At 33.0% G+C, this 72,089-nt stretch overlaps 1 protein-coding gene and 2 long non-coding RNA genes across 9 annotated transcripts; 1 reads left to right on the top strand and 2 right to left on the bottom strand.

Moving 5' to 3' along the window:
- Nucleotides 1-4,069: 4,069 nt before the first annotated feature.
- Nucleotides 4,070-14,391, bottom strand: LOC148598333 (uncharacterized). 2 transcript variants are annotated; one of them, XR_015918481.1, is made up of 4 exons: nucleotides 14,273-14,391; nucleotides 6,635-6,737; nucleotides 6,241-6,364; nucleotides 4,070-4,256 (listed from the first exon to the last, which is right to left on the bottom strand). It is a non-coding gene; the product is annotated as an uncharacterized LOC148598333 (long non-coding RNA). The 2 variants fall into 2 exon arrangements; XR_015918482.1 differs by lacking the exon at nucleotides 14,273-14,391 and adding an exon at nucleotides 14,182-14,242.
- A 24,544-nt stretch (nucleotides 14,392-38,935) lies between these two features.
- Nucleotides 38,936-63,083, bottom strand: LOC148598332 (baculoviral IAP repeat-containing protein 3-like). 6 transcript variants are annotated; one of them, XM_088561169.1, is made up of 5 exons: nucleotides 63,066-63,083; nucleotides 42,418-44,089; nucleotides 41,714-41,927; nucleotides 41,252-41,497; nucleotides 38,936-40,745 (listed from the first exon to the last, which is right to left on the bottom strand). In XM_088561169.1, the coding sequence occupies exons 2-5, from the start codon at nucleotides 44,038-44,040 to the stop codon at nucleotides 40,549-40,551; spliced, it is 2,280 nt and encodes a 759-aa protein (XP_088417295.1). In that variant the 5' UTR covers nucleotides 44,041-44,089; nucleotides 63,066-63,083; the 3' UTR covers nucleotides 38,936-40,548. The 6 variants fall into 6 exon arrangements, with proteins under 6 accessions (XP_088417295.1, XP_088417296.1, XP_088417293.1 ...); XM_088561170.1 differs by lacking the exon at nucleotides 63,066-63,083 and adding an exon at nucleotides 61,944-62,055; XM_088561167.1 differs by lacking the exon at nucleotides 63,066-63,083 and adding an exon at nucleotides 61,927-62,037.
- LOC148598331 (uncharacterized) lies at nucleotides 45,797-65,529 on the top strand. Its single transcript, XR_015918484.1, has 3 exons — nucleotides 45,797-45,895; nucleotides 56,114-62,453; nucleotides 63,876-65,529. It is a non-coding gene; the product is annotated as an uncharacterized LOC148598331 (long non-coding RNA).
- The last annotated feature ends 6,560 nt before the right edge of the window (nucleotides 65,530-72,089 follow it).

Below are 72,089 nucleotides of genomic sequence, written 5' to 3'. Positions count from 1 at the left end.
TACGCATTTGTGGTAGTTGAGATTCGTCATACTTCCCACATTATCAATGAATTAAATGTGTATTACACTTTTGGAATGTTTTATGAAAAAGATGAGTAATTTCAAGTAGAAAAACATTGCAAAATGGATTTACTTAATAACCCTAGCATAAGTGGAATGGAATGTAGTATATAGTCATATTCATTATGTAGACCAATATTGACCAATTTTAGCCAGTTGATTACATGATGGATACATCTGACTGTTTATTAAAACGACATACTGTGCATAATTTACCTTGCCATGATATTATAGGTTAAACCGGTTATTACGAGTTATTATTTCTCCCGGACCGGACCGGGCATTATAACTTACAATGGCTTTTCGAAACGGTTCGTTATCACTTATGCTTTGTTACATCATTACGTAAACAGAACATATGTATAGAGATATAAATTTCAACTTATAAATACAATTTATTGTTAGCATGATAGAGAAATAAACTAAAACATATTTTGTCATTTTAATAACTGATTACACGCATTTAGAAAATGTATTGTTACTAAAATTTCATGCATGAGTTTACTTATAAGACAATCAATAATTTTAAAAACTGGGTAATAAATGTATTAAAAAAGTCTTTTCTTCGTAATAGACAATTTATATCTCTTCGATCAGTAACCATATTAATGGCCCTCAGAAAACTACAATAGTCCTTGCGATTGGCATTGCAGTCTTCCTTGGGCCATTATTACAGACTGATCATTATGGATATACATATTTATCAACTCTTTATAATACGATCGTATCAAATAAAATTGAATTTGATTGAACAGAAATATTTGTTTTATCCTGATTATTGCCATACTATTATCTAGAAATATTATAAAGTGTTATATACAACTTGACAGGAACGTTTATTCATTGACTAATTGCTACGCAAACTTATATATTTGTTGAATGTGTGTCACTTGTTTTAAAGCTAGTTTTGACGTTACATGGGACACTTCATAGAATAAAAACAAAAATAGTCTAAAATAATACGGAATCATCATAATGGCTGAACAATTAAGAAATAATAACAGGGTTAAAGGGTATATATAAACGCAACGCAGAAAACATAATAAAATACAAATACATATAAAAATGAAAATCAAAGCTTCAAACCAGCAGACAAAAGAAATAGAAATAGGCATTTTGTGTCCATTTTGACCGTTACTTTATATTGTTAACAACTAATATACGCTCCGTAAAGATGTGTTGTATATGGTGTCTAATTTTATCATGACTACAATGTTATATACCACATTCTATACTAGCAATCTAGTACCTACAGCAGACGCGGATCCAAGGACTGGCGTACCGGGCGTACGCCCCCATTAAATTGGTAAGAAAAATATTTTTTTCACCGTACGTTTCACCCAATAATAGTTTTTGCCTTGCTTTGCACGGCATTTAATTCAATTAATGCCCCCCCCCCCCACCCCCAAACTCGAATCCTGGATCCGCCCCTGTATAGAGTCGTAGAAGATATATGCTGTTATACTAAAAATGAAATGCCAATGAGTACAATAATAGTAGAATTGAAATATAAATGCATCAATGCTTTTTAAATTTTTAATTATGTCTGACCTACTGATCAAATATGTCTTCTTTTCAATTTTCAATGAATGTTGAAACCCATAAAAATCAAATTACATCAATTTAACTTGTATTGTAAAATAGGGAAGCCCAGTTTAAAAAAAGTAAAACAAAGAAAATAATTTGGCTGTGTTTCTTTTTTTCTGTTTGTGTGTTTGTTTTCTTTGTTTGATTTTTGTTTATATTAATTTTTTGGATTTTTTGTTTTGTTTTTTGTTGTTATGCTTTGAAACTATACAATATTAACGATACAAGATATGTTATGGAGTTCCACAATAAAATGTTTGTGTAGACGAAGACTAAATGACAGTGCATATCGTATGGATATTGCGTCAGTTTTTAATACCAAGACAAATTATATTTTGTATCTATTGTTTCTGATTACCCAACTACATTTTTAGTACAAAAAATATACAGTTAAAAGATAGCAAAATAAGGTATATATAACCATAAAACACTTTAACAATGATCAATTTTACTTTTTCAACCTGAAATTTCAAAACATCCTTTCAATCTTGCTACAAGATTGAAGTCATCACTACAGAAGTTTTATGGTAGTCATTATGATCTCGTGGATCGTTATGGTGTATCAATCTGCTCCATGAAAACTGATTTATTCAATGGGTCATAGTTTTTCGTTCCTCGTTCGTCTACCCCGGACTTGACTTTTTATGAGCAACTCGGCGGGTGTTTCTAGAAAAGCAGAGGACGCTTACCCTACTGGTGCACCTGGTCCATGCTCTCAGTTTTTAGTGGAGTCCGAGTTGCTCATTTACTTTTGTTACTTTGTATGTATGATTTTAGTTATTTTATGTTCTTTGTTGTGTATGTCTGTTTTCCATGTCTGGTATTTGTCCTTGGATTACATTTTTTTTATTACCGCTATAACCTTGGTTTCTTTGATTACTCTTATATAATATTTCAACGTATTCCAATATTCAAATTTTCTCTGTGGACCCTCTTATATTTTAATGAATTTAATACCATGTAATGACATACCTAATGTAACTTCCAAATCAACCCTAAATATGCTTTACAGAGACAATCTGGTCGATTTTATCGAACAACAATACATGTGTACATCTATAGGTTGTGTTATAAAGGGAATGAATATAGTGAAAATGTCAAAGAGATAACAACCCCACTGGGATGAAAAATGTCAGCGCAAGGCCACTCATTGGTCTTCAATGAATGGCGAAAAACACCATCAAAATACAGGATAGGCTGCAGCTGGCCCAAAAACAACATAATACACAAAAACAGTGAAATAGTAATGCAACATTTAAAAGACGGAAGTGAAAACGAAACAATACATAAAGAGGTATAATTAGTATGTCATTTAATGACAATTCTCTAGTACTCCCTAACTGAATGTTATAATCGTTTGACTTATCTCGACGTTCATTCGTCTTTTAAGAAGGAAATACACAGTCATTCAGGGGAAATACTTTGTATTGGAATATATTTATCCACACGTCATTAAAGGAAGAAAAACGTAAAAAAGATTGGACTTTTTTTTTTGATAGATGACATGTTTATAACCCCCGGTACTAAGATTGTTTAACTATCATATGGTAATTTAAGGACAAAGATAAACGAAGTTTCTTGTTTTGGATCAGATCAGCTATAACGTGAACCTAGAAAGAGAGAAGAAATAGGTCAGCATGTAGTGGAACACAATTAGTTCCCATTGGAATGCCGACCACTTGTTGCAAAAACGCGTTCATCACATTGGTCAAATATGTTGGCGACCAAAAATACCAGCATTTTGCAACCATCTTCTTCGGTTTATTTGGAAGATGATTTGGAATGAGGAATCTGTACAAGCAGCGAATCAATTCGATGTATGAGAGTATGACCTTGTTTGTACGTTGACTCTATAATATATGTTTTTATTTATGAACTCTCTATTTATTCATTTGTATTTTTGTATCTCGATTAAATATAGAAAAATATAAACAAATCGACTGGACTCTTTTTGATCAATTTGTTTGATTTTCTAACTGGTACATCGATGACAGGCTACACATTGCACATTTATACATTGCTCAAATGGGTATTTAAACTGAAAGTATTAACTATCTCCCGAAAGATATGCATTCTTAGCTCCTTGAAATAATCGACTTATAATGGGAAACGTTGGACAAATTGTATTAGAGCAAAAATATACTTTCTATATAAACTGTTTCATCAAAATTGATTACTAAAAGTCCGTAACCAATCACTGTTAGTCCAGAATCGCGAATCTCAAATAGTCCGTTACCATGTGATTCATGTGTGCAATGCTGCACAGACAGAGTCGGAGGTTTGCTATGACGAGAGAAACATTGGCCACTTCTTGAATATTATATTATTGCAATGTTTGTATATTACGAGAATTACTCGTTTGTTGTGTGTTTAATAAACAAACACATATTAAGGTTCCGCTAACGGAAAACAAACCAAAAACTGAAAGTTCAATATTTTATTAGTGGATGCCATAATAACATCATATCATATACCAAAATGTTCTTCTCATTTAGCACAATCTTTCTAAGCTAATTGAAAACATTTTCCCATTACAGTAATTCTTGAATAATGCATATAAAGGTGCCAGACTTCCATTAAATACACATCTTTTGTAAGTCCATATATACCTATAAAAAGTAAACAAAAATATTTAACAAACATGATCTAGTGCAAGTTACCCTTTTTTAACTGTTCCTGTATCTTAAAACTATACTTAATTGTAAAATTACTCAAAATGAATTTAAATGGAAGCCATTTACATTGAGACTACTTTTCAATTCTATTTATAGCTACTTTCACTTTCTCTTTAGTGAGAAAAATATGGAAGGCCATTTTGATCTAATGCAATGTGTTAGGACTATATGATAGAAATTAAATTAACCAATTAAAGCAACTACTACAATGTTTTTAAACAAAAAACATGATAGAGCTTTGCAAGTTAAAAAAAGTTTGCTGAAATGATAATGTACATGTATACATGTGTATATATGTGAAAAATAATCACATTACCTTAAACAAATTTCTTTTTGCAACCCTTAAATAAGAACAATGTTGTTGATTTGACCAAAAGTCCAAAGACTTTTCAGGGTAAATAAGGAATTGGGATTTTAGGAGTATTGTAAGATTTGTCATTCAATATGCCATTTTGAGAGGCAGAATATAGAGGTTAAGTTCAAAATTTTGAAACAAACTGCTAATTTTTACACAATTGGCCCCTGAGAGATGGTTGAATCAAACAACCTTGGTGAGCATGGTAACATTTACCCCATGAGCACACATTTTCACTCTTTAGAAAAATTCAATTCCATTACCCAAAATAAAATTTACCCTCCTTTCATGCTCAATTGTAGAATCAATTCTATTAAAGTATTGCTGCCAGCTACTTAACAAATTTGAACGTAAACTCAAATAAAAATTTTTGCAGGGAACAGCTTGATATGACTGTAGAGTTTGAACCTTGAACATTTGGGGCAAGAATTGACACACCATTTAAACTTGACACAAGCTACAAAATTTGATTAAGATTAGATATTTGACACAGGATAAAAATTTGACCAGAACCAATTTGGTCACTGTTTTGCCATTATTCCAAGATAGTTCCAGTAAAAACCTGAAAAAATCAATTCAAAACTTCCTGTGGAAAATGGCATCTTGTGGTACAATTTCAAAGTGATCCATTTCTGTTCACTAAAGATACATTGTGTATTGTCCAGAAATAATAAAAAAAAATGTTGTTTTTCATGGCCCATCAGTGACTCCTTTTTCTTACTTGGCTCAAGTCACAACCACAAAAATCAATCCCAGTCTTTTTTTTTTCGTGGTATGGTACCTTGTAGTAAAATTTATATGAGATCCGTTCACTTCTATTCAGATTAATATTAATACATTAGGAAAATGTATGTTTCAGACTACAAGATTCAAGTCTAAATCCCAAACATCAATCCCACTCTTCCTTTGGTGGTTCATTGTACATGTATATCATTTAAATACAATTTCAAAGAGCTATATTCCCTAATAGTCAAGATATTGTTTGGCAATCAAGAAAATGCATGTTTCTGGCCCCTGGTTTCTGAAAAGTTCAAATGTTTACCCCCCCAAAATCACTCCAAGTCTGACCTTTGTATATAATATTAAGGAACAATATCATAGACATTATGTTATGACGTTGAATTCTATCAAATGCTTATTTATGCCCCTTATCCGAAAACGGTTGGGCTATAAACCCCAAAATTAATACCAACCTTCCTTTGGTGAGTTTGTAATCTTCTTATAAAATTATATAAATATCAACCAGTACTCCAATTATGGCACAAAACCAAGTCACTATTAGTTTCTACAGACAACGACAACAGCCCCATACCAATATTTGACTGCAAATAAAAAGTAGCCCCCCCCCCTTGCATTCTTTGAAAAATTTTAATTAATCTTATTCAAGCTTTATTTGCTACTTAATTGTTTTTAAAAAATCGATCCCAAATATAAAGGCCCCATCCAGACGACAAGCCTAAATTGATAATTTTTTTTACCATGGAAGTCCCCCTCCCAAAAAAGTTAACCCCTTAGACTTTTTTTTAGGAAACTACATCCTATCTAAGATTAATTTGTACTTACAAATCATTAAAGATTTAAAACAATGAGTCAGAAATGGCGGTGCTATCACAGTGACTTTTGACAAAACCAAATTTTCTAAGCTGATTTCTGTAATGATGCAGCTCTGTAGATGAATATGGAGTTCCTACAAAATTAATAATTAACATTAACACCCCAAAGAACTGCAAAACATATAATTGAGATAATAATGTATAATTCAAAATAACTAATACACAAAACAAATCCATAAAAAAATGGTAAAAATCAATTAGGCAAGGGATTTACAATGAACTTCGATCTATTAAATGTCACCTAATTTTCATCAATTAATTATATAGTGAGTATTATCTGACACTTCCATATTATTTACTCAGAAAGTAATTTCCATATACATGTACATGTCAATTTAACTTACACTCTGTAACTATAAGATGTATAGTATCTAAAATAAGGTCTACATCTTAATCTCTCTCCATCTACAGATCTGTATGGATCTGTCACTTTTTCAATATAACAACCTGAAAAATAAAAGTATACATATTGTTTTTTTCAAAACTGACTATGTACATGTACATATAAATGTCACAAGGGTCTTTTAATCCAGGGACAGCTGGAATAACATTACATTTATCAAATGTTGCAGACCCAGAGATTTTGAAAAGAGAGGGTTACAGTGGATGAAGCACAAATGTACATGTGACAAAATTTTCCAATGAAAAGGAGTTTCCACCACCAGAACCCTCCCCTGGACCCTGCTTAAGGGATAAAATATGTGAAGATTTTCAAATATAAATATTGATTTTGCTTGCTGCTTAAATATGTAGAAAAATATTGCACTTGCGAAGCAAAAATTTACATCTGGGTTGACATCCCCCTCCTCTTTGTAATGTCATTATATTTATGAGTCACTCAGACGATACATGTATGGTAAAGCTCAGGACGCTCGCTGATTCAGGCAATGCCTACCCCATATTATTCTACAATGGATGAAAAGACACTATTTAAGAGATCCCCTAAACTGGAGTTTTAACTTAATTTGTGGTATGTCATGTAAGAAAATACCCTCCATACATTATATGTCCATACGACAAATATCACAGAGAATCATAAAATACTTTTTTTATCGTTTAATAGTAAACTTATGTACAAATTTACTACTGAAACCTTAACAGTTCAGTTTTAAAAAAAATGTTTAAATAAAGTAAATTAGTTGCCCCAAAAAGCGTAGTAAGTATGGCCGATGATGGGGCATGAAAAGTTTCATTAACAGTCAACTGTAAATAAAAAGTACATATATACCCGCATATACTGACCGATTTTAAATCAATTTTTCTCTGTGTTTACATCCCTGGCGTCACCGAATAACAGCTCACACGAAACCGGATGTCATACGTCGTAAAATAAACCGACAGCGAAACGTTGTACAATGTAGTATAAATACACGTGACAGTGAATAAGATGAATACTTTTTTTCCATTTAAGAGCATGTTCAAAATTTAGAAGGGTTATCTTAACTTCATTGTAAAATTAAAAATACTTAACAAGAAATTTTAGAGCGGAGTGATACATCAATCTACTTTCGATTTGGACAAATCTAGTTTTGAAGGATGTAAACAGCAGTTTCTGATGAAAACAACTATCATCATAAATACTTTTTAGTTACAGTTATGCAAAAAAGTTGTTTTGGGTGAAATGTTGTCGGCACTGACCAGATCGGTTCAGTATCACCTGATATTTTAGATTGTTTTTACACTGCCCACCAAGATTTAAAGAAGGAGGCTTCCATGTTGACTTGAAAGTGAAAGTAACCATGAAGGGCGTGAAATACAGAAATTCGTTACATGTAAGGGATAGCTTGTACTAGATAAAGGTCTAATAAGTTACTGGTAACGATTTGGTATCATTTAAATGTGTACTGTAGTGACTCTACTTTTTGTTTTATTCTCAAAATGACTACATTTTGTTTTCCATCATTACACTATTTTTGATAAGTGACACATCAACATAACATTTAAAATATGAAGATAGTAACAAAATTAACTTTCTGGCCAGGTTTCAAGTCTTTTTATGGTGTAATAACGAAGAAATTAACAACTGACATTTTCCTTTAGCGGAACCTTAAGTAATTACAGACATTTAAAAAGGATCGATATTTGAAACACTTTATATTTTTTTTCGTAGGTATTTATAGTCCACTAGAGAGGGTGTGTTTACTATTTTTATTTTACATTGTTAATAGATAAATTCTTTCAAAGGTTTAAAAAGTCATTTTGCATGACCAAATTGAAAGAAATGACTTAGTATTAAAAAGTGTATGTGATGGTAGTATTACACCATTGTGTTTGTTGTAACCAAAACAAACAGAGTATTTAGATTGTCGTTTAGTGATGTATGTAAATAATAGGGTAATAATGACGAAAGATAGGAAAGCACCTTCCTTTAGGAATTGTACTAAAGAATACATACAAACCACGAGTAGGTTCAGAGACTTTGAATAGGGGTTTAAGAAAAAAGGAGGTTCCAAGAATTTTTTGTTTGTTTTTGTTTTTGCTTTTTTTTTATCAAAGTCTTTGCAAAACTTACAAACTTTTTCAACAGAACGGAGGAGTTCTAACCCCGGATTCCCTACTGTAAAGTGCACTGACAAACGTTTGTTGTGTGGTTATGAACTATAATTTGACATATCAACGCCGTTAAGGTCATTGACTTAAGGCTTATTGTTTATCAAGATTAAGTACCCTGAAAATCGAAAGAAGCTGTAAAATTCACAAGCATAATCATTGATTAGGGCCCCACCACTAAAAATTGGTAAATACTACTCTGGCCGCCGTCCTTAACAAATCGTGTCAGGGCAATTCTTTTTTTTTCTCTTTCCATTTAGGCTTTTGATATTTTGCATGTGGGTAGATCACCTAAGGATACCATGAATATTAGCCTTAGATCTTTAACTTTGACCTCAAGGTCAAATTCCTGTGTTTCACTGACAAACTCGTGTCCGGACTGTTACTTTTTTGTCTTTCGATGTACACTAAATATATCATATTGATACAATGACAATTCCATTCGACAAGATCAATATGTTGGAAAAAGAAATTGCTGCAGAGGGTAAGCTTGGAATGTCTTAATGTGAAACAAACAAGGAGAATGCTTTCATAGGAAGTGCTATCAAGTTGTTAAATTGTCCGATTGGTTTAAATATAAATGGCACAAATTGACATGACGAAGCAACACCAAATGACCTGAAGACATGCTAAACAGTTTCACATAATTCTGAAATGAACTTCATATGGCATTGACCTGAATTTTTCAAACTCACTAGTGGCAGAGTTCACATTAAATTAATGTTAGGTAAATTTCATTTGAAAATCACCTTACTTGAATATAAAATTCAATTGCATTTGATGTGCTGATAGTTTTATATAAATTTTACATGTATATTATTTGCCTGTGTCTTGTAAAACTGCCTTTACTTTACGTAATAAGTTGATATTCTCATACCTTGATGGACATAATTCATATTTTAAAAACAAGTTGCACAAAATAAGAAACCGTAAGATAAAAGTAACTCTAACTTTTAAGCGACACACAACGAACGATACTTATGGAAAAAATAAAATGATATAAAATAAGATAAATTACGTGAAGGATTTTAAAGAAATTCTAGTTTTAGATCATGTGTGGCTGGTTCTTGTTTAATTCAAAATTGATCCCAGTAATAAATTTATGGTGTAACATATACATTCATATACATTTAAGCAATCGGTCTTACCTAACTGTATTTGAAAGTCTGTTTAATTAACAGCAAAACTCATGTGTTATGAACAAGATTAATAATTCGTTCTTTATTATGTCAACCACTGTTGTAACCAATAGCATTCAAACAAATAAAACGGCTCGAACCATTCACTAAAAATCAAAGTCTGAAGGACTTTAGTGTCAAGTAAGTGCGAAAGTGAATGGTCCGACTTCATACGCTTCCATAAATTTTAACAAATGTGTTTCTCCTTATAATTCCAATCCCAAACTGAAATGTATTTACCTTTTTTCTAACTGAATCTCTTTTGATGAAATTGACTGCCAAAATTCACATTACAAATGACAGCACTCACACGACAATTTGAGGTGCTACTGACAACGATATTCTATAAAATTGTTGTTTTGAATACAAGATTCAATACGAATGGAAAACAACAATTAATACAATTGCACGATATGTCGAAACGATTGTAGGCAAATAAATGGTTACAATAATATGATGGAGTTAACAATAAACACATTATAATTAGATTTACATGTATTAGTAGTATAACAGCCTTCAATTATCCCTTGGAAATATTTTTTTCCCAAATTGCCCCATTTTATTCTACGAATAGATAAAATCAGGATTCATTCCGCTTTGGACAAACCAATTAATGACTATTGTTTTATTGTGTTTAAATAAGAGATTAAAAACTGTTCACGATTTGAAATATATTGTAGATTGTGTGTGTTTTAAGCATGCTAACAAATACTTAAAATTAAAACACAGAATATCACATCAATATTAAAAACTAAATATTAAATCAAAATATTGGAAAAGGGTAACGAAAGCGAAAACAATCGAAACCTATATAGGTAAATTGCTACATTTGTTTTCATACGATCCAATACACATGGTAACAAGCATATTTTCAGGGGCAATATGTGAAATATAGGGTTTCTTTTTACGGAGGATTTAAAAAAAAAAAGAAACGGATATTTTCCAATTTATGGAGACTATTACCTTTCCATATGTCACTTATACCTAACATGTAGGGCTTTTTTTGTTCACTAGCTTGTCCTGAATTAATTAGTGGTTTCAACATATGTTAATCGTATATTTTTTTATGGTGGACTCAAACATTTATGAAAAAGAATGTAGAAACATATATTTCAATTATTTTTTTTGTAACGTAACAGTCAGAAGAAACTGATTTGCCTGGTCAATACTGTCTTCATGTTTACAACTTTCACGATTTCCCGATGCAAAGGAAGATATATATTCATGTGCACTATTTTCTACTAAAGGTCCGCCCAATGACAGATCCTTATGCAATCATTGCATTATGATTCTTCTACGGATATGATAAGTTGTTGAGTAGGATTTGTAACATTCAGACAAGCAATTTTTAACTGGAAGTGATTTCAAAGATGCCAAAGAGACTTTTTTTTATTATTCTCTCTGTATATATTTAATTCTTTATTTTTATACAATTTATGCATAATATGTCTTATTCAGAAGTGGTCATCGTAGTATAAAGATTTATGACAAAAGAGACATGTTCAGTTTTAAAAGTATGAATTGTCATGACCTGTGCAGCAATATACCGTCACCAGCATATGGTGTTAATATTTAACAATTGGTTCGCTACGCTAGAGCAAGTACTTAAACACCTGCGTAACATACTCTTCAATTAGGGATATGAGCAAATGAGTCTCAAAAGGTCCCTTACTAATTTTTTTTCAAATATGATTATGGTTGACAAAATACCCAGGAATGATTGCTTTTTGTATTATTTTTTGTGTTGATGTGACCACTGATTTACCAATTATGGCACTATAGAATGCAAAAGCAATTTTATCTCCAATGGTGTATTAACGTCACAATGGAAGAGGGCCTGAAATGCTTGCTTGTTTAGTCAAGACCATTGCTGTATCAGCTCCTACGGTGGTGTAATATCTATTTTGTCAGGTTTATGTTACGCTGTACGTGATTATGGTTTAGTTTTCGGTAATTTTGTTGTTATACTTATTTGTGTCTTTTTCATTAAACTGCCTGCATTATGATTGCTTACAACAATTTATTGTATCAACACATTTATCAACCTCTTATAATTTAATTCCTGTTTGAAAACACTTAATGATGAAAAAATTTAGATTTAAGCCACGAAGATTGTTTCTCTAACCAAAACATACAGCTCTTTACAGCTGTACAAAAATGCATAATAGATAGTAAAATATTTGTGAACACCTAAATACAACCATTGTACCCATAATGCATTTCATTCTTCTGTTTCTTTTTTCCATAAATCATAGTATACATAAAATCTTATTTTTTTAAAATACCTGTGAGCGTGCCAAAGTTCTACATTAATCCAGTACGTCCTTATTTTAAGGAGACGAATTTTATATAAGCTCTGCTTGTTTTCGAAATCTTGCCATATTATTGTATTGTTTGTATAATTATTGTGTATCATTACTCTATAAAATATGTTTAAACTAAGAGTGTTTCTTATATTTCAAATATAGCAAAATACTGACATCATTTTAAGTAAAGAATGAACACAGCTGGTGGGGAATTTGTAATCAAATTAACGAACAAACCTTGTTGAAAGACAACATGGATTTATATGGTGCAAAAGTGACTAATCCTTAAACACCGATGATCTTAATCTTTAATAATAAAAGGATTTACTAGAAAAAGAAAACTTTTCCCTGAACGTTTTGATCATGTTATATTGGCGTTTCGGGTTAACAATGGTGTATAGGTAAAGGAGAGTTTGATCTGGATACAAAAGACTACGCTTGTCATTATTAAATATAATTTGTTTTAGTTTTGTTTAAGTTTAGAATGAAGAAACTGATGTTAACGCCTTAATCTGCAAAAAGGGAACTGCACTAACAAACATGAACATAATAAAATATTTCTTATCACTATGAGGTTTTATTTCTTTTGGTTCTTTTCTTTTTCATCAGTAATCATTAGAAAGTGAATGTTTAGTTCCATGTACTCTACTCATAGATATGTTTGACGTAAGTGCAGAAAAAAAGGAAAGGTGTTTTTTGTAGAAATCTCGGAACAAGTTGATACCGATTGATATAGCAAAATATCGAAAATATCTGTATGGAATTTCTTGTCAGAACTTTTTGACCTATTTTGACGTAACTTTAGTCCTCTTTGTATACAGATCTGCCTGTATTTTGTCAAAACTCATATATACTTCTCGTTTTAAATCAACCAATGAAGAAGGATTACTCTTCTACAGTTATTATAATCTTTCGAAAGTGCAACAACCTAATTCCAATATACGACTAGTTATGTATTCTGTAATTGTTCTTTAAGAATATTTTGCGGATTTGTTGTATGCCTATATCACATGTAATCTAATATTTATATAGACAACTACTGAAAAGGCCGACAGATGATAAATTTTATCCGAAGGAATGTTTTGTTCCATCGTTATGTTTATATCATATGTATGTGCCCTCTTAATGGCTACAAAATGTATTTAAAATTGCATTTCTAAATTCCTCTTCATAGTCAAAGAAATTAAACATTTAATGGGAGAAAGATAAGCTTTCGTTTTGATGCATTTTTTTTTCATACTTACCGTTACAACATCATTAACAACCAACAAAACATGGATAAATTCGTGATTATATTACATGAAGAGATTTCTAGAAATTAATTTCATCAGAATACATAATATCGGATGTAATATAGGTACATCCGGCATAAAAATGTGCTTTTCGTCACGATTTGTTTACACTATGAATTTGCACATTGTTAATATATTTTTGAACGATTTAGGTAAATCGATAGTTGATATAGTTTATAAATAATCCAATATTTTAAAAATAAAATTTAGCGTCTTGGTTTTCACTTTTTCTATTTTTAGAAACAACTGTTTTAGAAATATCTTAAGTCAATACGACCAGTATTAGTCTGTACAAATGTTCATTGAATTGAGTTTATACGAACATTGGAGTTAACGATCTAGATTTAAAACGAAATATTGGCATTTGAGTGTATTTTTTTTCGAGTATAGCAATTACATGTCGGAACTAGAATTGCTTGTGATTTTACAGATTTAAGTAATCCATGTTTGCAAAAGGTAAAAACTTAACGTTAATTTGTTTTCTATTTTTAACAAAAACACTGTTATGAAACACTAGGTAAAGAAAAGTGAACCATTGCTTAGGGTATCTTTATCATATACAAACCTTTTACACTTAAAAGTGTTGAAATATGCATGTCTGTATAGTACATCTCATACTATAACACAAAAGCGTATATACATATAAAAGTACAAACCTTGTCTATAGGCAAATAATCCATATGTATAAATTAAGATAATTGGCAAATCCTTGTAACTTTTATTGGTACGTTTATTTGCGTCACACATGTAACCGGATATTGTTTACGTGACACTATTGGTGAAATAAAATTTGAAATAACAAAGTATTATAATTGATAAACAATTCGGTTTGTAGATCAAACGATAAACTAATAAGGATGAAGGTTAATAAAACTTCACATTAACATTACAGAAAACAAACAGAAGAATAAAACTTTCCCCATTCACCCTATGTTAAAATATCTACCCACAAAGGAGATTACTCTTGTATAATGGCTAAATTATGTCCCGTGGCCTCGGAATTTGAAAGAGTAATCAAGGGAACCAAGGTTAAAGCGGTAATCAAAAGAATGTAATCCAGGGACAAAGACCAGACATGGAAAACAGACATACACAACAAAGAACATAAAGTAACTAAAATCATACATACTAAGTAACAAAAGCAAATGAGCAACTCGGACTCCACTAAAAACTGGGAGCATGGACCAGGTGCACCGGTAGGGTAAGTGTCCTCTGCTTTTCTAGAAAAACCCGCCGAGTTGCTCATAAAAAGTCAAGTCCGGGGTAGACAAACGAGGAACGGAAAACTACGACCCGTTGAATAAATCAGTTTTCATGGTGCAGATGGATACATCATAACGATCCACGAGTTCATGATGACGACCATAAAACTTCTGTAGTGATGACTTCAATATTGTAGTAATATAATCCTGTTCCAGAAGCCTATTTGTTAGAGTTCTAGCGCGACACAAAATGTCTGCGTAGTTTCGGCAAGCTCAGGCATAACGTATGAGTTGTGATATGAACGATCCATACGCAAGAGCCGAAGGGATGTTGCCACAGATGAAAGGAAAGTTGACAATTCTGAATGAAAAGTCATCACCTTTGTCGTAAAGTTTGGTCAATAGTTTTCCTTTACCATCGATTTCTAAGTGTAGGTCAAGATATGAGGCTGACTTCACAGTGTCTGTAGTATCCTTTATCTCAAGTTCTTTTTGAAAAGATGAAATGGGATACAGATTGAATATGTCATTATAACTCACACGTATTGCACGTTTAATAAAATATACCATTAATGTTTTCGTCAAATCACGTCTTTCTCTTTACTGTTTCGTTTACTTGTTTTAAATGAAATAAAAGAATGGGGAAGGAATGATATATTAAGGACAGTACATGTAGTTCATTACAAACCTATAGGGATTAATCTCAAGTGCAGTCAGTCTTTCCCTCTGTGACGTGTATGTTTCTCTCGACTAATAGTATTGAACATTTCTAAAGTGACGGAAAAGGCTATAAACATTTTGACAAAATATGCAGGTATTCAAATCATAAATGGTTTACTTAAATCCGGGGCTACTTACCGTCGTCGTAAAACATGTGTGACGTAATCTAAAAGAGTATTTCCAATATGTGTTATAATTATTGTTGTTTGTAATTTTATTATTAAAAGCAATGACATGGTAATAACAAATTTGAAAATGTGAAACGAAGGTACTGTGTTAGAAAACATTAACACAAATATGGATTTAAACACTGAAATGGACGAGAACAGAAACCTTGTTTGTTTCTAATAGTATGCTATGCAAAATTATTATTTTTTTCATTCATATTTGATAGCAATTTTAGGTACGTATTGGGCACAGATGATATGTATTCTTGAACAATATCTTCATGTTTATTTTGTCGTAAGGTACATGTAGCTGCGTAAATCTTCAAGGTTTAGGTAAATTATAATTTAATCAAATCTACGATAGGAGGTACACACAAGGAATATGTAATAAAGATTCTGTGAAAGTATGAAAAATCTCAATTCGGTAATATAGAAGGAATACCTGATAGAGACATCCAAAACATGCATATTAAAATTTGAATTGAATATTACCACTTATTTTACACTATGTTACACTATGAGACAAAGTTGATAGATCTACCAGTATCATTACATTTTAATTTTTTGCGTATTTTCAAAGTACATCGTAAAATACCAAAATCCCAATTATATATAGTGCAAATTTAAATATGGTGCACACGTGTTTCCAGGAGTTACTTCTCTTCAGCAGAATTATAATTAAATTTAAAGGAAGATTTGAATTTTTTTTAAAAATTGTACACACGGAGTGCTCTAAACCAGAAATATCGAAAACGAAAACCAAATCTATCATCGAAATGTTCAATATGTGAAATACAAGGAATGAAACTTCAGTGTTTTAGGTATTTTTATATTTGAAATACTGTTAATTTTGATAAATTTAAAATCTGATACATGTATATTTCAGGGTCAGACAGGTCTGACTACTGGGATGGTGAATATCATCGGGGACATTTTGTCCACCGACATTGGCATCGACCCCGTGGTTATTAAATACAAAATATTGCAAATTTCGATCCGCTGTACACGTGTTTCAAGGAGTAGCCTCTCATCAGAAGCATGAGAATCAAATATATAGAATGAGAAAAATCCAAATATCTATTATATACATATACAAGAAGTAATGATATTTGAGCATTTTAATGCTTCTGTTTTAGACCAGTCAATAGTAAGCGCATTGTATAATTGCGAACCAGTAATACAAATGTTAGTTCATTATTACTGATTAGTCAGTTGCTTTATACAGGGTAATCTGCCTAAACCGAAGCATAAATTAAGCACAATCTTGTTCATCCTTGAAACTATACGAATTCATTTCGTATCAGTAAAAATATACTTTGAACTTGCGTGAACCAAATATCTGTCTTAACCCAAGGAATCTACAGTTTAGATAGAATTGATTTAGACAGGTCTCATAAATCCATAAACTATTTCCTCCATAAAATAGAATCAATCATACTATGTTTTTGATACAGATTGCACTAATTTATCCTTCAATAACTTGACTTACTTAAAAACCTGGGAATATCGTCCGAAAGGCCTTGAAAGGTAAAACTGATTCGTCGCTTTATGTGCAATGACATCTTTTTTCATCCTGTTATTATTCAGGTATGAATGACTAATCTTTTATGATCCCAATAGATATGACGAAATCAAACAGCGTTCGTGAAGGTATTTGAGACAAACACCACGTTATATGCACAATAAATCAAACAGTTAATTTTATAGGACTTTGCCTTTATTCAAGATCCTTAATTTTTGTTAGGATATCTTCAAATGGTTATTTGATAATTCAGGATGTGGATGTATTTGTTCGAATCCTTTTAGATCATTTTTGCATAAAAAAAACTACACTAATTGGGACCTCTTTATGTGCTAAGAACACTCAAATTTCTGTTGGAAAGCATTTTCGTTCGCCTTTGCGATACATCGTATCGTCAAGTTATTGGAATTCCCATAGGGAATTGTGGACCACTTATTGCGGATTTCTTCCTTTATTGTTACGGATCACAAATTATGAGTTGAAAAAAATAAAACCCTTTCCAAATAACAGTTGATAGAAAAGTGTAAGAACAGCTTCAGATAGTTGGATACATTTTGGGTCTTAACAACGACAACTTCAATAAACTAAAGATATATACCTTACAGAAATTTCTTTGATAAAAATAGATAAAAAATCTTTCAAACAACATTTATAGAAATGTTTAATAACCTTTGCAGATATCTGAACGATTTTCCGGCTCTTATATCCTGCAGAACGTTCTTTAATCAAAGCAAATACCGAGTATAGAAATAATGTCTGTTTGTATTTATATCAATAAAAGTAACATTAATTCTACAATTACGATAATAGGGACGATTTTTAATCCCTATATATTGATATCAATCCATTTTTAGACGGTGACCTCCCATTGTCAACATCATATTGTGTTTACATATCAATGTACAATATAGAATTTCTTAAACCACAGGGGCTTACATGTATATTGCCATCCGTAACATCTGGAGGTCATCCGAAATCAGCAACTATACAAAAAAACAGGACCTTCAAAAGTAATGTACAATGTTCTCCTCTACGGTGCTGAATCTTGGAAGCCATTAATTCCAAGCTGAATGTTTTGCAGACTGGGTGCCTACGAAAACATTAAATATCTAATAACGAGACGTATCTGAGAATAAGAACCACCCAATTTTATTTTAGGATAAAATGAATTGACGAGGATATGACATGAACATGTATGCAGATTGCACACGAACTCCACTGACAGGTCACCATTACTATTGACTCCAACTGGAAAAGGAAAAGAGGAAAACCAAAGAGACACATTCGAGCTCAGTTGAGACAAAAATGAAAGAGTAATCAAGGGAACCAAGGTTTTAGCGGTAATCAAAAGAATGTAATCCAGGGACAAAGACCAGACATGGAAAACAGACATACACAACAAAGAACATAAAGCAACTAAAACCATACATACAAAGTAACAAAAGTAAATGAGCAACTTCGACTCCACTAAAAACTGGGAGCATGGACCAGGTGCACCAGTAGGGTAAGCGTCCTCTGTTTTTCTACAAACACCCACCGAGTTGCTCATAAACAGTCAAGTCCGGGGTAGACAAACGAGGAAACGAAAACTATGACCCGTTAAATAAATCAGTTTTCATGGTGCAGATGGATACACCATAACGATCAACGAGTTCATGATGACGACCATGAAAGTAAAGAATTGGACATGAGGACAACCCCAGCATTGATTCCAAGACAGACGGTCATGGAGGTCTTTGGTTACGGCCTTATGTACCAACCATAACTAAGTAAGTAAGTAATGCATTGCACATTGTGTCATGATGTGAATTTGTAAAATATCTTGTTGGTCATGAATTAGAAAAAAAACCTGCCACATCAAAGAGAATATTTTTTTATAATGAAAATGACAATACGAAAGACTAATAAATACTAATAAATAGTTTTCCAAAGAAGAGATTGTGGAAAACCATAAATCTGGGCTGTCCTCTTTTAGATTGTGGATTCCTAAACTTCACAAATATCCATATAAACAAAGCTACATAGCTGGATCTGCAAAATATACCACCAAACCTCTTTCAAAACTTTTTACTTCTATACTCACAGCTGTCAAAGAGGGCCTACAGTCATACCAAAACACTCCCGTAGTGGTATTAATCCAATGTGGATTCAAAAATAATTCAAAAGATCTTCTGGTGACTATTATAAGAATATAATAGCTTTAAAACCTATGATTTTTCAACACTGTATACTTCTATTCCCCATATTCAGTAAAAATCACGACTTAAAAACTTTGTACTTCGTTGTTTCTTCCCAAAAAGTTGGTACATCTAGATACAAACATATAATTCTTAATAGAGATTCATCATACTTTGTAAGAAATATATTCCAAATCATTTTCAAAATATACAAAATCCTGGAATGTTTTATCGACAACATATTTGTAAACGCGTTTTTTTAACAAAAGGTTGGCATTGCAATGGGAACAAATTATGTTCCTCTACTTGCTGATCCATTCCTTCACTCGTATGAGGCTGACTTTATATATATGACGTATTATCTTTCCGGGATTTGATACTTCGCATCTTCCCCAAAAAACTTGAGATAAAGGATTCTACAAATACTGTGAGGTCAGCCTCATATCTTGACATACACTTAGAAATCGATTGTAAGAAAAAACTACACAGACTTTTTGTATCGCGCTAGACTTATAAAAAGTAGGCTTCTGGAACAGGGTTATATTGCTACACGATTGAAGTTATCACTACCGAAGTTTAGTGGTCGTCATCATGAACTCGTGGAACGTTACGGTGTATCCATCTGCGTTCAATGTGTCATAGTTGTCCTTACCTCTTTCGACTACCCAAGACTTTACCTTTTATGAGCAACTCGGCGGGCGTTTATAGAAAAGCAGAGAACGCCTACCCTACAGTATTATCATTTCAGTGTGGAGTCAAATATTGATAAATGAAAATATGAAATTGTTTTTTTTTATGATATTGTCAATTTTATTTTTACTAATCCTTACAATTACAAGTATTATGGTCATTGCCTTGAATCATTATTATATAAAGCCAAATACTTAGAATCATCTTTGGGCTGGCTATCTTTTTAAAACATGACATTTGTAGCGGGATGACGAAATACAAGGCGTTCGTTGTCAGAATACAACATAAACAAAAGACCGGTGATGTCAGGACTTCCCTAACATTTTCTGATTAATGCGTGACAATTCTCGGTTCCAGCTTGATTTCTTACTTCCAACTTGAAATTCGAAGTAAAAAAGTTTAACTTTAACTTGAAAATAAGAAATGTCAAGTTGGAACTGAGAAATGTACCTTCTGTAGATAATGGGCATTTTATTAACCTTTTTGTTGGTTAGTGGTCAATTTATCAACTTATATGGAGTTAAAGTATCCCATCCGGGCGTGTTAAGTGTTTCAGTTAACAAATTTCGGTGTAGTAGATTTGTACCTTTGATGAATGGAACACTATATATCAAAGTTTATTATCATAAATCGTCTCATAACTATATATATGATATACTGTTTTGCCAGTTAAAGGTAAGTGTTTGTAAGAATCAGGCAAAATTGGAAAAATCAGAAATATGCAAGTCAAGTATTAGAAATGGTACTCTATATGTTTTTCGAGGATTTGGAAATATCTATTAATTTGAAAATGGTAAAATGAAACGCGCGGGATAGTCAAATGATAGTGTGAAAAGTGGAGAAATAAATTCAAGAATATTTAAACGAATGGTCAAATGATAATAGATACAGTCATCCTATAAGTTATAACTTGTTTTATCTTAATTAGATCCTTTAGGTTTTTTAAATGATGTAGCAAATAAAACAACAATAATTTTCCTGGTATCGTTTTACTTCTAGTAACTACCATGCATTTTAAGATTTGAAGGGCGTAAAGATTTAAAATATAACAAATTACTTGTAAAGGTTAAAAGAACAATGCTTTTAGTGTTGCTATCTTAATAATATATATTTTGTCGTTAATTTCTTAGAAAAATCAATGCATTACCTACTTTTGATAACGACCTTATCTTAGAAAATAACGAATTTCATAGGGAGGTAATAAATAATCACAAGTGACAAATATGACATTGTTTGGACTTACGGCGTTTTGACTGCAACAAATATATTGATTACAGACAGAAACAAAGGAATTCAATTAACGATGCATTATACATATGTTTTGGAACAATAATGTTAAACTGATTTATATATGGTAAAGCTGTTCTTAATTAAACAACAACAAATAATCAAAAGATCAGCATTAAGTAGCTGTCTTTGTAAGAATCATGCAAAATCTGAAAAATATGATGCACCCCAAAAAGGCTACATATTTTGTTTTTACAATTGAGTTGTTTTATGGGTGTATATTATGAAATATGTAATTATTCATTCCGATCTGTCTGCTCTTAGGAGATAATCAACATTGAAAATCCAGAAGATTCTATTGTATTTGAGTCTCATTTACATAGTTATCTCCCTTAATTTTGAAACTTGATAAAACAAATCGTTGTCCGTGTACTTTTACATTAAAGGATTTTTTTAACACGCAATGCCAAATTTAAATCACGACTTTGTCCTCTAGGAAGTCATGTTTTTCCTTGTGAAAGTGCAATCTGAAAGGTCATGTTAATATGATATGTATCAATCAAACTTTTTATATCTCAATCATACTATTTATAACCTAATTCAATTGCACAGTATCCTTAACACTGCGAGCATTGTATTATTTAACATGCAGAAAAAAAATAAAATTTAATGATACACAAAACAAGATAAGAGCATTTTAGTTGAAAAATGATGTGAAGTGACTTATGACTATTGTTAATTTTGTTATCGAAATATGTGCAAAACTAAAAAAGTTATTTCAAAAGGGGAAATCAAGGTTAACAGTAATCGAAACGTGATCAGAAGAACATATCACAGGGTAAATGATCGACATGTACGCAACTAAAGCAAAAAAGAAAACCAAAAAGAACGCGCACATTAAATAAAAGTAAATGAGCAACCTGAATTTCACTAAATACTAGGAGTATGGACCACGTTGCCCGAACGGGTAGGCATCTTCTGTTTCTGTTGGATCTTCCGACACCTTGCTATTAATATGTCATGCCCGGGGTAGACGAAAGACGACAATTATGCCATGATGAACAAATCGGTCTTCATGACGCAGATGGATACATTGTAACGATATAGAAACTGCTGACGACCATAAACCATTTGTAGTAATGACTTGAATCTTGTGGCAACATAAGTCTAATTGAAAGATGTATACCTTGATACACCTCCTGAAACGTATAACATTCCCATTTTAGCGTGCTTCGTGGGCTTCGTGTGCTTGTATCGTGTGCTTGTATCGTGTGCTTCGTGTGCGTGTATCGTGTGCTTCGTGTGCGTGTATCGTGTGCTTCGTGTGCGTGTTTCGTGGAATCGTGTATCGTGCAACATTCTTCCTGCAACGGTCCTATATTCTGACATATAATAAAATATTGTAAATATCTGAATGGCCTGCCGGAATAATCGGGGAATATTTCCCGAACTATAACTGTTTATGATTTCATGGCGATCATTCCCAAGTGCCAATAGTTTGTCTTTTGAGAATAAAAATTGAGTATATATTACCACAATATTATGAAATTTCATTATTTTCATTCTCCCAGACCAGTGAAAATGTTTTTGGAATGTACCATGTATAATAAAATGGACATATTTCATATTAACAATGTAATGTTATTTTATTTGGACATTGCATTAGTGGCAATAGCCTTAACAAGAGAACTTTTTTACCAATATTTTATGAAATTGTGGTATTTTTGTTCTCCTGGAACAAGGAAAATGCGCTCCCAATGATCCATGTACAACAAATATGGACATTTTTCACATCAAAATTACTTTATATTCATATTTAGAGCAACACGATGGTAACACATAAGCAAAACAAAACTCTTTTATATAAAAATTGAGTATATTTTACCCTTATTTTATGAAATTTTCGTATTGTTATCTCCCAGAACAAGGAAAATGTGTTCTCATTGATCTATTTACACCAAATATGGATACTTTTCACATAAAAGTTACTTTCTTTTCATATTCAGAGCAATTAGATGGTATTGCATAATAAAAAGTACTCTTTTCCTAAAAATGTACCATTTTTACCCCATTTTTATGAAATTTTAATTTTTTCTTATTCCAAGACTAGTCAAAATGTTTTTGCAATGTACCATATATAATAAAAATGGATACTTTTCAAATCAACAATGCAATACTTTCTTTAATGGAGTACTTTTACCAATATTTTATGAAACTTTGGTAGTTTGTGTTCTCCTGGAACGAGGAAAATGTGTTCCCAATAATGCATATACAACAAATATGGACATTTTTCACACATAAAAAAAGGTCTATTTAATTCATATTCAGAGCAGCATGACTGTATGGTAAAAACACTTTATCAACTAAATTTTCTTTAGAAATTTTCTTTCAACATTTTCATATTTCTATAGCAATGACAATGTTTTCGCAATATACGATCTATAACGAAAATTAACGTGAATTTATGTTAACACATTTATAGACATTTAGAAATTGTGTATATCGAATGTGTTTATTAAAACATCATACACATGAATGTAAAAGTACATGTAAGATGTTAGCAATCAATAAAATACAACGAACACATACACTGTATATCATTAATTATTATTAGTTTCGTTTTGCAAGTTAGATTTCGAAATATACCAATTACTGAGAAGAATACTTCCGGTGGACACGATCATTCGTTTGTCGTGCTTCATGCAACGTGTTTCATGTGGCTTTTGTGTATATCGTATGCTTCTTGTGCGTGTTTTGTGGGATCGTGTTTCGTGTTTCGTGTGCTTCGTCTGCGTTGGATTGGGAAAGTTACACGTTTCAGGACGTGTATAAAAGGTCAACGTAGTTTCGCATTTTCACTCAAAACGTTTGATTAATGCTATACAAACGCCATACACAGGCGTGATGGGATGTTGCCAAACATGAATGGAAGGTGGACAATACGAAACCCTAACAAGACCAATAGCATTCGTTGCATATGTCATGAGTTTACTTTTATTCCAATCTCTGAGAATATAACAACAAATGAGGCCGACTTCATCTGATCGTAGTATTCTAGATTTAAAGTTTTTGGGGGGTAGACGCGATAAATTAAATCGAAGAATCTTGGACTGTAAACGTCATCTATGTAACAAAACTGAGATCAATGGATCGGGTTATACGATATTCCTACTATTGGAAAATATCAGCAATATAGTCATCATCCAAATGACGGAAAGGTCCCAAATTTCTCCAAAAAAATCAATTTTGTTACTGACTTATTCTGAAATAATTTTATTATAATTATCGTTGTATTTAGTATTGATTTCGGAGTCATATATTCTATCGAAGATGACAAGTTTAGCAAAATGATGAAGTTGGTATTATGACAACAAAATTATATACAAACTAACTCAGCTGGTACATAGAGTTCAAAATTTTCAAAGATTTCCACGGGAAATCCATAATGAAGATCGACTTTCCCACATTTAAAGTTTGCTTTCTAAACTTATCAAATTCTTTTGAAAATTGAAGCAAATTGGAAAGTTGAGTATAATAATAAACTTTCCCAAATCAAATTGCAATCAAATTGAAAAAAAAAGAATCATAGAACACTGCAGCGAACAAGATGGTTTTTCATTTGAAAAGTACTTCGTAATCTTTTTTGACTAAAATGAGACGGAGAATACAGTTTTATATGAAAAAAATAAATAGACAATATCATAAATTTAGGATATAGACCTAGGATAAGGGACATAACTCTTGAAACCAGTGATATGTTTATATCATATTCAATTTAACCAAAGCCTTTAAAGGAGTAATCAAGGGAACCAAGGTTATAGCGGAAATCAAAAGAATTTAATCCAGGGACAAAGACCAGACATGGAAAAAAGACATAAACAACAAAGAACATAAAGTAACTAAAATAATACATACAAAGAAACAAAAGCAAATGAGCAACTCGGACTCCACTAAAAACTGGGAGCATGGACCAGGTGCATCGGTAGGGTAAACGACCTCTGCTTTTCTAGAAACGGCCGCCGAGTTGATCATAAAAAGACAAGTCCGGGATAGACAAACGAAGAAAGGAAAACTATGACCTGTTGAATAAATCAGTTTTCATGGTGCAGATGGATACACCATAACAGTCCAACTCGTTTATTTTTGCGGATTTCAATTGAAAACTCCATTGATCATAGTGCCAGTGGAAAACTGTGCATACTTCCAAAAATAATCTGTTTATCGCCTGGAAATTAATTTTTTTACGGATGGGTGGACATTGGAAACTCTACATTTTGTGGCGGATAAAAACATTCCAGAATTGTCCATTACAAGTGCAGATAATGAAAACCTGTAGAAAATAAACTGTTCAAAGTTATAAAAGTAGTGTTCATTAGAGACTCTTACTATGTATATCCATCTACTCAGTTAAATTATTTACAATTGATGACAAGATTTGTTCATGTTCTGTTACCACTAAGTCATTTATTACATCTTCAAGAACGTCATCTTGATTGGAAGCATCCTCAACTTTTACAAGTTCAATAGACTTTACTTTTTTGGTTTGTTAATTTTACTTTTGTCTTGTCACACACAAATTCCCAAAGTAGCTTATAATTTGTTGATGAGTTAGCCATTCAGAGGGGGAGAACATTTTGGATCCGTCACCATCAAGCTCATTTCTCATCTGTTTGGCTACAGTATAGGGACTATCCTTTTTGCTACTATCTTCACCAGCTTCAAATGTTTTGGCTAAGTAAGTTTTCACCTTTGGAGAGGAGTGAAGCGAATGATTTTTTTTCCTTCGTTTCAAAGCATATCCCTGATTTTCAACAAATTTAGATTGATCATCAACACTATCATATGGAATTGTAGTTTGGTTGAATATAATTTCTTGGCATCGTGCTGCCCAAAGTCGCTTGGATTTATCCCCCAAATCATCTAGTTTTTCATAGTCATTCACATGTTTACCAGTAGATAGATGTTGAATTAGCTCTTTAAACACTTTGATACAATCTGGTTCGGTACATTGAAAGCTTTTTTCTTTCTGTGATGTTCTTATTGACGGTTTTGCATCTGGAGATCGTGGATCAACAAACACCTGAAGAATTAAATATAAAAAAAGGAGGTTATGGAGTACATGTAAATGTGCGTGTGACAACACACGATACATGGAAAAAAATAAAGTTATCAAGGAACAGGACTTTTATTCCTGTTCTGCATCTTGATGTTTCATGAGGGTGTTCAACAATGAATAAATAGTTCATACCCTCATACAAGATCAAGAATGCCCAAAGCGTGCACATGAGTGGTATTCTTGATGAAATTCATGGTAACTCTCTTGGTCCCCACTCGCATTGGATTTCCAACCTGGGCGATGCCTAGAGATAACCAGCTAAAGCACCAGGGATACAAAAAAGAGACTAGTTCTCTTGAAAAACACCGATCGCTACTAAAATATGACATTGAAGCGACAATTTTCGGGAGCGGTCAACGAAAAGAAATTTTAAACGGACAAAGTTAGATTGCAAATAGTTATCATTCACAGCAAAACAGAAGAAAACATGTTAAAACGATAGGTACGAAACACAACAGGACCCCACACCAGTTGCCAATATATAAAATATAGAAATGTATAACATAAAACATTGACGTCACGACAGGGCACATCAAAATATATGTTAAGAAACTTGGCGGTGTAAAAATTCTTGAAAGGGCGCAACAACCATGTAAGCAGACCGGTGTATAATTTATACAAAAATAAAATGAGAAAATAATGATGCACCCATGAGAGATGTTCTCACATGAACAAACACGCCATAATTGTAAAAATATAACAGCGTACACCTCAAGCGCGGGGAGACTTTCTACTGGCTCCACACGGCACAGGAAACAAACACTGACAATAATATAAAGAGGGAGGTTATGGAGTGAATGTGTGTGACAATAAATCACCTAAAGTTTGTTTTGTGAAAAATATGTCTCCCCTTTCTTCAAATTTCTCAGTTCAGTGGGGCATAACTCGTACACAAATAAGAAAAGCAAACTTTTCTGGTAATATGCACAACTAATGTTTTTTCTAGCATTCCAAGTTTCGTGTCATTTGAATCAAAGTTTGTTTTTGAGAGCAACATACGACGTCCCCTTTCTTTAATCTTTAATATACACAACTATTTACGATGTCCTTGCTACATACCAAGTTTCATAAAATTTTGTTCTAAAAGTAGTTTATGAGGAGTTGCGATGATAAACTTTGTGATGGACAGTCTGACAGGCCAAAATCAATATGTCTGGGCAGAGGCAAAATTTGCTATCCAACAGCGGGGAAAGACATAATAACATGCATGCCCTCCGAAAATTATAAAAAAAATGTTTAATTTCAACAGACACTACGAACACTTTACCTGTATTTTAAAAAAATATCATTATGTGAATATGTTGCAGTAGCACTTAACTGTGGAAGTAACATTTATTCTTCTTGATGTCATTGAGTGAATTGAATTCTTTCATTGTAAATGGCATTCTGAGCTCAAGTTGTTTAATTTTGGATATGCAAACTTACAGGCAGTGGTGGTTGTCTCTTTGGCATTTACCCATTATGATATCGCTTCTTTTTTAGCTCACCTGCCCAAAGGCGATGTGAGCTTTAATCATCACTTTGCGTTCGTCGTCGCCTATAAACTTTTTTCAAAAATCTTCTCGTCTGAAATAACTGAACAGAATTTCAACAAACATGGTCATAATCATCATTGTTATGTCTACTTGTCTTCTATCAAAACTGTGTCCATGATGACCGTCGCTAAAAAAACATGGCTGCACAGAAAATAAGGGTAAATATGCAATTTTTTGCTATTTTTTTTTTCAGAACTATAACTTAATTATGAACATGAAATGTGATTTAAACGTTAACAAGGTATGCCAAGTTGAAGAATAATGGTGACACATTTTTTTCGTGGCGGCCATTTTGGAAATGGGAAACATTGCATCCTGAGTTGAATGGTGAAAAAGATTTGAGCAAAATGGTTGCCATTTTTTTTTAAAAAGCCTTATCAAGCTTATTATGTGCATTGTGGACCAGGTTAGCGATTCAGGCTCTCTTGAGCCTCTACATGTAGTTCTGTATACAAATGCTGAAAATTGTAGCTGCATTGTTTGTTGAACGAAAGTGAAATTAACTATGGGGTTGCACGCAGGTCCTGCTAAAGCATACCCCCACTAGTTTCCCATTTTTGTCCGTAAAACAGGAAGTTGATATGCGAGGGGAAAATCCCTTACAATGTATGGCATAAATATACGAGGCTGCATACCAAATTTGAATTGAATCGGATTAGTAGGAGCTGCACAAAGAAAGAATACATGTACATTGTATCTTAACAAATCACTGTCAACTTCTCTAGTTTCAGTTTTCTCCACAATTTATGGAAAACATCCTTTGACATGTGGACAATTTGGGTACCCTGATCTTAAATCATTCATGATTGGTCTATGGTTTTCTATTTTTAAAAATGGTGCATAGCATATATTCTCAACCAGAACTCACCTCACCAGAACCAACAGGAAGATGCAAATTGAGCTTCAATCAAATCTCTCTACACTGGACAAAGTTGATCCCTATGGCAATCAATCCAGACTTTTTACCATCATGGAGGGGATGGACACAAATCCTCCTTGGTCTTGTCCATTGAAGTGCTAACTTTTGACGATGTTCTTTGCAGATTACCGCGATAGATTTCCCACAGTTAGGGAAGGAATAGCAGCACGAATTAAAATCAAAACAGATTCTGGTATTTCAATTAATATCAGTGTTGCATTTTAAATATCTAAGTTGTGACTTTGTGTCTTTGGTACAATTTTTCAAAGAAATAAGCTCTTTAAAACCTTATTCATCACCAAGAAAAAACATTTGTTTACAGTTCCCTCCATTTTGCAGACCTGGTGCCACCATTGTGCATTCTAATACTACCTCATGTTGGGAGCTCTAGGAAGGGGAGGTAATTTGTGTGTAAAAAAGTAAGGGTTTAAAGGGTAACTCCTATACAATTTAATACTCTTAAATGTTGTTTGCAACCAAATCCCTTTCGTAATGGAATTTCTGTATTATATTTCTTTACCTTAAAGTCAGTTTTGGTGGGATTTAAGCGTTGTGTGTGGTCTTGAGTCCATTCAAACATTGACTAGTTTTGGCAATGACAGAATTGACGAATTGGATAGTCTCTCCACATCTGTAATATCTAAATAAATAAATCATTGTTATCATTATAAGGATGATAAATAGTCTCATATAAACAACACAAAATCGATTTTGAAACCTTAGTCCATACCATTTATATCCTTCAAGAATATTAATTCTAAAAATACCCAATTTACATGAAAAAAGGCCGGAAACCACGGTTTAAGTGGTCTTTGACATTAAATACCAATAATCGTAAGAAGTTACTTTACATTTGGAAAGTGTTTTAATACACCCAAATCTACTGTTTATTTCTAAAAGAGTAATCAACAGAACCGAGGTTATACCGGTAATCAAAAGGATGAAATCCAGGGACAATGACCAGATATGAAAAACAGACAAACACAACAAAGAACATAAAGTAACTAAAATAATACATACAAAGTAACAAAAGTAAATGAGCAACTCCGACTCCACTAAAAACTGGGAGCATGGACCAGGTGCACCCGTAGGGTAAGCGTCCTCTGCTTTTCTAGAAACACCCATCGAGTTGCTCATAAAAAGTCAAGTCCGGAATAAACAAACGAGGAAAGGAAAACTATGACCCATTGAACAAATCAGTTTCCATGGTGTTGATGGATACGCCATAACGATCCACGAGTTCATGATGACGACCACAAAATTTTGTAGTGATGACTTCAATCTTGTAGCAACATAACCCTGTTCCAGAAGCCTATCTGATAGAGTTCTAGCGCGACACAAAATGTCTGCGCAGTTTCGGCAAGCTCTAGCATAACGTATGAGTTGTGATATGAACACTCCATACGGAGGGGCCGAAGGAATGTTGTCACAGATGAAAGGAGAATTGACAATTCTGAATGAAAAGTCATCACGTTTGTCGTAAAGTTTGGTCAAAAGTTTTCCTTTACCATCGATTTCTAAGTGTAGGTCAAGATATGAGGCTGACTTCACAGTGTCTGTAGTATCCTTTATCTCAAGTTCTTTTGGGTAGATGCGATGTATCAAATCCCCGAAATTAGGATTGTTTAAAGATAATACGTGATCTATATAGTGGAAACTGAGATTGAAGGATCTAGCCAAACGATATTCTTTCTTTCTGATCAGATCAACTATAAAGTCAGCCTCATAAGAGTGAAGGAATAGGTCACCTAGAAAAGGAGCACAATTTGTTCCCATTTGAATGCCGACCGTTTGTTGAAAAACACGTCCACCACACTGGACAAATATGTTGTCCATTAAAAATTCCAGCATTTTGTAAACATCTTCCTCTGTATATTTGGAAGATAATTTGGAATTATTTCTTACAAAATATGAGGAATCTCTACCAAGAACTATATATTTGTATCTAGGTATACCATCTTTTTTGGAAAAACAACGATGTATAATGTTTTTAAGTCGGGATTTTAACTGAGTATGGGGAATAGAAGTATACAGTGTTGAAAAATCATAGGTTTTAATGTTATTATATTCAGATAATAGTCTTCAAGTGATTGTCTCCAAAAGATCTTTCGAATTTTTCAGATCTACATTGAATTCATACCACTACGGGAGTAACGAGTGTAGTGGTAGGACTGCAGACCCTTTTTGACAGTTGTGAGTATAGAAGTTAAAAGTTTTGAAAGAGGTTTGGTGGTACATTTTGCAGATCCAGCGATGAAACGTTGTTTGTATGGATTCTAATGAAGTTTAGTAATCCAGTACATAGACGGTAAATCACAATCGTCTAAAAATTAATGCAAATTTAGGTACATCCATAAATAATAAAACAATGATTTTGCATGGTTTTCTGGTGGACATGCTTTTAAACAAAACTATATCTCATTTTATAATACATGTTTTCTTAACTCTTCATGATTTACTGCCGCCTTACAAGTATGATGTAACATATACACAATGCATGAAAAAGGCAATGGAGAGGGAAAAGCATTCGAAGAGAACCTTCAAAACAAAGGTGTTTTTTTAGTATTGGATTAAACTATGACAAATTTAAAGGGAATTTAAAATTTTGGTAGCGGAAGTGTAAACAAGTACATCTCCTTGATAATATATAACTAAATCGATAAAATCACCTTTATTTTTTAATCTAGTATATAGGAAGTGCTCGCTAAGTACATTAAAAAAGAAAATGATTTTAAATAATGTATCGGTAGGTAGCATTTCAATCAAGGTTTTTTTTTAACACTTAGAAATTTTAAGACAGCTTAAGTCTTTACGTTCACATTAAATTGTCCTATAGTTAATTGTTACTGGTTATCACTTTTGTGGTCATTGCGGGGAGACCACAATCTATGTCAATATCCAGAGGTTAGAAAAAAACACAATGATCACAAGTTCCCTGCAGTGAAATTGTAGGTAAGACAAAAATGATAATTTGAAACGAACACGAAGTATACATTTTTTTGGTTATGGGTGCGAGCCTTCGGTAATTACAAATAAACAAATCGTTAATTAAAGTAAAAATATGTTTTAAACAAGGTTTTGAGTTGGTACAGTTTTGAGCAGCTCACGACAAAATAGGTAAATAAAAGAACTTAGATTATATATACATTTGCTTTATACATGTAGCTACATATTCTATCTAAGATTGTATATCAGATTTTAAACTGATTCTGTATGTCAGATTTTAAACTGATTCTGTATGTCAGATTGAAAGACATTCTTATTTTGACAGGATGAGACATTCATAAAACTTAAGGAACATTATTGTTTCATCTGTAATTATCATGGTTACACGTACATGTATGCCTAAATACAATCACAACTATGGATTCACTCTAAAAATCGGGTAAATGCTTTATTCTTAAAATAGACCCAAAATAAAAATATTAAGTGGACATATAAGAAAGTGTGATACATTTTTGAAGACCATAGGTTCCTTTCAGTCCAATTCTATGCTAAATTTGTGTTAGTATTTAACTTTTCTCTCAAATTTCAGGACATTTTGCTGCATTAGAGTCATTTAAGGAAGGGGAAAAAGATGATAACTTGAGTATTTCACTTTAGGGTTAGAGTAATTGAAACAAAACAGTAACGTAATTTAAGACAATGACTTACAACCTGTCACACCAGTACCATGCTATTCTGAAATTTGACATTTTTGCAAAATATCATTGCAACACCGGCAAAAAGGGAGCAGATAGATTTTCAACCCTTAATATCAAATGAGGATACCGTATGTTGGAACGTTGGCAAATTTGTTGAATTTTATTGAAAATATGCAGTTGTCTGACAGCAGATCGGACTCTCAGTTGTCTTGTAAGTATGTGGTGTCCCCAGATTGGAATTTTAGCACACTCACATCTGGTATGGAAAGTGCCCCGACCAATTCAACTAAAAGTAACCAATCACACTTTCAGTCTGCAGACCATTAATTCCAGTACAAAAATTCTGACTATTTTAAAATAACCAAACCATGTTCCATCACTTTCAACGATATATTTGACTACAACGATGACAAACCACATTGTACCATATCAAAATGTGGTATTAAAAAATTGTAAAACATGCAACATTCTTATAACCGACCCTTACTTCTCCAGTTTCCTTAAACACAAAACCCTCCGTACAAGAAGTCACAATGACTTAAGGTGCAAATCAACAAACTTAATATATTGATTAGAATGCAACTTATGTGGTTTTATATATGTCGGAGAAACGCAAGAACGATTAAATAAAAGAATGTGCGGTCATCGATCGCAAATTAACACCACCAAATTTCCGACAGTTAATCAACACTTTAATCAACAAGATCATTCAATCCTCTCCATGAAAGTTCGTATTTTAGAAAAAAATTACCATCTTACGAACAGTCCCGTTCTAAGTAAAACTATTGTAGGGAAAGAGAGGAGTACTGGATACGCAGACTAGGTACTGCAATACCTTACGGATGCAATGACAACATCAAAAGTATAAGAAACCTTTCAAGCAAATATAACAATAGCTTGAATTTGTTGAATTTATTTGACAAAAATCCAAGACGGGAAAGGAGTCATGGCCATCGCCACTATACGTCACCTAAGTTACATGATGTCTCCATATATGGTCTCCTTCCTTTCATACAAAAACCTCTCGGACTTCATCACATTAGAACCAAACTTTATTCTATACATCTCACTCTACTACACTCCCTTTACAAAACAAGTCTTGACACTCCTGTTTCTGACCCCACCTCATCATTATACAGAATTGTTGCCATCATTTTGGATATTGGTTTCCACAGACTCTTTAAACCATTTTGTGTGAAAAGTCAAGATGAAGTAAACGACCATTTCTTCCACTACCGTTTGTCAACAAAGGTATAGATGCAATTAATTTGGCTAACATCCTCCATCAAAAAAACGTTACCAACAAAATTCCCCCATATTTCAAAGAAAAATCCATACCAATTATTTCATATACCTATACTTCACCCATTGCATCCAAAATTTTCAATTATAAAAGGCTATTGCAGAGATTGAGGACTTCAAGGCTAAACCACCTGACTATTCTTGCAAAAGCTCTTCATTCAAATATGGTCCTCCTGGTCACGTCGTCACGGGAGATTTAACCATTATCGAAAACGAATCTCTAGGTAATATCCTTTCTAAAGGCCCAAAGTACCGTCAACCACGCTCCATAAATTGGAATTATAACTTTAAAGTTCTTATGGATGCCGTCGAGGACTATGCAAGAAAATGGATAAAACGAGAACAGGATGACATTGATTCTCTGTCAGAGTGGTGAAAGGGCGTGTGGTCTTTAATTTTGAAACGTATGAAAAGTTTAAATAGGTCAATGAGTACCAAGGCTACATCAGTTTTCAAAGACCCCGATGTAGCAAAAACATTGTCTATTATACATGACAAATATGTTGTCGTACCAGCAGACAAAGCCAAAACAACATTGTTTTTGTCTGCAAAACGTTTTATATCAAATGCTTATTATCAGAGGTAGACGTAGAAAATAATAGCAGTGATAAGACCTATACTGCTACCACTCTCTCCAAAGAAGAGATTGTGGAAAACCATAAATCTGTGTTATCCTCTTTTGATCTTTCTACCAAGGACGATGTGATTGTGATTAACCGTCAATGTACTGGATTCCTAAACTTCACAAGAATCCATACAAACAACGTTTCATAGCTGGATCTGCAAAATGTACCACCAAACCTTTTTCAAAACTTTTAACTTCTATACTACCAACTGTCAAAGAGGGTCTGCAGTCCTACCACAATACTTGTTACTCCTGTAGTGGTATTCATTCAATGTGGATCCTGTTTGTTTGTTTGTTTGTTTGTTGGGGTTTAACGTTCGAGCAGCAATATTTCAGCTATATTCAGACTATGAACATGAAATTAATGATAAAATGAACATGAAATAATGATGAAATGAAAAAGGGATGGGACACAAAGACAATGGGGTCGACAAATTTTGATTGCCACTGGAAATAGGGAGAGGTGGGTAGGGTCGGACAATTTAGCCTCCTGTGGCGGAGCCCTATGGTTCCTACTTGGGGAAAATACCACAATAGGGTTCTTTAACGTGCAAGGGACGTGGCATCTTTCCCAACACGGTGCACCACTATGGTTTGCGGTCAGGTTTTCCGTATTATTACCCGACAACCCCAGCATGTAACACGCTAGGGGTACCCCATTCCACCACCTGGGGCACACATCCCAGTTGCTCTGTGGACAGAGCGCCCTAGCCCCCGGCTAGGGTTCTGAGCACTATTTTGTCGCCTTTTACGACAAGCTTAGCGCTGCTGCAGGCCTATTCTTTTGACACCTGGACCTGCACGGGGCGTACCGAGTGAGGATACTTGTGGTACGAACACACACGCAAACAGGAGTGACATTCAAAAACGTGTGGAAAGACAGACATTCAAAATAGACCTGTTTTGGTCCCGTTGGAAAGCGGACTATCTCACTTCGCTACGCACAAACAGGAGACAACGAGAAGATGCTAGTGGGAGACGTCGAACAAATTCACGAGGACAAGTATCCGAGAAGCAGATGGTCCATCAGAAAAATAGAAGCTCTTACAACCGAAAAGGATGGACTAAGCAGAGCTGCCGTCGTCAGAATAAAATATGGTACTGCTTCCCGACTGATCGTGAAATTGTATCCACATGAAATATGTGACACTACGATTAAAAGCGATACATTTCAACAGGAAGACAGATTCCTATCTACCGGGGACCAGTGAATCACCAAAGAGATTGCCGATTGCGCTTAATTTCTATGTAAAGAGCATATAATTGAATCAATGTTAATACCAAAATATCCTATACATTTATATGACTGCATGGGCGTTGGTTGGTCATTTTCATAATTCGCCTCGACAATTTAATTACCTTAGAAAAATAAAAAAAAAAAAAGTCGCCACTTGGCTTTAAAAGACAACCAATCAATAAATAAAAAAAAACACATCATTAGTGTACTTTGATACTTATTAAATTGTTTAAATTGGTTAAAGCGGTAATCAAAAGAATGTGATCTAGGGACAAAGACCAGACAAGGAAAACAAATATACAGAACAAAGAACATAAAGTAATTTAAATCATACATACAAAGTAACAAAAGTAAATGAGGAACTCGGACTCTACTAACAACTGGGATCTTGGACCAGGTCCACCGGTAGGGTTAGCGTTCTCTGCTTCTCTAGAACCACCCGCCGAGATGCTCATAAAAAGTCAAGTACGGGGTAGACAAACGTGGAAAAAAAATGACCCGTTGAATAAATCAGGTTCATGGTGCAGATGGATACACCATAACGATCCACGAGTTCACGATGACGAAAATAAAACTTCTGTAGTGACTTCAATCTTGTAGCAACATAACCTTGTTCCAGAAGCATATTTGTTAGAGTTCTAGCGCGATACGAAAAGTTTCTGCATAGTTTCGTCAAGCTCTGGCATAACGTATGAGTTGTGATATGAACACTCAAAATGCAGGGGCTGAAGTGATGTTGCCACAGATAAAAGGAAAGTTGACAATTCTGAATGAAAAGTCATCAAGTTTGGCGTAAATATTGGTCAATAGTTGACCGTTACCATTGATTTCTAAGTGTATGTCAATATATGAGGCTGACGTCACAGTGTCTGTAGTATCCTTTATCTCAAGTTCTTTGGGGTAGATGCGATGTATCGAATCCCCGAAATTAAGATTGTTTAAAGATAACACGTCATCTATATATGGAGAATTGAGATTAAAGGATCTAGCAAAAATATATTATTTTTTTCGAATCAGATCAGCTATAAAGTCAGCCTCATAAGAGTGAATGAATAGGTCAGCATATAAAGGAACACAATTGTTTCCATTGGAAAGCCGACCGTTTGTTGAAAAAACACGCCCACCATACTGGACAAATATATTGTCGATTCCAGCATTTTCTAAACATCTTCCTCTGTATATTTGGAAAGATAATTTGGAATTATTTCTTACAAAGTATTAAGAATCTCTACCAAGAACTATATATTTGTATCTAGGTGTACCATCTTGTTTGAAAAAAAACAACGATGTATAATGTTTTAAGTCGAGATTTTAACTGAGTATGGGGAATAGAATTATACAGTTTTGAAAAATCATAGGTTTTAATGCTGTTTAATGCTATTATAATTTAATAATAGTCTTGAGCTGATTGTCTCCAAAAGATCTTTCGAATTTTTTAGGATCCACATTGAATTAATACCACTACGGGAGTAACAAGTGTTGTGGTAGGACTGCAGATCTTTGACAGTTGTGAATACAGATGTTAAAAGTTTTGAAAGATGTTTGGTTGTACATTTTGCATATCTAGATATGTAACTTTGTTTGTATGGATTCCTGTGGAGTTTAGGAATCCATTACATAAACGGTAAATCACAATCATCGTCCTTGGTAGAAAGACCAAAAGAGGATGGCACAGATTTATGGTTTTTCCACAATCTCATCTTTGTTGAGTGTGGTAGCAGTATTGGTCTTATCACTGCAATTAGTTTCTACGTCTACCTCTGATAATAAACATTGGATGTAAAACGTTTTGCAGACAAAAACAATAGTGTTTTGGGCTTTGTCTGCTGGTACGACAAAATATTTGTCATGTATACTATATATACAGTGTCTTGTTGTACGATAAAGGTTTTCTCAACCGACCTTTAACTCTCCAAACGTTAAAACATTACTTTTTTGAGCAGCAACTCTCGAAGAAAGTGTAATATATCATTGTTAAGTGCTGGTATGAGGTCAATATTGTATCCTATCGTATCGTTGTAAATGGGGAATGCAAAGTTTGAATAGGAAAAATGTGAAACTTGGCATTTACATCGCCTATTGAAGGGCTATTTTTCTCATAAGGATGCATATTTTGTACATCTAGTGCTATGAATCATTCAAACAATTGAAATTCATTTATACTATTACCATGCTTCCAGTTCTTTGGTTCCGAGTTGCTCATCTACTTTTGTTACTTTGTATGTATTATTTTGGTTATTTTATGTTCTTTGTTGTGTGTGTCTGTTTTCCCTGTCTGGTCTTTGTCCCTGGATTACATTATTTTGATTTCTGCTATAATCATGGTTCCCTCTCAAGATATTATCTAAACAAACAAAAAATCGTCCTTTTGTTTTGTCAAGGAAAAAAACTTCATTCAGTAATATCTTATAACCTGGATCTCAATGGACTTCCGAAAGCTTAGTCATCAGGAACACTTCAACATTGAAAGTGTTTTCTTTTTACTACAGTTTTCAAATTATAAGTTAAAATATAATACCCAACTGGTGCACCTGGTCCATTCTCCCAATTTTTAGTGGAGTTGCTCATTTGGTTTTGTTACTTTGTATGTATGATTTTAGTTACTTCATGTTCTTTGTAGTGTGTGTCTGTTTTCCGTGTCTGGTCTTTGTCCCTGGATTACAATTTTTGTTTACCGCTGTAACCTTGGTTCTCTTGATTATTCTTTCACTATTTGACTTTCCAAGGACAGTTATACCTCCAATAAAAAGTCACCACATAATCTTCTGGACTTTTAAAGGACTTAAATAAATAAAAGTATCTTCCTTTATATTAAAGTCTTCAATTTCTAAGCTAAACTCTAACGATCGACAAGTAGAATTTCTTATGGTACATGTAATAACCTTAATAAGGGATCGTTATTTCGTTGACAGAATGGATCCTTTTATTCGGGCTTGTCAATCTGAGGAAAAAGGGTCTCATTCATTTTCCAGTATCTCTCACAGATTTTTGAAGATGTAGAATAGCAATAACAATCATTGTTTACGCTTGGTCTCCTTAATCAACTGAATGTTAAAAGAAGACACCCCAACGGATGTTGGTGGACTAATTTGGTAATAATCCACAGAGCATTTACAGACGTTTTTAAAAGAGTAAGAAAGACGGACGACGTTATTAGCTTTTGTATGACCATTTGTCCTAGGCTTTTTAAGACATCAATGATAAAATACTGGCATCTTGAAATTGATTAAAATAAATATTAATTCTGACTTGTATTGATCGACATTGAATTACACCAAACACGACATATTGTTTCAACAAAAGTAGTCTTAAATTTAACATAAAATAACAGTATATTAACAATGCAATTTATGTAACGTATAAGAAAGGCATTTGTTTCTTAATATAAATATATAAATAAACATCTAGACGGAATAACTGGATATCATTGTTAGATAAATGTATATAAAGTAAATAAAAAGATATTTGGCACATGCATCACACCACAAAATAAAATATTGCACATGAAATATATAAAATGCGTTCAAGTAATTTGTCAATAAAGGTTTAATCTTATAAACTCCTCTTAGTCCCTTTTTATTTCCCAACTCCTTTCTCCTTTTCAAAGATAATAAAAAGATATTAAATAATGCCTCTTGTAAAAAAGTAATCACAAAAACTGAAGGTCAATCTACTTGTACAAAAAAAAAAGGTATATCATCAATGTAAACTTTGCAACAAAACGAATTATGTTCAGTTATACATTGTAAATAAAACTATAAAATATAACTAAGTTCAGTCGGCATTCATATAACCAAGTTCTATAATGAAAATGTTTGACGAAAGCATTGACGAAATACATAAAATGTACAGCCTATGTCTTACATTTAAAATTAGTAGATACTTGTACAATTTCTCATAGAAGGCATAGCCTAGCATATGTTATTGGATTATTATGTGTATAAACCATGGATGTATTAAACCACTTTTCAATATTTCTGATAAAAGTATGCGTTTTTGTTATAAAACATGTATACATAAATGGTTATTGTATCCTTGTTCTTCAAACTAATTCATTGAACGTACAGTCCCAAAACCACATTAATCTTGACCGTTTCATAGGCATAGTAGTTAAGACTGCGAATGTAGAAACCAATAATCATAGCCTAAATTTTTTATAATAGGTTTTTAAATATTCTCAGTTATACTGCACATGAGTGGTAGCCAATTAAAAGTGCATTGTACTAAATCAATAGTATCACGATTAATAACTCGACCGACAAGTCTTCGATGCTCTATGTCTTCTGCTTTTTCCATTTATCACCGCTTTTATCCACTTTTAAAATACCTTAATATTCTCTTTCGTAGCACTTGATATATCTGCAGGGTTTTTGTAGGTGCACAAATGACACAAGTTTTTTGTATGATTTTCCCCCCTTATTTCCATTTTGTATATGTAATTGTATTATGTTGTATTCGCTATATTGTGTATTAAGATCGAGCTTTTCGTGTTAAGGTTCAGGCCATGTGCTTGGATTTTGATACCTCTGAATTGTCTTATTATCGAGACTTCGATAGTTTGTTTTCTGGCAGCAGTAAGATCGCGAAGAATGACCAGTAGTACATGTAAGTGGACAGCATTAATACGCAAATGTAAGTGTTCAAAACCGCTTAACTATCCAGCTTCCTTAGTTTAAGTGGAGCTTAATCTGCCCGTTTCTGTGCCAATTGGTCATCGTTTAGTTAACATATGTTGTGTTTTTATCGTCCTCTTTACTCTTTGTCTTTTTTCTCAATTCATATTTACTCGTTTTTAACATCAGCATTTCTTTTTTATTCTTGGACTTTTTTTATAAGATAGCCATTTTCGTCATACCAAGAATGTTTTCACAGTCCCCTTCACTCGGGCACGGCAAATCGGACATTTTCGCATTGCCAGAGCACAATCTGCACAACAAACCAGGTGCCCACATGGAAGGAAGGCAATGCTTGCTTCTAAATCAAGACACACCTTGCATAAACGTTGATCACGAAGCTGTCGATTTTCTTCCAGTAAATGCTCACTGTCTAAGAAAAGATACATGCATGAATTTCATTTTTATGAACTTTACGATCATTAGTCAATGGCGGAAATGAGTACCCATAAAAGGCCTGAATTTAGCATATGTTTACTTTCATACTGATTTATTCAACGGGTCATTCCTTTCCTCGTTTCTCTACCCCGGACTTTTTATGAGCAACTCGGCGGGTGTTTCTTGAAAAGCAGATGACGCTTACCCTACCGGTGCACCTGGTCCATTCTCCCAGTTTTTAGTGGAGTCCGAGTTGCTCATTTGCTTTTGTTACTTTGTATGTATGATTATAGTTACTTTATGTTCTTCGTTGTGTATGTCTGTTTTCCATGTCTGGTCCCTGGATTACATTCTTTTGATTACCGGTATATCCTTGGTTCCCTTGATTACTCTTTCAACATTACACAAGCTTGAATATTCACGAAAATAAGTACAATTATAGTTACACAATTCATGATGTACATCTTTGATTGACTTACTTTCCTTAGTAAACAAACTTACCATCTAAGTTTGTCGCAAGTTCATTAGACGACATTGCAACTGAGGCTCCTTGAATAATGGAGTTGGTATTGCTGGTCGCAATGGGTGTTTTTTCGACACTGCTGTTTAAGGTATATTTGTGAGCGGAGTTGCATGTTGCAACTATGTGTTGTGGGGTTTGCGTGGTGTTCGATGATGTAATGTTCCAGTCAAAGTTGTCATCAAGCAACACTGTCATAATTTCAGTAGCTGTTGCAGATTTTTCATCTAAAAACAGGAGTATACTACACGTTCACGTATAATTTAGAACCTGAATGTTTGTTGAAAATGTTTTCATAAAGACTTGACCAGGTATCCCAGTCTGGTTGAATAAACAGAGTATGCAATTTAACTATTGAAAAGAAAAATCACTGCTACATCCATGTGTACATGAAGTTCTTAATCTCGATGTTGTTATAAGAAGAGAATGGCTTTAAATCATACCTGTCTTCAAATTTCTAAGCTTTTCAATTGCTTGTAGGACTTGTATGTTTGTGTATCCCATTTCAAGAACTGATCTAGCAGCAATGGTATCCAAAGGATTTTGACTGATCTGTTGGCTCTCCGTGATGGCTTCTGGTGTCCCGCACTCATTGGCGTTGACTGTAGTCTGTACTGTTAAAACGTTGTCTTGATTTGTAAGATTATTTCCTTCAGCCTGCATGAAAGACAAAAGTTAAAAATATTTCTAATATGACATCCAATAAACGTCAGTTGATATATTACCTCATGTTTCTATTATGGACGATTCAGATGCAAATCTAGTCATTTAAAAAAAAATAATTCAAAGTGCAAAGGTGTTGTAATAATTAACATGCGAGTCAGCTTTTAAATTCGTATATTATACTTCGCGAACGTTCGGTATAAAAAGGTCGAATATAAAACCCGCGCACATGTTTAAATGAGTACAACATCATTACCCTCATGAATTATAAGTAATATCTTCGCTTAAATAGCTGAATCAAACAATCATAGAAAATTAAGATGTTTGTATTTTCAATTCTTTTTTTCTTATTATTTGTAATTAATGCACGGAGGAAATATATTGCAGACCTTTTAAATCTTTCTAAACTAATTTTTATTTTAAATATTCTTTTATAAAAAAAATCTTCTTCCTAACAGCGGCATAAGTGTGATAATTCCCTTACCAATCCTTGTTTGTGCTTTTCTTGTACAACTTTAATGAAATTTGCGCCTTTGTTTTGAAGAAGATAGGCACATTTTGGAAACCATCGGGCGTGTTCAATCCATGGATCATCTCCAGCCTCCCAGTTCCGGAGACCACCACCACAAAAGAAGCATCTCGTGTAATCGTTATAACCGGCGTAAAGAAAACCAGCCGTAGCCATCAACTTCGGAGTCTGATCTAGATATCCGGGCCAATTCTGATAGGTACTAATTCGGTCTTGCAATGGGGCATAGTTTGGATACTTAGGCCTTTCTAAATTGACTCCTAAATTTGGTACATTTCCTTCGGGATTTTCTTTGTTTGAAGCACCAACTGAAAGACTTGAATTCCTTACAGTATGTTCACACGTATTTAAAGAACTAGGTGCTTCGTTAGTTTCGATATTTTGGCGAGGTTCAATATTTTCAGTAATTGAATTATTGGCACCATATTCTGTCTGAAAAGTCGAATTTTGGGAAGTATTAGTACCGATGTAATTCGGTATTCGTGTTTCTCTATTTGCTTCGGATAAATTGTCTATCGAATTAAATTGAGCATTCTCTTGAATGTAACTTGCTGTCGATGAACCACTTAGTGCGCTTTTCATTTCTTTAGAAACATATGTTTTTAAGTTTTTTTGTGACGTCATTGATTCACTGTTTTGATTATTGTACCCTGAATTCTTTAAATCCCTTTTTGCACTTAATTCTAATTCTGGACTATGTCCAGAAGCACAATTCGAAGGCAACACAGAAGTTAGTGCATTATTTTGATAACAATAATTTTGTAAATGTGGACAATTTGGGTTTAATCGTTTATGAATTTCGATCGGATTGTCTCCTGTAGTCCAATTACTATGAGTAATGCCGCATGAATAACACTTCACAGTATCCGAATGTCCAGTAAAATAAAAACCTGCGCTTGAAAAATGACTAGAAAATATATTTATATGAGGTGGAAAAGTACTAAAAGAAGATAACCGAAGCAAGTTGTTCGACATTGATTCTGAAACTCCAACAGTATTCCCGGAAGAGAGACTTTCGAAGTATGATTCCAATGATGACGGAAACACATTGTACGTCAGTTGAGGAACCCATTGTAAATTAAATAGAAAATCCAATGAACCAGATTTACACGTAGATTTAGTTTTCTTTTCGAATATGTTGTCAAACGATAATCTAATACCGTCATTTTCTTTGCAAAATAAATGTTTGCTTATATGTTTCGCAATCCATTCTTTCTGTTTTTCTATATATAATGGAATATCATTGATAGTTTGAGTTGTCTTTTGTGACCGAAACCAATCTTGTAAATAGGTATCTGATATTTTTGAAGGCACAGTGTAAGTGTTTAAACATTTATTTTTCATTCTCTCCCTTTTACTTACTGTAGAATAATTCAGTTTCGAAACGTCTGTAGATTTGTCCGATTTATATCTGAGTGAAATGTTTATATCCGCTATGGTATCTTTAAGGTTATTTACCTCTGTACATGTTAATTTCACTACATCAGAAACACATAGGGGCCAGCTATAACTTCGTTGTAATTGCCGTTTTAAGAAATGAACGCTTTGAGTAGCATTTTGGTCAGATATACACATCATGTAATACTTTTATTGTGGAAATGAAATACCAGAAATACTTGTTCTGATCCTGTAAATGTAAAACACATGAATATTAACATATTTCAGTGAACTGTAAACGAGTTTTTTGGTGGTGTAATATTTTTTGCGATTTTAGCAGAAGACAGAAAAAGCGCAAAAATGGTATCTGCGAATTTGATTCTTAACACTATACTACGTTAAAAATTTGTTGAAACGGCACAATTGATACCCGCGAATGTATTCACTGGACAACATCTGCAACAGTAAGCAAACTCAAAAATTAATATGTTTTATTAATGTAATTACCCGCCTTGATATTGAAATTTTGTCTTAAAACATCATGAGCTTGGATCTTCTTTTTTTAAGGAAATTTCGTACAGAGAGTGGCAAAAAATCGACCCGAAGATTTTATTAGTCTTTTCATACTATGGTTTTTTTTTCTTGCCATTCGGTTTGACAAAAGTTTTAAGAATGTGCAAAAAAAACAACTGGAATTTTGAACAAGACTAAGACCTTTCTATGAATATTTAAAAAATATGAAAGTAAAAAAAAAATATTTATTAAGAGTCTGACCTATACTTTAAATATGTCAATCCATACAGATCATATACAGATTGTGTTAATTTGTTGCTGGCTTTGAACATCATTTTGACTTTTAAGTACAACTAGTTCAAATGGAACGCCATATATGACTTTTGTAAAGTTTCTTTTATGTGAAAGGCGAATGCATATTTTGAATGTATCTGACCTTCCCTCTTTTACAGAATCGAAACATTTTCTACTTTGAAATTTCAAATAAGAAGATGTATAGTGTATTTTATTTAAACACCTATGGCATTGTTACGACAAAATTGTAATAAATAGTTAAGGCTAGAAATACCCATCTTAGTTCCAACTGAATTTATTTCATTCTTTAAAAAAAGCAATAGCTCCCCTTTTTGTAGTGAAAACAAACTTTCCACTTTCCTATCCTTTCTAATTCCGGTAGGGCAAATCTAGCCAAGACTTGTTCTTTTAAGATGTCTGCATTGTATAAATTTGACAAGTATTAAGGCCGTGCTAAATAATTTGTTATATTTCCACTAAATCCTCTAAAAAACAATGCTTGGCTGAAACAAAGAATAACATACTTTTTAATATAACATATTTTTAGAGTTTAATTTTAAAGCTGTTTCATGAGAAAGTCCAGTGATGCAGAGATCATAAAATTGTCTTTTCAAATAAAAAAGAATCTTTAAGTGAAATTATATTATCAGATTGACAGGCGTTGAGATGCGTGTTTCTGATTTTCCCATTTTGCCTTTTTATATATATATAAAAAACACTTAATAATTCTGGTATACAGGTAAACATATTCTCATTTACATTCCAAACGTTCCATGTCGATAGTGTTCGTGTAATATTAACTAACACCTTTACTTTAACATTACACCGTTATTTTATACGGAAATATTTTAGAGGTTGTAGCATTGTTTGATAAGAAAAAACTAATGATACACGCTATAATAGGTTACAGTTACGATTTCTACATACCTGGTAAGACCTTACTTTATTGAAAAAAAATTATGAAAAGTAATTGCTTTATACATAAATTTCCCTCCTACTAGAATGAATTTGAAAAAGGAAATTAAAATTCCCCTTTATTGTACTGTTGTAAGTAGATTCAAAATTATTGAATGAAAATCCGTATCTACAATTGACCATTTTATCCAATCGGAACTGATGTCCTTAAAATAGAAAATTGTCAAACTGCAGGATTGACGTTTAAAACTTAGGTGGGTTATAAAGATCTCCATTTTATTACACTCAGAAGGAATGTATGTATTGAAAATAGTGAAGGTGCCAGAAAGTGCACGTAAGTAGTAAATCATGGAATTTCTTTAAAATTAATATGTTGCTTTTTCATTGACATGTTTAGGGGTGATTTTCATTGCACCCAATAACACTAATTCCGAAGGTTTTTAGTTTGCGAGTCAGGGCAATTTTACGACGGGATTTATTTTTTTCTTTGTTCTGGAATAACATCTAGATAACAGTTCAATAAGATAAGGTCCGATTCTATTTTTTTATATACTGTCGATAAACTGACAGTAAAAAGACCTGACTGGAGATATACATTTGTTTCCGATTATCGAGAAAGAGTAAAATGAAACAAGACTGAACTAGACTGTATAATTTGTTCCGTTTAGCCACCTTTAGAAAACATTTAAACTGATATGAAGGGACTAAACATGTCTTATTTAGACATTCTTTCAGTTTATTTAGGGTTCCATTTAGATTGATTTATGGTCTGTGTCCCTGGATTACATTCGTTTGATTACCGCTAGAACCTTGGTTCTCTTGATAACTCTTTCACTGTATATTCTGAATACACGTTATTTTTATATGGATTTGTCAAACAGGTTAGATCTAGGGTGACATGATATTCATCAAGATTTGTAGACTTACGTGTAGCTATAGAACATGGAAGTTATTTATTTCTTATTTACGATATCTCATATCATATATACGTATTCTGATACACTATCAAGTAGCTGTCTTTGTAAGAATCATGCAAAATCTGAAAAATGTGATACACCCCCAAAAAGACTACATATTTTTATTTTTGTAATTAAGTTGTTTTATGGGTCTACACTATGGAATGTGTAATTATTCATTCAAATCTGCCTATTCTTATGATATAGTCAACATTGAAAATTCAATACATTCTATTGTATTTGAGTGTCATTTACATAGTTATCTCCCTAAATGTTGAAATCTACAGTGCATTCTATGTAATTTTTATCTCCTAAGAGCACGGGTTACATGAAAAACTAAATGTTTATTTCTGTTTATCATGGCAATTGAAACAAAATATCAAAAATAAAAATATGTAGGCTTTTTACTCATGAATCACATTTGCATGATTCTTAGTTCGAGTGCTACTTAATTCGTTTGCAGTAAGATGAGCGTCTGTTAACATGTAGAATGTTTCCGGTTATTTGATTTTGGAAATGACGATTCTCTTATTAAATATCTCATAGACACCACCTTACCATGTGATAGTTTCTTTATGAACTGTGTTTACCATTTTACTTCGTAGTTGAAGTTCGATGCTAAAGTATGAAGGGTTTATTTGTATCGCAAAGTGTTGAACAAATTACATTTATGACGTCACACAAACAAAGCAAGCTATACAAAATAACTTGGCTTGCTAAAATATACCAACAATCAGAAAGCTTGTTAGAGATTCAATTTATACTTTTTCGACATACCCAAAAAACTCATTAATCATATAGTTGATACTGTCAGCAAAGAATCATTTTACAGCGATTTAATCATGTGATTCACACCTAGAATTTAGCAAATGCACAGCTTTATAAGCATTCAACCTCCCCCGTTTAAAACATGTCGTCATTCCTTGATTCAATGAAAAACATTCTATACTGTAGAAAAAAGATTTTTTTTATTCATTTAAAATATGCGTACAAACTACACGGAAAATAAGCATTCTGAGAGTATTATAAAACAATACATACGCCTTTACTGGCTGTTTCTATCACTAACCCAAATACTACCTTGGATCATCAAAAATAAAGGACAAACCGAGGAAATGACCTTGATTTTGAACAGAAGAAGGGATATGGACAAAGACAAAAAAGATGTTCAAATCAAATTATCAGATGCCTATTTGCAAGACTAAGTTGGACAGATTAGATTCGCATGCCAAAAAACAGTTCAATATCTGTTAGCGTTTAGAAAGAAAGTGCGGAAAACTCTATTTTTCTCGACTGACAATGGGACGGACAGACGGACGGACGAAGTGCAAATTTAAAGTCCCCTTCGACTAAAGCCGGTAGGAAATTAATAATCTACTTTACTAATCAATTTTTATCTTCAAGGTATATTTGCGATCTACTGCTGCTTATACATGAAAGCATACATTACACTTTTACTTTAAAGGTATATTATTATCTTCAAAAGAATCGTTTGAACAATCAAAAGCATCTAATATACTTTTATACGAATCCTTAAGAACATACAACTTAAATGTACACTTATCGATACAGCAAAACTACCAGCAAAGTTTTAACTTTTTCAATCGAATAAGAAAATACATAATTCAACGAAAATCGAAATTCATAATAATACTTTGTCATTTGTTGGCGTTATGACTGTGTCTAATAATTTGGAAAACAAAAATGCAAGTCAATCATTAACGTATATTTACCATTTTCATATCATTTTCTCATTTTGTGTTTCTTGATTATATGAAACTGCTTTTTTTTGTATTCAAATGATTTTAAATGTAAAATGTTCACGTTGAAGTGTGTAATAGGATTAGGTTTATAGTAAGAACCACTTGACACCTCTGCTTATAACTACTGATAAAAAACCCAAATTATTTCGCTGATTGTTTTTGGGCCATTTATGGGTCGGATACCTTAAGTTGTTTTTAGCCATAAATCTTTGACTTCCGTACATGCGTAGGTTGGTTTTTTTTTTACAACATCAACCATTCACATTATTAATATCAACGGTGATGTAATACAAAATGTATCATATACTTGAAATGGTTTAATAACGAGAAGTGTAATTTCAAATTGGAAAAAAAAATGAGAAGTGTATTTACTTAACAGACCAAGTGGAATGAGTACGTAAGATATTATCTCATCGTACTATTACATGTACTTTGAAACATTTTACGACAGTATCAAAGAGCAATCAAGAGAACCAAGGCTATAGCGGTAATCAAAAGAATGTAATCCAGGGACAAAGACCAGACATGGAAAACAGACATACACAACAAAGAAAATAAAGTAACTAAAATCATACATACAAAGTAACAAAAGTAAATGAGCAACTCGGACTCCACTAAACACTTGGAGCATGGGCCAGGTGCACCGGTAGGGTAAGCGTCCTCTGTTTTTCTAGAAACACCCGCCGAGTTAATCATAAAAAGTCAAGTCCGGGGAAGACAAACGAGGAAAGGAAAACTATGACCCGTTGAATAAATCAGTTTTCATGGTGCTGATGGATACACCATAACGATCCACGAGTTGATGATGACGACCATAAAACTTCTGTTGTGATGACTTCAATCTTGTAGCAACATAACCCTGTTCAAGAAGCCTATCTGTTAGGGTTCTAGCGCGATACAAAAAGTCTGCGTAGTTTCATCAAGCTCTGGCATAACGTATGAGTTGTGATATGAATTAATCAAATAACGTTCAATTTGATTAAACAGAAATCTTTGATCAATCCGAATAACTGTAGTACTATGATCAAGAAATTAGTTAAAATGATGATTTTGTCAGGCATGGGAGAACATAGATTAAATAAATGCTAAGCAAATTTATCTTATTCATTTGATGAATGAAATTTGTTACTTGCCTAAAACCTAGTCGTTGGCGTGACACGAGTCACTTATATAGTATAAATATCGGCAAAATAATACGGAATCATAAAAAAAGATGGACAACTCAGAGACCTTACATTCCAACGACCTGGCAAAAACATGAGAAAGCAAAGGGGATGCACAGGCAATGCAAATACTTAATGCAGACAACAGAATTAAAAAAAAATGAACAGGAATAAATAAACAAAACAGAAAACGAGACAAAAAAAATAATTTTCAAATTGGTTCGGTTTTGACAGGTACTCGGTTTACCAAGGTTCAAAATACATTTTAATTTATACAAAGAGACTTCAAAAAGTGCCTGATATAGGGTATGTACGTCTCATCATGTGGCCCGTGATTTCAAGAGACTGGGTCGTAGGCTACCATTCAAAAGCATAGGGATTTGTTACTTAGAGAGCGTTGAGTTCAGCGTTAAGAGCAAAAATCTTTCTGTGTAAAAAAACTGATAAAAATGACAAATAACTATTTCTACATGGTAAATGTAGTGAGAAAAATCATAACTTAGATGATTTTGCATTGTTATACAGCGTTTCGAGTACCCAAAAGTAAACAATAAAATACAGATCGGTCTTCGGTTTTCGATACGTTCTACATCGGAAATTCCGGTAAAGAAAATAAAACTAGAACGAGACTTCCATACCCTATAGTCTATATGTTTTCAGAACATTTAGAGTTCGGTTAAGACAGGTTCCACTCATTAATATGACCAACAAGTATCAATATTGACGAAGTGAATATTCTTCTTATATTTTAATTAACAGTGAGTGTAGTTGAATTTTAATCGTTGTTAATTGCAACTTTTTTTTCGCTGGTTCGCAGGAAAAGCTGCAACGCAAACATTAACATTTCGTGAATATTTGTCCACAAAATATCCTGATACGCTTTCAGGACCAATATCAGATGATGGAAAGGAAAAAATATGGCGGAATATTTCCCTCTTTACAGTGCCTAGAGCATATTATTCAAATTAAGTTTACAGTCCTAGCAAAGGATAGTTTACTCATTATACGGAATGTAAGGGGAATAAATGGATGGTGCGGATTTTAATTGAAAATTCCAGTTTCCAAATCCGGTCCTAAAACCATATCTAATTCAAATTAATACAAATGATGGATATTATACACTGAAAAGAGAGTGGAAGATGGTTTGCGGTTTAAATGACAAGTTAAGTGCTGTACTTACCTAGCTATTCTTTTCATATCTATATATTTTGAACGGAGAAAGTACACATTTTACAACATATTTTAACAAAGTTTTTTCATCATGCATATATATCTTAAGACCAAAACTCCTTCAATAAAAGTTATACTAATGAAGACATTAATTTATTTCAATCCGTTCCGTAGTTTTCCGTAGATATATTACCCACTTCACTTTTCAAAAAATATAGTTTCTTGAAACAGAGCTAAAAAAAAATACAATCGATGTAATGTGGTTTAAATTCCCGTGTGAAAGACAAATAAAACAAAATTAGTAGTTCAGCTATCGGATTCTTAATCGATTATTCGCCATAATGAACTCGTAGATCGTTACGATGTATCAATCTGCATCATAAACACTTATTTGTTCATCGTGTCATAGTTTTTCTTTCCTCTTCCGTCTACCCCGGACATAACTTTTTATGAGCAACTCGTCGGGTGTTTCTAGAAAAAACACAGGACGCTTACCTTACCGGTGCACCTGGTCCATAGTTGATAATTTGCCTTTCTTACTTTTTATGTATTATTTTAGTTACTAAATGTTCTTTGTTGTTGGATATGTCTGTTTTCCATGTTTGGTCTTTATCCCTGGACCGTTATCGTTTGACTTCCGCTAGAACCTTTGTTCCTCTGATTACTATTTGAAAACAATACATAATATATGTCAACAAAAGTACAATTTCACAGTATATTTTTGTGGACAGAGTTATCGAAGTGGATTCTGATGATGTTGAACTTTTAACCTTGAATTTTATTTCATAAAATCGATATGACCTTGACCTTTGATATCAAAATCAGTTGGTCTCAATCTTATTTCAAGAGGCTTTAACTGGCAAGGTCTAGTAAAATTACCATGAAGGCATTCGAAAGTTATGCATCGAAAACCAATTTTAGGCTCAAAAATTATATGTCGTTAAGTCTGTGTGACCTTGATTTTACACTTTGTGACCTCTAAATTAATAAGTATCTTCTTTATCTCATAAGCCTTATGTTATCTACGTTTGGTGAAGTTTTATGACGACATTCAAAAGTTACGCTCCGGAAACCAATAACGGACGGACTGAAGTACAGACAGAAGAATGGACAAACAGACGGAAAGCTGAATTATATACTTTCCAGCTTAATCGTAAGGCGGGAAAATGAAATAAATCCTATTTGATGTTAACGTTTTAACATATCAATATACTCAGCTTCGTCTTTTCACAGGTTATATTCCATATTTGCATTACAAAACTGCATTTTTTATCAGCATTTTCGCAATTAAAATATTTTTTTAAAATTATCCCCATGTGTTATTGTACTATAAAGAGTATCAATGGTGTGTTTATATTTCTTACTTTCATGGGTAGTCCAACAAAAATACTTAAGTCTCCAATGCAATTACACTTACCGTGCGAAACAATAGCTATCAGTATCAAACAAAAAATATTATTTCGTAACTTCATACTTACGAAAAAAAACTACGAAATTTAAAATCGCAGTAATTTTTCTTATTTTGTTGTTTCTTATTAACGCTGTTTCAGTCGAAGATATATATATATAAAGTTAAGGAAAACACGTAATCCATTGATATTGGCCAATATCTGAAATTAAGAAGGGTTTTCCCCAAGTGTCATGGTATACATTAAAATCCGTTGCTAGGTAACCAAAGATTTTCATAAACAAGAAAAAATTGTCACTTTGGAGGGCTACTATACCGTGCCTTTTAATATGGAATATATAAAGTTATTTGAAGAGGGGGCCAAAAAGGGCCCTTATTGTACATTGCCCTTTAAAACTGTTGTGCATTAATTTGCATTATGATATCACTTCAAGGTGAAACGTTGAATTAATAAGTTAAGGTTATAGATTTTAAAAAAAAGATGCTTACCAAGCCCCTTCACCCACTAACAACCAACTAAATGTGTTAAATGAAAATAGTCACATTATGAAATGTATCTACATAAATCTTCGATTAAGTAGCTACTTTATGTCAAATATTTAGGTCAAATATTTCTTAATTGCAACTTTCAATGAAATTTTGAAACTTTATAATATGAACGTTTTCCTTGATACATCTACAAATAAGGACAAATAAGGACATACTTAACACGATAAAGATGACTGATAATGAATCATTAACGATTATATGTAGATAAATAGATGACTGATGATACAAATTATGGATCAGATAACATCATTTCAATGTGCATTGAAAAATTGAGTAACATCTATTTAAAGCTTCCTTTTATCAAAATTTGGAAAATGGGTTTTGGGGCTTCTTTGAACGTTGAAATATTTTCTGAACGCTAAAATAAATTCCTAAGTTCGACACTTAGATGGATGTGTAGACGCATTCTGATAGACAATACATGCCGTATTGATATTACATCGTTTACGAATATCATAACAAAATATACTTTGTATCTGTCTTTTATTCTGTTGCACAACTTCATATTTCAGTCAAAAGTCAATCAGTAAAAATATTAAAACATCGTATCGAAAAATTATAATTATGTTTTGTCAATCTTGAATGTGTCTAGTACACGGGTAAAACTCATGAATGTCATAAACTTCCCATTTACATAATATAACACCCCCTTTTCCCAATTGTCCCCAACCCCATTATCAATAAGCGGGGATTTCTTATTTTCCCAAAGAACTCACATAGAATTTTGTAGGTACTTTTCATAACCAACTTTAATATTTTGATTGTAAATACGTCAACATTTAAAGAATTATTTTTCACTTAAGTGTATTTTATATACAAATAACTTTATTTAGACTTGAAACCTCTATTCCCAATCCCCCACATGTGCCACAAAATTGGTATTTTACTTTGTCCAAGTACTGTCATTGACAAAATAAATTCGTCATATTTAATTCTGTAATCGGGGATAAAAAATCCACATAAACCAAAAATATTATTGTCAGGCTTTGGTAATATACTTCATGTTAATTTCGTTTTGGTATTTTGATAAGAACAAGAATTCTGAGAGTATTGCAAAACAATACATAGTCCCTACCGGCTGTTTATATCACTAACCCAGATGCTACCTTGGATCATCAAGTATAAATGAAACACCGACGAAATGACCTTGAATTGAACAGTAGAAGGGATATGGAAAAATAACTGGTTTGATGGTGCAGTCTTCCTTTATCAATAGAGATTGACTGATTTGTCAAAAAAAAACACTCAAATTCTTATGTCTTTAGAGAAAACAGCGTACAACTGAAATTGTTGTATAGCGCGTAAAACTGAGAGTTGGAAACTTAAGAAAAATCAGCAAAGCGGAACTAAATGTGAACTTGACCTGTAACTCATCAAGGTAGACTCACCTACCAAAAATCAGTTCAATATCTGCCACGCGTTTAGAACAAAAGGTTCGGAAAACTTAAATGTCGGTAAATTCAACTCGAACTAAATTCGGTAAATTCAACTCGAACTAAAATCAGCGAAGCAGAATGACACCTGAACTTGATCAGTAACTCATCAGGTTAGACTCATTTACCAAAAATCAACTCAATACCTGAAAGCATTGAGAAACAAGCACGGAAAACGTAAATTTCGGTATTTTTTTACGAAACGTAACAGTGATCTGTAACGCATCAAGATTGACTTGCATACCAAAAAGCAGCTCAATATCTGCCAGCGTTTAGAAACAAAATGCAGAAAACTTTTTTTAAAAAGTTTTTTTTTCGGACTGACAGACGGACGGAGTGCAAATCTTAAGTCCCCTTCAGCTAAAGCCGGTAGGGGACAAATAAAATTAGACGTTGAACAATAATGACAAATCATCGTGCATTTGCAAAGCAGTAATGATATATGTTCCTATTTTCTTGCAGCTGCTCAGGTAAAATTCAGGGAGTGATTTCCCATAAGTATTTTGTAATTTTTTTTAAAGGAAGTTGAATCTTTGTAAGTGTAGTCTATGGTTGAATTACTTTTTCCCTTCAATAACGACTTTTGTTTTTATCGTCTAGAGTAGAGACATTTCAAACCCAATCATACATGTAGGCGAGTCTATAGATTAAGATAAAAAAAAATTACCTCATAAGCATAATTGGGTAGGAAAATATTCAATAGTACACGAAATGACAAAATCAAGGATACATCGGAGAAATCAATAAGTCACGTTTCTTACTTCGTACAGTACATGCATTTTAAAGTGAAATGATGGATCAAACAAGATTTTACGGCTAGACACACCTTCCTTCCATGATGATCATAATAGTTGAATAGTTGGTGGGTGACAGTATAATTCCTTTTTTCAGTCATATTCTTTCATTAAAAAATCCAGTGAGAGATGTACATATAATTCAAACAACTATTACAGTGTGTGCTCATTTCATATTTGTAAGTATTTCAATATTCAAATTACAAATTTGTCTCTATGGACTCCCTCAGTTTAAATGATTTTAACCAATGACATAGAATTATATCATTTCTAAATCAACGTTTAATTGATTTAAAAAGGCAAAAGAGAGACAATCTGGTGTATTTCATATAACAATACATATACATGTTTATGTTAGTACGTTATGTTAGTATATTTGTTATGTTAGTATATTTGTCATTTAATGAGAATTCTCTGGTACATTCTTACTGAATGTACGGTTATTCTCGTCGTTAATTAATCATTTCTTTAAAGCAAAAGTCAAAACTTCACCGCTATTCAGAGGACACAATCAGCTTTTGAATGATCTCATTCACATAAAAGAAGAAATATTTAGGATTTATTTATGAACTTTCCTATCATATTGGATTTTACTTTATATTGATTCACAATGTTTACGGAAATAACGTTTAATTGTAGCGGTTTTTAGCTAGTGCAAAACATCAATTACCAATTCTCGTGGTTTCGGCAATCTACGAAATTTCCCAAAAGGAAGTAACATTCCTTTGTACGATAAAGCTGTAATTTCCACATATTTGATCATCTACGTACTGACATTACTTCCTTACACCACAGAAACTAGTATTCGTGAGTTCAAATTGTAAAGTACTTTCGCAGTGGTCGACTACAATCATATCTTTCATATCGTTTATCACCTATTTTTTTATTAGCATACCTATTACATTGTAATCATTACAGATCTAAATCAGGCATTGAATCATCGAATTCATACTTTTAACCTTATCACTAAGAGATGTTTTAAAATATGCCAATAATCATTATTATTAAATGTGTACTATTTCGATTAATACGGGGATGAATAAGCAAGGTAAAAAAGTTATTAATTTGAAAACAAAAAGATATGTGGTCTATTTATTTCCATTCAATAGTATCGAACCTATAACGTTTGTTTGTCGTATCCAGTACACACAGTTTGTATAGAGTATTAATAATGTCTATAAATGTAGGTCACAAGTCAATGCAATTGATAAAATGTTGCCTGGTTTGAAACGATAGATTGAACTGTAGTTATAGCTTTAATTGTACATGTAAATTTAAATCATAAATAATTTTTTAAATATTTTGTCTTTTTTTAGGAATAATCAAGGAAACCAAATTCGGGGATAATGAACAGATATATCCTAAGGATAAAAACTACAAAAAGGAATAAATACGCACAACAACATGTAATAGCCAAACGATTACGTACATACAAGCCCCGTGCAGGTCCGGGTGTTAAAAGAATAGGCCTGCAGCAGCGCTAAGCCTGTCGTAAAAGGCGACTAAATAGTGTTCAGAAACCTAGCCGGGGGCTAGGGCGCTCTGCCCACAAAGCAACTGGGATGTGTGCCCCAGGTGGTGGAATGGGGTACCCCTGGGATGTTACATGCTGGGGTTGTCAGGCTATAATACGGAAAACCTAACCGCAAACCATAGTGGTGCACCGTGTTGGGAAAGAAGTCACGTTCCTCGCACGTCAAAGAACCCTGCTGTGATATTCGTTAGGAGTAGGAACCTTTGCGCTCCGCCACAGGAGGCTAAATTGTACGACCTTACCCATCCCCCTTTTCCTAGTGGCAATGAAATTTGTCGACCCTGTTATTCTTGTGTCCCATCCTTTTTTTCATTTCATCATCATTTCATGTTCATTTTATCATCCATTTCATGTTCATCGTCTGAATATAGCTGAAATATTGCTGCTCGGACGTTAAACACCAACAAACAAACAAAAAAACGTACATACAAACAGCAATAAATTTTAAATTAAAGACACCAAATTAGAATACGTAGGACTCAGATAATGCATGTGTAACCAAATGAAAAGAAACAATAAAAAAAAACATTGATGAAACAAAAATCAAAACCAACAGGAAACAAATACAGAGGAAATTAACCCCTGTTTAAAATAGTTTTGGACTTATCCAAAGTGATTTTCAAGTCATCTTCATTAGGTACCTTTTTGTGCTATCATAAATTGATAAAGCAAAGATAATGATAATTACAAAACAATATATATCATAGCATCATATTTTACTAAATTTGTGGCTAAGTTCGTGATAATTGAAACGTTAAACTATCAAGCTTACCTTACTTTATCGTTAAACCTGATTAAATCACAGTCAACAGACAACATTGTAGCTTAGCACTGTATGTTATAACCCTAACAGGTAACTAGGTGATTAAAAACTGTGCCAATTAATAAACAAACAGGAAAATAACCTTTCGCGAATCTATAAGGTGTATAATGTCTTGTCTGATTCTAACATAGGAGCAAAATTACCGTATCGCATAGTTGAAATAATTAAAAAGAGGATTGATGGCTATATATTACCATTTACTATACACGGCGTCACATAAATAAGATAATGTTAAAATTTGAATAAAAATATTTTCTACGACTTTATTGACACCTACCGTCGTTTAAATTGTCTTAACTGACTTTCTAATTCATTAAGCCAAATGGCTTCTCCCTTAACATTGAATCGTTAAATTCCGGTGAGATTTTAATTCTCGGTCCTAATATTTACATTGACAACGATCGGGTTGCTAGGAGATGTTGTTTACTTTCATATGGTTTGTCCAAAAACCGAAGAACCCAGAATGCCTTTCGGCGTTCGTTCGGATATCTCGGATTTATTCTACGCGAACAAAGTACAATACCGAGATGTTTATCAAGCAGACGAATATCACCGCAGTTTGACGGGAACTTACGAACTTCGTTTGTAAACAAATCGTCCCGTAGAAACCAAAATGGCGGATATTAGTATGGGATTTTACCTTAAGGATTTGTTACGCACGATTGAAGCCAATAAGCGACTCGTTGGTACTAACACGTCATGCATTTATCCGAACTACCTTCTGAATTAATACAAGCGAGACAACTCTAGCGGTAAGTCCCGACAGTTGAAAAAGTAGAGCTTCAATTCAAAAATGTGCTGTATGTGACGTCGAGTATAGTGTGCAGTGAGCGTGTCAAATCTGATCAAAAGCAAAACCATATTCACATATTCACGGGCTACCAGGACAAATATTCAACTGGGACTGAGTTCTGGCAAGCAAGGTCATGAAATCTAACTGTATACAGTTTTGCAGACACCGAAACATACCTTAGGCATAAAAAATCCTACCCAAAGGATTAAGAACAATTGCACCAACTTGTCTTTTTAAAAAGTCTATTCAGTTCAAAGTAGGTATAGTTTAACCGTTATCCTAGTTCCAGAGAGTTAGTTGAAGAAACATCTGTGAAGCCATCAAAACATGATAGATAGGTTTAACAGTTCAATTCATTACGTTGCACTTATATATTAATGTTTTTATTGATACGACTATTCTGTCAAGAAAAGTATATTTCATTCCCTTTGTTACAAGTGGTTATAAGTGCAAGCACCAATATTCAAAATATTTAATTAATGTTAATATATAACACTGCCTGCCAAATTTTGATTTATTAAAATCATACTACATGTATCATGGTCGATCATACCATTTCAATATAATTGGAACAGTAGTGTTTACTATCAATTTCAATGACAACAACTAAAGATGAATAAAGAATTTGTGTTACATGAACGATATAAATATAAAACATTGGCAAAGTGAGTCTCGTTTATTAGAATTGCAAAAAATATTCATACACGCTGTTTATAAAACTCCAAAATATTGTTATTCTATTAAATGAACGAAAGAAATCTTTCGTGCATAGCTACAATGAAAACAGCATAGTGTACATACATATAAATGAACAAGCCTTGTAGACAGAAAACATGGATGAAACATAATCGTACACTCATTTAATTCCGCTTATACGAAGATCTCAATTGTTCATATGCGATAAACAGACAAAATGGGAGTGCATTGTATTATTTGTGATATTAAGTTCAAAAGGCTGTTCTGAACAAGTTGAGGTCGCATTGTAAGTGAACAAAGTGTATCAAGGGAATTTGATTTGACATAATCGAACACGGGGTAAACAATGCAACTTCTTCCTGTTAACTTCACATAGAGAATAATACAGGATAAATCTGAAAGATCAGTATCGGTTTTGGAAATTCCTAAGGAGGGCGCAGTGGCAATAGTTTTTTCTATTTCAAAATCGACCAAAGTTCAGAGTAAAACGGTGCCTTTCTTTGATTTGAACAATTCAGTGTAATAAAAAAGTTACGACAAGCATAGTGATCTATCACTTCGAAAGGACGTCATACACGAGTCATCGAGAAGACTCAGGGAAGTAACATCAAATGTTTTACGTTTTATCATGAATGGTCTCATTATCTTTACCAATCATATTTCCGATAAGGACATGACGCATGCTTTAAACGGTTTTCTAAATGTAATACGAATTAACCAATATTAATGTATATAAATTATGACTGATATTAGTTGTGTTTCCTCATATAGAAATGATAGGGCTTTATTGTTTTAATTGTCTTCTTAACAAGGAAATTTTCATAGTATAACATATTTATCTCCTTATTTGGATTAACATTTTATATCATTTTCCCATTCATTCCTTTAGTCTGTTCTGTACCATATGTACAATTTTTACATGCACTCAACAACTCTTCCTATTTCCACCATAACCCATCATCATCCCCATTCACCATAGAAACAGATCCCATCTCCAATGAATCCCCACTGCATATTTCATTATATAATGTTTACATTATTAAATACATTAAGATATTCAAACTCTTCAATATCAAAACTGTTATTTTATTAATTGAATTAATTTGTTTCCAATTAGAGTTAATACATATTTTATATAAATTACAACTTTAAAACTAATTTCTCATCCAGCAAATTCGAAGTCCTCATCCCTCCATTCTCAATCTTCTTTCCATATCCTCCGTTTAACATAGAATGGGATGTTTACCCCATACAAGTTTTGTTTCATGGAACAAATATGTAGCAATAGTAGTACATTTCGGAACAAGTATTTATTACTATCATATGGTCGAAGGAATGAGTTACTTTTTGTCAGCGTCATTTTAATATATACCCCACGTGGTTTTATTTCGTAATTTGATTATTTAAAGAACACTGTATTAATGTCCGCTTACGTTTGTAATTCAATTGGTTATTTACGTATGGATTACATGTTAAGTGCGTCTCGGAAACACATGTCGAGAGTAAAATGAATATTTGTAGTGTTCAGGTACATTCCCAAATCATCAAAACTTTTAGGTGCATTATAAAAGTCGTTCAATTGGTACATGTACTTTAAGCATTTTATTAACTTAAATCAGAGATTAATTGGTTCTTGTTCTTGTTTACACTCCAAAACGGATTTAGCGGGGTCCATTTCCCTTAAAAAAAATGTGTTGTTGCATTAAATCTTAATTATTCGCATATTAAACCACCAAACATTGTCTTCCCTTGCTTCGCTCAGCATTTAATTATACTCTCACCCCCCCCCCCCCCGCAACATGAAATCCCAGATCTGCCCCTAAGCTTGTACAGTTTTGTAGTATTTACAACATATTTATAATTGTTATAATTGTTCACTCTCTGTTTCCAGATTTTATATAATATTTTTGAGTCTGGTACTGAGCCCGGGTTCTGGTTTTATAAATACCCATTTCCGAAAAAAAATGACAAATGTGCAGAAAATGCTACAGGTTGGATTACTTAAATTACTCTAAATAATTTAAAAAATGTATTTAGTTGTTTTCTTAATTAAGGGCTAAAACTAAGAAAGAAAATACATTTATTCTTTGTTGTAAATTATACGAAAATTTTTCAAGGTTTGCGAGTGTTTAGATATAATTATTCAATTCAAAAAACATTTTCTAAAGCACTTCAGATATGTATGTATTAAGAAACAGATTTATATGTTGTTGAATGATAAAAGGTAATATTATTATTAAATGTTATGCAGTATTTACACATGGTAACAAAAGTTATAAAGTCGAGACACGGTGTGTGTTATTCTGTAATCGATGACGTCACAGTCCATCTGACGTAATATTGTTATACTGAGATAGAAACTACATGCATCAGGCAGTAGGGACAGTAGGAAAAAAACGATGAAGCTGCTAATAAATTTGATTGGATTATTTAGTTCAAATGCTGCTATTGGGAATTTACTTCTTGAAATATGTATACAACATACGGACATTTGCATGAAATCTTTGTCTTCGTCCCTGGATAACATTCTGTGGTCTTCCGCTAGAAACTTGGTTCCCTTGTTTACTCTTTCAGATGATTGGTATTTTTGGTGACTGAATAAGACTTCTTACTTGTATGGGTTTATGGGTAAGTGGGAATGAGAGACGACAAAACAAGTAATAATCATTATCTTGGAGCTATAGGATTACTGAATGAGTATTAAGACGGAACGCTCTGAATAAGAATGGTTAAAAATCGCTCAGTCCAGAGACTATTCTGGAAATGACATATTCAGTAAGGAAGTGATTTGTTTAAACACAAACACAAAGCATGTGTAATAGAAAGTATCACCTATTTTCGTTGGTCGTGTACATTTTGCCCCTTCCCCCATAGTCCAAGGAAATAAATAATATCATAATCATGGTGCTGTTTTATGTCTTATGATTTCTTTCCTTTTCACACGTAAAGAATGTATAGTTGCATGTACACTACTCAAAGATATGTGTTACGTAAATGCAAAAGAAAATAGTGTGTTTTTTTTTGTTGTAGAATAAACAAGGTGATATACCAACTGATTAAGCAAAATAATGAAAATATCAATATTATATTTCAATTCAGAACTTTATAAAACAAAGCTAATAGTAAAAAGATACAAGGTGATGAAAAAACTGAAAAAAAACAATGATTATCCTCTTCTTAATTATGTTATGGGTACAATATGTATTAACAATTGCATTTCGAAAGTTATCTTTACTTAGAAATCATTTGGGAAACAGTGATGTTTTCATAGAATTGTACTTACTTACTGTTACAACGTACCCACATTCATACATTTCCGATGAACAATGAACAAATTAGCGAAGTGTCATGCTTATGTTATACGAGGAGAAACGTATGTATTTCATCAGAAAAAAAAACTTTTAAAATTTAGTACAAAATATAGGATGTAATTAAGATAGGTCAAAATATGTGCCTATTATCACGACTTGTTTACACTATGAATTTGCATATTGTTTATTTTCGAACGATTGAGGTAAATCGATAGTTATTATAGTTTATATATTATTTAATCTGTATAAATTAAATCAAATATAAGCGCCTTGGTTTTACCCTTTTCTATTTTTAGATACAAATTTGTTCTATAGACTATCAATACCTTTAATACATACAACCTATTGGTTTGTGCGATTGTTCATTGAATTTTATACGTAAATTGCATCAACATTTATGTATACGTTCTAGATTTAATACAATATATTGACATTTCAGTGTAAAAGTTTTAAAGGATAGCAATTTTATGTCGGAACTAGTTATCCATGTTTGTAACAGGTAAAATTTACGTTTAAAGTGTTGTTCTTTCTTTAATGTTTAACAAACGTTGATATTAGTCTTAACAAGTGCGTAGCTGCCTATACGCAAATCGCAGTTGCGTACTTTCGGAAAAAGTAACAAAAATAAAAAAAAACAGTTGCGTACTTTCGGAAAAAGTAACAAAAATAAAAACACACATTTTAAAAATGAAATAAAGGTTATTTATCGCATATGCATACCATGAACGTAGTATAGGCTTTGAAAAACTGGCTCCAAAATCGTTAAAATTCAGGGGTTTCCCTCATGGCTTTGCCTTACCGGATTCACTGGGAGCCTTGAGCGACCCCCCCCCCCCACGACCCCTCGCCGTAATTTTGCGTGCAACTAAAACAGGCCTAGCTACGCCCCTGGTCTAGTCTTAAGAAATAGTGGTTAAACATAATTACTAAAAGTGTTGTTACCATTTAAAAACAATGAATGTTCGACCATTTTACACAAATGAAACATTCTTATTCGTATTCTGTAAAGTGCACCACACTTATCATAAATGAATCCTATCTGTCTAGTGCATCTCATATATGTACTGATTACTCAAGAATGTATAGAGTATATACATATAAAAGTACAAACCTTGGCTGTAGGCAAATATGGAAGAAACAAAACTGTTGTAAAAATTTATTGAAAAATCATTATATACTTTTATTTTGCGCATCAAATATTCGATATGTACATTTAAAAAAAACATATAAGATATAATTTAGTAAGAACTATTTTGTGAGAGCATTTTATTCCTACGTTGCTTTAAACAGAAAATATGGATGCGTTGTTTTCATGGAAATGATTACATGTTTCGTAATTTATATAAATGAAAAGACAATTTTTAAATAACATCAACAGAAGCAAAGAAATATCAATTAATATTAATGTCAATGATAAGACATTTTTTTTTAAACTAATATAAACATAAACTAAAACATAGCATATATATATATATATGGCATTGACACTGATTTGTTTATAAACAAAAAGACCTTGCCATTTTGAAAATAATATGTCTTGTGATTTAACAAACATCATACCTCACGTCTTAACCTGCAATAACAAGAAATTCTGAGAATTATTATTAACTATTAAGAATAAAGTGTTAATCTTTGTGAAATACACAATAATGGTTCATGTAAAAGCGGTCATAAAATGAACTGGGGTTATAAGTATGAGCTAGTAGCAATTAAGGGATGCGTGGAAAGTTGGTATCAGTAAGTGTAAGAGTCATATAATTGTACATTTTATGCTGATGTACTAATTTAACAGTTCAATAATATGATATACTTTTCCATTAGAACATTATCTGAATATCCTTGAAGAAGTTATTTTTTTTTTATATATTAGATAAGAAAACGTAACCTCGAAAATATATGTCACCAAGATATTATGTTTCAGGTATGTATGACTGGTCTTTTATGATCACAATAAACATGACGAAATCGAGAAGTATATGTGCAGGTTTTCGTGACAATTTATACAAATAAACTATACAGCATGTTTTACTGGTCATTGTCGTAAGTAATGTCCTTAGTCAAGTATTATATCAAAATGATTTAAGCTTTATCGTATGCCCCTCTCTGAAATACCTATGGGTACAAGTGGCCCATCTCTTTTTTATTCGCAGATTATAATAAATATAAAAGTGGGAGATGTGGTATGATTGCCGATTAGATAGATATCAATACTAAGCAACAAACAATTAAATTTCTACAGGTCACCGCTCTGTCTTAAATGATAACCCATACCATGAAGCAAGCTGAAAAAAGGCTTTAAAATGTGACCATATCTAGAGAAAAAACGTAAAACGAATAACAAAGAACATAAAAAAAACGAAAACCACTAGATTGCGAGTTCCTGACTTGGGACAGACACATATAGAATGTGGCGAGGTTAAACGTATTTGTGAGCGCTCAATCCCCCCTAACCTAGGACAGTGGTGGAAAAATACAACAATAAGACGAACTACAAATACTATTTAGATCGATACAGATTACACACACCTTAACAAATAGGACAAAAGACAACAAGTAGTATCTGCCTCGAAAGAGTACTTGCAGTTACTGTAAGCGTGTTCAAAATCGAAAAGCAACTGAAAAACACACCTAGTTTTCTCAGACAAAAGTATCAATAAAAACACGTCCAAAAAAATATTGTGAAAACAAAGCATAAAATGAATTAGAAAAAAACAAGATCTTTCATTGGAATGCCATGATAAAAAGTATTGACAGGATGTAATGTACGCATTTGAATTATTTAGTCAATATATGGTACGCCGCAACTGTCTTTTGTTGATGGTTTTCTGTATACGCAGTATATTTCTCGTTATACACAGTACATTTTTGGTATACATAGTGTATTTCACATTATACGTGGTCGTGGACTCAATATACGCGGTGCATATAACTTTATGTGCAGTTTAACTCATTATACGTGGTGCATTTTTCATTATATGCAGTACAAAACTGGGTATACGCAGTACTTTTTACATTATACGTGGCCCATATATCGTCAGTGATTCCTAAGTCGTGAAAATCCTGTCTTGGAAGCTTACAAACAATATCTGGTGAGATTTTCTCCTCTGCGAATTTTGGAACTAGGCTTGTTAGGTTCAGTTTGGTTAAAATAGAAGTTACAGAGACGTTCGTCTTCATGTTGGAGTCCATTGGTTACGGTGCGTATGAATTTCGCCTAAGTAAAAAAAAAACCTTTTGTGGATTCACTTCGTATGTAGTTGTACATTTACGGAAAGTAACGAGAATAAATGATCATCATCATAACGAAATATCTACTGCGTATAATGTCGAAAGAACCAACTTGAAGTATAATGACAAATGCACTGCGTATATCCAGTGAATATTCAACTGCATATATAAAACAAAGTTCTATGTATAAATTTCTAACTACTGCAAATAAGGCGTATAATACTGTGTATAATGTCTTTCCTCATACTGTGAAATCTACTGCTCATATTAGAAAATGTACTGCGTATAACATGAAATGCACAGCGTATATTGCAAAATACACTGCGTATAAGGATATATGTACAACGTATAATATAAAAAGTACTGCGTATACCCAGTTTTGTACTGTATATAATGAAAAACGCACCACGTATAATGACAGTTATACTGCAAATAAAGTTATATGCACCGCGTATAATGAGTCCACGACCACATATAATGTGAAATACACTATGTATACCATAAAATGTACTGTGTATATCGAGAAATGTACTGCGTACATAGAAAACCATCAACAAAAGACAGTTGCGGCGTTCCATACAATACTTCAATTTTCTAGTTTATTATGTACAATGTTACTGGAAGCTGACATCTTTGTTCCAAAAGTTGAACCTTTGCTTGGAGTTGTTCCCTTTTACATCAGTATCACTATGAAGCTAGAATATAAGAAGTCATTCAAACGTTCTAGTGACTGAAAATCTATCTACTTGGGTTACCTCCCTTATCCAAGGTCTACTACCTTTACCTATACATAAATGACATGGGTCTTGGGTGTTAATTTCAAATGTGATGATGGTTTTGAATGGTTAACTTCTTCTATATTAATAGCAATATACCTTAATTTCTAGCTTGCACAGTATATATTACATAATTGTTCAAGATTCAATTCAATAAAATGAGGTATAAAAAAATTGTAACAACTGTAATATTATCGATTATTGACATCAATATATCAACTTATCTAAGTCATAAACTACCAGAGGTTTGCACTTCGCCAAACCTTATTTATGCTCTCGAGTGTACTATGTATGGACATATTTCTGTTGTTGAAATAATACAAAATACCAATCACATAAATTGCATATGACCGGTTGAACAATAGAACTTGCGACCACCAATTAAAAACAAACGACATTATTACTTGTCAGATATGTATGCGCGCTTTAGCAAAACTGACTACTCTGTAGTAATTTAATTTAAAAGTCGAGATCGCTGTTAAAAAATCATCAACTCTAAAATTTACCTACTTCCCCAAAAATCTTAAGTATATGCCCCTGCCTGTATTGATTCCTCTTTGCTGGTCAAATATACTTTTGCCGTACATGTCACCACTTGTGACCTTATATTTGCTAAGTACCATGTATTGCAAATTATTTTTGTAGAAGAACCAAAATACCATAAGCCCCAGCATATCTGCTAAAAGCAAAACTAAAAGCAAAACATTTTGATGCAGACGGGAAGTATACAAGAAAATGAGCTAAATGTAAAAGGAAAGTCTAAAAGGTCAAACCACTTTCTATTTGATAACTTCTATCAATTCTAACTTGATTCTGCGCCTCTGAACATCCATTCACTTTAAACCCATTATATTAAGACAAAACCATAGAAAAGGGACTTTGTCTCTGACATTCATGACAAACGTGTCATCGTGCAAGCATACAAAGCCCCAGACAAAGTATACCAACTTAGCTTTCCGTTCTTTTTTAAATTTATTACTCTGTTGTTTTTTAACTCGCAACAACGAAGTCGATGTTTTTTCTGTCTATTTATTTTCTTTTTCCTTTATTATTTCTATTATTATTATTATTTTTATTATTAATGTTATTATTATTATTATTGTTGATGATGTTGTTGTTGTTGTTGTACTCACAATCATTATTAATCATAATTATTAATTGAGCAGGTAAAATATTACTTGTGATACACATGAAAAATAGGTTGATCCAAAACAAAAACACTAAAATAAAGTGCTGACAACATAAACATCTAATATATTATTTTTCATTAAATTTCATGAATTATTCGCAATCATCATCATTATTTTGTTGCAAATAATTAACTAATAAACTATATATATATATATATATATATATATATATAGAAAGGTCTGAAAAATTCCCAACGATGTTAGAACTGTCAAATTTGCGAAGCAAATTTTTGTCGTTCCCTCCGCGGGACTCGAACTCGTACCGCTGTGACATCTATGGCAACACCGCCTGCACTAAGTCCAGCGCCCTAGACCACTCGGCAAGCTTGGCTATATAAAAATATAGCTTTCGCTGGCCGGGTCATTCCTCCTCGTAGGATTAATCTAGGGATGTAACTTAGTACATGATGTATGGTAGTACGGGACAGTTCATCTAGGTGTTCTTATGTAGGATAGAGGATCAAATTATTGATGCATGTCACAACAAATCAATATTATACAACGTCTCAGAATGTGACGACTCTATTCTCTACACTGCTCCATCGGATCAAATTGATACAGGGAAGATAACGTAAACTTATAGAAGGGTCTGAAAATTCCAAAAGATGTTAGAACTGTCAAATTTGCGAAGCACATTTTTGTCGTTCCCTCCGCGGGACTCGAATTTGTACCGCTGTGACATCTATGGCAACACCGATTGCTTTAAGTCCAGCGCCCTAGTCCACTCGGCCAGCTAGGCTATATAAAAATATAGCTTTCGCTGGCCGGGTCATTCCTCCTCGTAGGATTAATCTAGGGATGTAACTTAGTACATGATGTATGGTAGTACGGGACAGTTCATCAGGTACTACTTGAAAGCCATTGCAATTTTGTATTATAAGGGGAAATTGCAGGAGCTAAAGGCTAATGTGACAAAATTTGTTAGTATGCACATGGTTTAGAGATACACCAATCTAGTGCTTGGTCCAGACGTGGAAAAACGTTGCAAACGGTTACCGCTAGTTACACATTACAATGCCTGAAATCTCTCAACTCCTGAATCATCAATCGACAGGTCTACAGATTTAGTGGATGACTTGGTATAAGAGGCATGTCAAAGGCACTAGAAAGATAGGATAGGGTGGACAGCGTAACCAAAGACGGAAATTACCGCATTATATATCACCTTTGACAGTGATGCCAGTACTTGTCGGAAAAATAGGCAGAGCAATGCAGAAAAAAGTGAATCACAGGCAATTCTAATTATTAACAAATAAATAATCTGGTATAGAGAAGGATGGAGCAACAAAGTGAAGTATTGAAGATAACAACAGATGAGAACAAGATCAGATGGTGTTGTTTACAAACTATTCGGCTATTCAGCAGGGTTATGTTGCTACAAGATTTCAGTCATCACTACTGAAGTTTTACGGTCATCATCATGAACTTGTGGATCGTTACGGTGTATCCATCTCCACTGATTTAATCAATGTGTCATAGATTTCCTTTCATCTTTCGTCTACCCCAGTCTTGACTTTTTATGAGCAACTCAGCGGGTGTTTCTAGAAAAGCAAAGGACGCTTACCCTACTGGTGCACCTGGTCCATGCTCCCAGTTTTTAGTGGAGTCCGAATTGTTACTTTGTATGTATTATTTTACTTACTTTATGATCTTTGTTGTGTATGTCTGTTTCCCATGTCTGGTCTTTGTCCCTGGATTACATCTTTTGATTACCGCTATACCATGGTTCCCTTGATTACTCTTTCAACAAGTAATATGTCTTCAGAATAGAAACCAATGGGAAGAGCTCCATTGACAGACGTTAGACGTGCAGGAAGATCTTAGAATTGTAAAGAGCTGAGATTTAGAACCAATGCAATTGTGAAAGATCCATTGAGATTCGCAAAGTAGCCATTCGGGAAGAGGCAATCAGACACACTGCGAGGATCTACAAAAGAAGTAAAAAAATGAAATAAAAAAAAACTATCAAACTCATAATCATAAATCGGTAGGAAATTTCAAATGATGCATGAACTACATTAATTAAGATTAGACCGACGAAAATGATATAAGCCAATATGTTTTTACTTGGTACAAGCATTTTAAAGTGAAATAATTGGTTAAACCATGCACATTTAATGGCAAACAAATCTTCCCACTATTACAGCTATAGGAGTTCTGGTATAAGTTTTTGTTGTGCATACAAAATCTAAATTGAAATACAGAAGTCAACTCAAGTTTCACACCAATCATTTGTCTAAGAAATCATGATTACACCGTGATTACATATGATCACTTCAAACATTTCCATACATGAATCTACTTCTTTTGGCGTAGATACTGTAATGACATACTAAGCAAAGTAATTTATGTATATTTGTAGAAGAAATAATTCATGCATTTTATACATAATTTCAAAGTAATGATATATGACTATTGAAAATTTTTGATTGACATTTACAGGTTAAAGTTTCAAATCTTATTTCAATTGCACTTTATCACCATTAACATCTGAAATGTAGAATCAGTGAGTCAGTGTTTGGATCAACAAGGGTTGGGCAGCGATTTGATAAACATCTTCAGACTTGTATGGCGCATGTCATTTTGACGAGGAATACGTAGGAGTAGAAACCACACACTATAAGAAGTTGAAATATCAGCATGATTATGTTCCATACCGAGTGTCAGTGGTATCTCTAAGCTACCAGAAACCTTTTATTCCTTTTACCATGATGGTAGCATCCTCAGAGGGTTCAAGTACTGAGCAAAGTTCCAGCAACAGTTTTCTCTCATACCCTGTAATGTGAACAGTGTCCACTTTATTCAACTTTTCTTCTGACACTTCTAGGACTGAACGGATCATTGATTTTTAGGCATTCCATCACGTAGTACAATTATTATCAGTCTGAAGTCTGTTCTCATCCTCAAATATTTCAGTTGCATTAAGAGATTTCCTTACTTACTTCACAAGATTTGATACCATACTGGTGACTGTTTTTAAATGAAAACTTGCATCCTTCAATCCATGTTTAATAACTAAATTATCCCATCCCTGGTTGGGAATAATACTATTTAAGTAAGCGAGTAAGTATTGCGTCTGGTCCTTTTGACTTATATTCATTAAAACCATGCTGTAATTGAAATATCCCTTTTTATTGGCTGAGATGATGTGCATCTGTTGGCGTTGGCTTGTGCTTTTGTCTAGGTTGGTTGTATCATTTTTTTTTCCGTGTAGAGATAGCTTTAAATTTCATGTCACCCAAGGTTGGTTAACTTGTTGAGTTGTTAGTTTAGCTTGTACATATCTATCGAGGAGTTTGATGAGAGATAAAACGTGGCTGCCGTTACTAAATATAAAACATTGGGTCAAACAGTATATATCAAAAACCGTTAGGTTTAGCCAAATTCTGACTGGGTAAAAGTGTTCAGCATGATGAGATCTATCTTCGGTCAAATTTTCGTTTTTATCCATTAAGCAACGTTGGAGTTATTGCCCTTTTTCAACGTTTTTTTGCTATTTTTAATGTTATTTCTATCAAAAATCTTCTCCTCTGACACTACCTCACCAATTGAAACCAAAATTGGTACAAATGTTCCTAAAAGTATCCTGCATAAAACTGACGTGGGGAATTTTAAACCGTCGAGAAGCATGGCCGCCATTACTAAATATAGAACATAGGGGTCAGACAGTAGTTTTTCGCATTTATCTCCAAAACCGTTAGGTTAAGCAAATTCTGACATGGGATAAAAGTTTTCAGTATGATGAGATCTATCTTTGGTGAAATTTTCGTTTTTATCCATTAAGTCATGTTATAGTTATCGCCCTTCTTCAACGTTTTTTGCTATTATTAATGTTATTTCTAGATCCTAGAGGTATCCTGTATAGAACTGATGTGGGGATTTTTGATCCGTGGAGAAACATGGCTGCAATTACTAAAACTAGAACATGGGGTCAGACAGTAGTTTTTCGCATATGTCTGTTTAGCCATTCTTTTTCAATGGCTGCAATGATCCTTATTATTAGGACAACAAAAGTCTTCAGGGATGAAAGTTGACAGACGACTCCTTGTAGGAGTTATTGCCCTTGAAAGGATTTTTTTACAATTTTCAGCCAATATCTTGAAAACTATAATAGATAAAAAGCAACTTTTAATTGCTGACATGATTCTTATGATAAGTCATACCAAAGTCTTCTCGAGTCAAAATTGTTGGACAAGTTCTTGTTTAATTTATTGCCCTTGAAAAGCAAAATTCAATCAGGTGAGCGATTCAGTCTTCTGGGAGCTTCTTGTTTTAAAGCCAAAAATAAGAGTATTTAACTCTGCGATTTTCAAAGGTACGAGTTTCCCGCACATTCTCAATGTACAAACAGTAATAAATAAAAACAAAGAAATGTTTATCAACAACAACTAAGTGACGTTGTACTTTATTAACGAGCTGGGCTTTTCTCCCATAAAACTTTTTTGGGTTATACATAGGCACTTCAGTTGGATATTATCTACATGTAACAATTACAATAAACTTTTATCTGAGTCTTTTTTTCAGATTTTTTTATTGAGGAGGTAAACTGGAAATGAAGGCAAAAGACAGAAAAGCGTGAATAATGCTAGCTAGTCCCTTTCCTATGTGCCTCCTAATGTACAATGTTAGTTATGCACCAATTTTATTAACAGTAGGTCGATTCCTAAAAATATTGTGAAAAAAAAAAAGATTGTGTACGAATTTTTCATTCTGAATATTTATCGTTTCTACGTTATATTTTGCTTTCTTTTCCACTTAGTTCCAATATCAATTTACCCCAACCACTACAAAATCTGAAACAAGACTTTAAATAAAGTTTATTGTAATTGGCACTAAACTCACTGTAGTAGCTTTTGTTTTGTTTTGTTTTATATTGTTTTGGTCTATAATTTGTATGCATAATTCCAATGTTTGTAACATGTAAATAAATGTTATTTTTTC

This window comes from Perna viridis, chromosome 14 (genome assembly GCF_037379345.1).
Source record: "Perna viridis isolate PV_CMFRI_1.1 ecotype Kerala chromosome 14, ASM3737934v1, whole genome shotgun sequence".
NCBI lineage: Eukaryota > Metazoa > Mollusca > Bivalvia > Mytilida > Mytilidae > Perna > Perna viridis.
The sequence above is the reverse complement of the archived record's forward strand: the minus strand, read 5'-3'. Positions and strand labels throughout refer to the sequence as shown.

Excerpts from the sequence above, each read along its gene's own strand:
- LOC148598332 (XM_088561169.1), bottom strand. The coding sequence starts at position 44,040 with ATGATGTGTATATCTGACCAAAATGCTACTCAAAGCGTTCATTTCTTA. Across the intron at positions 41,928-42,417 it reads AAAAGCACAAACAAGGATTG|GCTGAAGGAAATAATCTTAC; the intron begins GTAAGGGAATTA and ends TCTTTCATGCAG. Across the intron at positions 40,746-41,251 it reads ACTTGCGACAAACTTAGATG|ACAGTGAGCATTTACTGGAA; the intron begins GTAAGTTTGTTT and ends ATCTTTTCTTAG.